General features: G+C 39.3%; 1 protein-coding gene across 5 annotated transcripts; it reads left to right on the forward strand.

Moving 5' to 3' along the window:
- The first annotated feature begins 20,026 nt into the window (after positions 1-20,026).
- On the forward strand, positions 20,027-57,719 carry spata17 (spermatogenesis associated 17). Of its 5 annotated transcripts, XR_015865443.1 has the most exons (11): positions 20,027-20,100; positions 20,365-20,454; positions 21,403-21,484; positions 23,978-23,998; positions 26,984-27,087; positions 35,840-35,963; positions 38,148-38,384; positions 40,657-40,775; positions 41,890-42,022; positions 42,114-42,229; positions 56,060-56,086. XR_015865443.1 is itself a non-coding variant. In XM_088413610.1 (10 exons), exons 1-9 carry the CDS (start codon positions 20,033-20,035, stop codon positions 42,193-42,195), a joined length of 927 nt encoding a protein of 308 aa, XP_088269736.1. In that variant the 5' UTR covers positions 20,027-20,032; the 3' UTR covers positions 42,196-42,229; positions 56,273-57,719. The 5 variants fall into 5 exon arrangements, 4 of the variants coding, with proteins under 4 accessions (XP_088269736.1, XP_088269737.1, XP_088269738.1 ...); XM_088413610.1 differs by lacking the exons at positions 41,890-42,022; positions 56,060-56,086 and adding an exon at positions 56,273-57,719; XM_088413611.1 differs by lacking the exons at positions 41,890-42,022; positions 56,060-56,086 and adding an exon at positions 56,784-57,719.
- The last annotated feature ends 14,370 nt before the right edge of the window (positions 57,720-72,089 follow it).

Genomic DNA, 72,089 nt, shown 5'->3' on the forward strand with positions numbered 1-72,089 from the left:
ACAAAGTAGCATCAATAGTTACAGAGAGAGTGGCGAAATATGAGTGAAGTATAAAACAGAGTGCGCTTGGAACATAGGTCATGGTCTAAGTGATTTTTGTCATTAAACACACATGCCCCTGCGAGCGCACATGTAGTCCGATAAGCAGTAGTTGAATAGGTTAAAGTCATTTGAGGCGGAAAAAGGCTAAAGACTGACTAGGAATGCGCTCAGAAGATCTCATCTGATCCAAGGAAAGTTGATCACCTTAAACGAAATCAAATTCACCATCATTTGCATTCTTGCTTGGGCAATTATTATGAAAACCACAACTATTTTAAGGATAATTGCTGAAAATGTGCCAAGAGAGGTGAAAAGACTGATACCTATAGTGATTAATTGAGAACCAATTTAATTATTTCCAGATTTTGGCTATGGCTAAAAAGTATGCTATCCCTCTTCTATTATATAAGAACTTGAGTGCCTTCATCCGAGACATGCAGTTCGCTAGCTATCGAGCCAACATGTGGATTAGGATTTCCATACAGGCACGCTGGACGTAAAGCATCTTGTTATTGGGGCAAGAAAAAGCCCCCAAAAATGCTATTTGACATTTGAGACCGAAAATTTTAGAAAAGGAAACTATAGCTACAGTATAATTTATTTTATTTATTTTATTTATGTGTTTATTTATTTCAATAAAGAAAAGAAAAAAAAACAAACAAAAACAATACAAATATAAGTGTTGGCTAAGTAGGAATAAAATGGAGCAGTCAGAAGACAAGTCTTACTTCATCTGTCCCTTCTCAGAACTCTGTTTCCAAAAACGTAATTAAAACAAAAACAACAAAAGCAGCACCAACATAAAAAAGCCACACAAATATTACAGCTGGCCACTCTGACGGTGACATAACTTGCACAAGTTACAACTGAGTTCGTTCAGTTAATGCCACAAAACAAAAGCACATAAGTCTTGCATATTTCTTTGTCATACAATATTTTATTGTCTGTTTAAATATGATATCTGATTGATTCTTTGTCCAGATTTCACCATAAATTAATAACATAACGTTCCACTAATCTGGTGAAGAAATGTATGTTTAAAGATGTCTGTTGCATTTAACTAATACTTGCTTTCTCTTTTCAAGTCTGAGTGCAGTTCAACAAGCCTGTGTAAAACCGATGTGGCCGTATACAAGAATAAAAGACCTAAGATGCTAAAGAATGTCATAAAATGAGAGTTAAAAGAAGAAGCGCGAAGGGGAAGCAAGAGATACAACACTGCTGTAACACTGAGTGGACAAAGTTGCCACTGAGTGATGAAAAGTCTATATGTTACCGTGGCATCATAAATTATGTCCCGCAACGTATGGTGGAGGGGGCACCAGGTTTGCTGTGGATGTGTGTGTCATCTAGAAATAGGACATCCACACTGCTAGTTAGACAGATAGCCAAGAAAACAAATGGCTTTTCTCAAACCTGTACTCCTATTTTACAATGTGCTGCCAGAGTGGAAACACTTTTTGATGACTATTTTCATACAACAATGGAGAAATTGATCAGAAATACATCATATGGCAGGAGTAAATAATTCATCTCACAACTAGCAACAAGAGAATTTAGTAGGTGTTCTTATGTACTCGTACATCAAATGGCATCTGTTCCAAAGGGGAAGTCAAGTAAAAAAGGATCATTCTCAATGTGCCGCCCTCTAGACTAAATACTGTATTCTGATTAATACTGAAATTGCGGATTTTAACCAAGCAGATAATTTTACATGTTTTCATCCATATTACTGGGCGGTCATTTTGCCACTTGCTGTCAACTTTAGATGACATTTCAGTTCCTCAGGGCTCCGGTAATAACCAATCACAGCTTACCTATTTATGAGTTGGGTCAGGTGACTGCCGTTGACAAGCATTCATAATCATATCTTCAAGGTCCCGAAGAGAAACTGTCCAATTTTACTTGGAAATTAGGATTTTTCTTTTATTATTATACCTTTGTTGATCTATGCAAAGCATGTGGCTGATGCCGGGTGATAAAACAATAAATGGACTTAAAGTTTGTCACCCCCGTCAGGGAATTGTGTCGTATGTTTCTTGGACCGTTCGAGCTCGTTAAGTCAAAATTTCATTTACTTTTATTTGTGCAGGTTTAATGATGATAAAGGCTATCTATCCATCTAACTACCCATCTGTAGTATCTAAAATGCACTTCCAATTATGAATCTCAGCTAAATAAATGGATGGAGGGACACTAGTCAACCAAGCATTTTTTTGCTATAGATCTAAAGAGAAAATTAGGTCAGTTTTCCATGATACAAAAGGTGATGCTTGAATGGCATAAAAATGGTGATGCTTGTCTAGCGCAACGACCAGGCTGATGTAAACGGTTTCAAATGGTCTGATGTGACACTTGGGTGTCTCTCACTTGACTTAAACGTGTCTGCAGTTAAGAGGTATTCGTCATTTGGTTTCTAAGGGCAGTGTTCACAATGTAGCGGTCATCAGCATGGGATGTGGAAATAGGATGTCTACGACTATGCCTTATTTTGACTCTTCCGCTCTCTCGATATCTCTGTTGCAACCTGCTGAAGGCACTCTGTGACACTCCAAGCTCAGTGGCCACTTCCATCTGAGAACGTCCTGTTTGAAGCGTCGCGATAGCAAGGGACAGTTGATTGATTGTTAGGTGCCGCCTTGGTCTCATGATGTCAAAAAATAAGCAATAATCTACTTATACAATTAATGATAGAAAAATAACAACTTGTTCATGCTGAAAATGGCTAAGGCTTTGTCTACACGTAGCCTCCGTTCAGTCTCCGTTTTGCCTTATTTGCTATACCTGGCAGGGTTTTTTGTTTTTTTTTAAAACCTCCGGCCAAAGTGGAGATTCTCCAGTTTCGTGGTTGCATGTAACCTTCTCAAACCGTAGATTTGCATCATCACGCTACTCTTTTTCCCGCCAAACACTTAGATACTGGTTACGTCAGAGGCAGGAGTTCTTTCTGATTGGATGCGTCATAGGCGGAAATTCTTTTTGAGAGGACAGAATTTTGCGACACTACTGCCCCCTAGCAACTTGGCATGCTTGTAAGTGAATGAGGCCGCACTGTGCTGGATTCTTATAGACGCAATTTCTTGAAATAAACAACAACGACGAGAGGAAGACTATGAAGGTTTAAATATGCCAGTTACATGCAGACAAGGCCTAACTTTATTAAAAATTTCAGTATTGGGGATGTTAGCAATTTAGCCAGCAAAACTGACTCTTCAGATGCAGTAGGACACAGCCAGAGGTGGATTTGTGAGCTTGGCCTAGTGCATCATCTTGGACCAGAGAGAACACAGTGCCGCTACCTGTGCTCTGTTTGTGTGTTTACTAATAAATCATCTTATTACCCATCATAAGTAGGCCATCATAATTAATTGGCCAGTCGAGAGAAGCTCTGACAACAAACCCCCGGCGGTGAGCGTGCACACACAAACTGTACGTGGTCACAGCTCGCACACTCAAGCCGATCATCACGGGCATGACTCGTGCACATGGGCTACACTTACTGTAGACGCAAGCAGGCCACTGAAAATGTGCGCAAGGATACAAAACAAGAGATTTTTTCGACGTATTTATAAGAGATCCAAGGTCAATAAACCCATCAATTATTTTACCTATTCTTACATCATTCCCCTTTCTACTCTATAGTCTAATGCACCTTTGTCACCTTTTGTTGTGAGCACACCAATGCAAGTTGCACGAAGAGCAATAATGCAGCACATCCTTGCACTGTGTGCGAAGGTCAGCCGCTATTCAGATACGTACATTGCACCACATAGACATATACACACATGCAATAACACTCACACCATTTGACCATAATGTCCTCGCCAACATATGTGTGTGTCGGTGATTATGAAGAGTGCAACCAAGTGTGTGCGTGTATACACAGCTGCTTTGTTTCTAAATGCTGCCATAGCTATGGTGACCAAGACGTTGTCCTATTTAACATTAAGGAAACAGATAGTGAGTGGAAGTGGTTAAAGGGATAGTAGGAAAGGTGACCCTGTATAGGAGGAATGAATGACCTCTGATAGCCATCTTTAGATCAGTGGAGAAAAAGATACCTGATTGGGCTTTGAATAATTTAAAGGGACATTCCGCACAGTCTTGTAACCCCACCCTGGGACACCCGACTAAAATAAACAAATGTTACTCTTGACTTCAGATGAATGGCTGATCTAAAGCACCGGCGTCAACATTTCCTCTAACTTGCATTAGTTCTTATTTATTATTTAGTCGGGATTTTATACATAGAAGAGTTTTTTATTTTATTTTTTTTTTATCCAAAACAATATATTCAAAAAGATTACATTAGATTAAATCACAATTTTGACGAATGAAGGTCACAGGAACACTGGGAGATGTGTCAGCAGTGCCTAGGATGATGATAAGTTGGACAATTGAATAAGAAACGTGTTGTACCTGAAGCCATACAATTGCAAAAATAAAGTTGCAGCCTTAAGCCCACATTTTGAAATTGCTAAGTTGAGGAGGAAAAATGTTCAGTATAAGTTGCCTTTTTTTCAACCATTGAGCCTTTGACAACACAATCGGTGTATTATTTTTAGTTTTGTGGAGGTGGCTTTTCCTCACAGGAGCTCATGTCTGATTTAAATAAAACCCAGAATACTTTGATGATCGTGTGCATATTTTCAGATTCAAGTTGACATAAGCATTCTGTCTCAATCAGACAATATTTTAAGTAATTGCTTGGGAATCATTAATTTGATCACAATTTAGAGCTTGTCATAGAGCAGAAAGCAGAGGAAACGTTTTTGCAAGTGCAAAATACATTATAATTATTCACCACAGTGTTATGAAAAGAAATGTTGGTATAGGTTTAACCCTTTTACTACCGATTCTTTTTTCTTTCTCAACAAAATGGCAATTAGTTTCTTATTCCTGTATTAGTTCATGAAAATAGATTATTTTGTGTTCAATCAAAATAAGATAAATGTTTTTCTGATACACTTGAATGCAAGATGAAATTCATTTTAATCCACTTATTTAATTAATCATTTAAATAATCAATACTATAACTTTGTCTAAAAATATTCAATAGTGACAATGAACAATAGTGTCTGTGTACTGCAAGAATTAGAAACGATACTTTTTTTTCGATCGTGAAAAAGAATTTTATTTGTCTTCGTGGAATGATACAATTGGGCCACAATTTATTAGAGGGACATTTGCAAGTTGAAGAAATGTGGAACTGAATTTTAGAGTGAAGCTTATGCAGACTGGTATCTCACACATGGAGCTAAAAAATATTTTTATTAAATTATTTCATGCATTTTGAATACCTGTTGACCAAAGATGTGTCTAATCCTAACTTTTGTGTGTGTGTGTGTGTGTGTGTGTGTGTGCATGTCTCTGTGTGATGAGACTGCAGAAAAGACGCTGGCCAAATCGGGTTGTAATGCTAATTCAATCCCTTGACTGCATAATGCAGTGCAGCAGGGAGACCGAATGAACTTGACCCCGTTAAACCTGACCTTGGCCTTTCACCCGTCTCACATGAACGTGAGAGCAGGTGTCAACAAATTAAGATAATAAATCGTTCCATCACAGCTGCCACACATACATTTAACTCTGGAGCAGGCTTGGTGAAAGTGCTCTCATGTGTGGAATTCACATGTTGAATTATCAACCAAATGAAATTCACAAGCAGTGGACCTGCTGTTTTCTAATATTGTGAGAGAAAGAACAGAAGAATGTTTAGTTTGATAAATGGTCCGTGCATTTTGTTGAGCTAGCATTTCATTAAGTGCACGTTGACTCGAGTGACTGACGCGTTAAACGAAGCTCATCGTTGGCTTGCAATTTAGTTTGTGACGTTTTGTGAGGTGCGATTGATTCTTTTCACAGTGATGCCCTTTTTCAATAATGTCTTTGAGTTGAGTGAGAACATACGATTAGTTAGCTTTTCTGGATTTTTTTTCACTGTTTTAATGCTTGGTAATTGGGCCAGTAGAACTTAAACAGAATGATTTCAATTTGATTTTATTTTGGTATTTCAGAAATGGGAATCAGCTGCTTTTCAGTGCACAGGTAGATATTTCGTAGTCGGTTACAGGGTCACTGACCATTTCAAAATCTTGCATTTGCCTTGTAGAAAGTTGTTCAGTTAGCACTTTCAAAAAACGAATATATAAATATACAACAGTTTGATGGACTGATTTTACGGTGCTTGATGAATTAAAAAGAACAAATTTAAAAGTGGACGTTACATTCAATGATTTTGCTCTATGTGGCCGTCAGAGCAAAATGTTTGGACACCCCTGCCGAAATAGTTAAGTTTGAACTTCATTACTTGACATAAGAGTAGTGCCAGTGCCCTTTCATGCACTAATATTGCCAAAACTGTGTTTGCAATTTGTTGAACATAGCACAGAAAGCTCAGCAATAGATGTGTCAGCATGCATAAGAATGGAAACATGGGCTTCTTAATCATCAAAGGAAGCAAGGAGAGACACAGAAAAAAGCCTAAATCTAAATTAAGATGTTGGATGCTGGCTTTCCAATAGGACCTTGACACAGCAGTTGACCTACTCATGACAGAATCCCAGTGCTGCGGATTTGGAATTCTATTAGTATTACCAGCTACGGGGTGGGGAGAAAAAATGTCATGCAGTCATCAGGAAGAGACCAATCCATAGCTTCTATCCATCAGCCAATTACTGGTGCTAAAGTGGAATTAGATAGGTATTGACAATGAGAGGAGGTGGAGGGAGATTAAGGAGAGAGATGGAAAGACGAGGAAGGGGGAGGGGGTGAGGAGAGTGGTGCAGTCCTCCTAGAAAAGTGTGCAGAAAAGAAATTGTCATTTAAGTATTATTGGTCTGTAATTGGTCAGGTTTGTACCCCGCCTCTTGATTACAGACAACAGAAAAAGTATGTGTTTAAATGGACAGTATTTGTTTGTACTGTATGTAGTAAAAAGGTCGTAGTTTTAGTTGGTAAACTACAGAAACAGGTTGTTAGTGTTAAAATTGAGTGTGGTGAAACATATTGGAGTGAATGGATGAGCCAAAAAATTAGCAATAAATGGGAAAATTGGCAATAATTCAGAAGAAAGGGTCATTTTCCTATACAAAATTGAGATTTCAACCCAAAAGGGATAGAGCACCTCATATTTTTAGGTTGAAGCCAACCAAGCCTAAAATATGACTAAAATCTTTGTCAGTATGATTAATACTCTAACAAAAAGATAAAGCATATAAAAGTATAGTGAATATTAGACCACAGTATGAAATAGATTTATGCCTGCATGGCAGATCTTTATAAGTTATTGGAAAAATAGCCATGGCGGAGTATTGACAGAGCTGGCTCTCCGATCAATACATTGAGAATGGGCAATAAATTTTAATTTAAAGCTGTTCAAACTTTAGCAGCAAATCCATGCGGCTCGGAGCAGAGCAGCCTCTTGCCTATCCCATCCCGGGGAACACACCTGCACACATACTCTTGATGTGAACACAACCCACACACACACGCACAGGTTGAAAAAAATAATATATAGGGCTCAGTCTGCTTGATTGCATGCATATTATGCGTGGAAATTTAGCAAATAAAACTTTGAAAACTACTTTAAACAGGAAAAAATAATCTAATAGGGAAGATCATTTATCAGTTTAACGCCAATCAGCAGTTAAATGACTACTTGAATGCCATGTCATCAAAATATGTTAGTGCATGGGTCCATTGTGTGTACAAAGTGCAAAAACATGTGTTAATGTTCACTTATTTTTAGATCACAAAAAACAGCTTATGTAACTGTCCAGTTTCACCAGAAGATGAGCAAGACACCACCTTTGACATCTGCTTTCAGCTCGCTCAATTAGCATAATTAATTAACATGAATCGATTGATGCAGAGAAAGCCGAAGAATAAAGAACAGCACCTTTTATTCTTTAGTAATGGCAAATTATTCATTAATGATCCAACAAGTGAAATGATGGTGACCGTATTGTATACTGATTAAGGATTACTGATTATTGTATACTGATTAAGGAGTTCTACAATCTAAATTCAAGCGGTCTATCATTATGAGCTCATTTTTCAGAATATTGTGATTGCCCAGACGTTTCCAGGAAACTTGCTGAAAAGACGCAGTTAGATTCCCTATAGCTGACATATTTAATGGACAGAAATAATGCTGTTGATGAAATATCACTAGCCTCTTTGCAACCAGTCTTTCAGAAGATTCACCGGTACAAAGATAGACATTTACATAGATTTACTTGGCTGATGGCTCATTGGAAAAATAAAGAATTTGCACAACTTGTACAAGTTGCCTTCACAGGGCTTTGAAAACACTGCCGGAGTGTGGTGCTGATGGGGAAAACTAATCGAATGAATGAGAGGTTTTCTGTATTGATTCTATGAGATTGTAATGAATAATGCCTGTAAAGACGAGTCGGAGTTGGTAATTTATTCAAAAAATTGTTATTTACAGAAAAGAATCGCGTTAAAGCAGGGGTGACGAACCGTAATGAGCACTGCAATTTACAATGTGAAAGTGACCAATTGTTATGCTTGTGCAAATCAGCTTGCTGATCACCAAATGACAGAAAGTGGAATGCTACACTAGTATTCAGGTTTGCATTAGCATCTAGTTACGCTGTGGTACTGCTCAGCGGCAGTAAAATCCTTTAATCGCCCCAAAAAGATCCACAATGGGCAAAGGTCGCTGTTTGGACCATTACCAGACATTCAGCTACGAGACATTCAACTTTAGTCCATTTTGTAATATAAACAATCAGTCTTGTTTTCAAATCTACTTTACAGTCCAGCCGTTAGCATACAAAGAATGCGTATTTGATGTGACATCATGACATACTTGTGAGTTTTTATACAAGTCATTATGTGAGTGCCATCACTGTCTGAAATTAGATTCTACAGCACCATTTTCGTGTTTAATTTTCTTTGATGGTTACTATATCCCACAAAACACCTTGTTCAAATCAATGAGAGGTATTCCTACCTGATTTAAGAATAACAATTAATACCAATATCGGGTGTACCCTGTCTCTCACTCCAACAAGGCTGAGATAGAACAAAGCAAGCTCCAAGCGGCTTGGAGAATGAATGAATCAACCATTGACTTTCAGTTTTTCTCAAAGTTGATCAAGTAAATTTAGTCAAACACTAGCCTCTAGCCAACAGCTATAAAAAATATTTTCTTCTGGAAGTTAAATCTAAAGTACAAAACCCTACTGAACACAAACATTTTATAATTATATGAAAAATTCATCAGCACAGGTTGCTGCTTAAGCGGGATTGCATTGCCTTTTTTCTGTTGTCAAACTAAATTGTTGTGATGAATGTTAACAGCGCAAACAAATCAAATCGGGAACTAACTATTCACAATTAACACATGCGTAAACAATTTTTTTTCTTTACACAGTCTCTGAGGGTTTCATGTGAAGACGCAGTTTTGAATGGCGCCGGGACACATGCTTACACACTGGCTGTCACATTCCTGCTCAAACACACCTAATATTGTTATATAGCTGTCAGCTTGGAAGTGGTGTGGGTTAATCAGAGAGGCAAGGGGAAGGGTGCTATCTACTCACCACACTGCCACATTTATCGATTCCATTTACACACAAATACACACGTGCTCAGACGTGCACACATACACGCACACACAAATTGACACCCATTTTCTCCACAAGAACAGGCACCCATAACACCCCTTTAACAATTCTATTGGCCTCAAATAGATTTTCCCATTTTACGCCGCACAGGCAGGGGAAACACTGGAGCAGAACTGAAAGTGATATAAATGCATCAAAAAACAGATGAACAAACATTGGGGGAAGATTTATTACTGGGAATTTTAATAAAAGTTGGAGGCGGATGAATTGATTTTGGTTTAAGGGCGGGTGTTCTGAGGAACAATTTATCGGGATGGCCCAGGTAAGATGCATTATTTTCCAATTGTTATCCGGCTCGCCTCTTTAAGGGGCTGATTTGTGTTGTGTGTTGCATTTTATGGGCAAGAAGCAACGGGGAACTTTCAATGATTTAGGTGGGATGTATTAATCAAAGGCAGCTTGTGTGAACCATAGATCGCCAGGCCAAGGAGGCACAGGTGACAGCTCATTCAGGGAAAGAATGTTTTGGGGCTGCACATCACCGCTTCTCAATCCCACTTCCGTCTTCGTACTTTCTCTGCTGCCTCTTTTTTTTTTTTTTTTTGACATCGCCCCTTTCTGCTTCTTGATCTTCGTCGCCACCTCCATCCCTTCCCAGCTCACTAGCCGTGCCTCTTGGCCACAGTTCAGTGCACTTTTGCTTTTAATTTTACGAGGCCGAGAGTAGCATTTAACCATCCATGCGGCAAATAAAGGGGGATTAGGAGTATTTAGTGGTTTCCTCCTTCCTAAAAGCCTCATACTTCCTCGGTGCTCAGTGACCTTTGCTGATGCCCCTGACATGTGAAGAGACAAGCCCATCATCATCATCTGACATACACTTTCGCTCTGCTTCCTCTTGATATGGCAGTGCCTGTAAATGATGTACTTTTTGCTGTTTGTGTAAATGGCTGAGTTGCTACTCAGTCAGCAACTTAGTTTGGACATGTTGCTCTCTTTTGAGAGCGATGAGAAAGCTTCGGTATTTCATTATTTTAAAGCCTCGTTTCATTTAGTTCAGTTTTCTTATTCCGTCAGATTTGGATTTATTCCTTCATATTCCAAATTGATAGCACTTCTCTGTGGCATGTCAAATTTTGATTTAACATATTGCATCTTATCAATTTACAATTTAAGGTAACAATGAACTTGTAGTGTATGGTATGCCTTTGACTATACTCACAATTTGACACAGCTGTGCTTAGATGTGTATTCACATCAGCATCATTTTAAGATTTCAATCATTCATTTCATGAGACTGCTTGCTACACGAGGCATGTGAAAGTGAGCAGAAAAATCTGTTTATCAAACACTCCTCTATCTAAATTCACGACATAATGTGGAAAACCAACCAACACACCTGTGTGATGAAAGGCTATTTGGCCAGGTTCAGTCACCTGTAGACAAGGTTGATTTTGTTTACCTGAATTTTGTATTCTGCTGCTTCAACTTCTGTAATGAATGGGCTTTACTATGTATGGACATGCAGACTAAATGTGAGACAGATTTCACAAGCAGTAATATGATTTAAATTCACTATTAGAATTAATGTTTGCTTGAAATGAAATGTTTTTATGTTGAAATAAAGATTAACTTTTGATAAAAGAAAAAAAAGCCTCTCGGGTACGTTTAAAAGTTCAATCATGGAAGTCATTCAGCTGTGAATATGGGAGTGGAAAAACAAATCTTATGGATAATGGCCAAACTGGCCAAAGGCAGTCAAAGTTCTTTGGACACAGACTGCGAGCCACAAATGGGCAGCTGTTGATGCGTGTTATCGTGTGGTCACCAACAGCAACTACTAAATACTTCACATTTTAAGTGAGTATCCTGTGACCACCAAGAGTTTTCATTCACCCCAGCAGCACAATGAAACTCTTTAAAGGCAGTTCAGTGCCATGAATGCTTACACAAGCGTTTACATGGGATTTGAGCACAATTTAGGTCATCATTTTGCCAGCATCCACCAATGACCTAGGCAGAAGATCCTTTTATTTATACAAGGTCACTGAAATTTTCTGATCACAGATGTTCAAAACAAGGTAGGGAGCGACTCCACAGCTTACTTTCACTTCAAGTAGTTGTCATGGCCCTGTGTCATAATATGTCTGTCCCTATAGAAAAAAATAAACAACACATTTCATTTCCAAAACACAATCACAAACAGATAAATGGCATCAGGGGCCTCTGTGGCCTGTGAACAATGCCCAGAGACCCATAGTAGTCAAAGGTCAAGGTTTAAAATGAGAGGCTCAGAGTTCCAAACAGTGAGGTGGAATGAGCCTTTGCCATTGACCTGCATCTCTCTCGATATACGAATGTCAAAGGAAGTGGGGCACAAGCAAGGTTGGTTCTTCAACTGATAGTGATGTCATAATTGTACCTTACAGTTTTGGTGGTTGGTCTGTACAGTATACACTGAGAACCAAAGATCAGTAAAGACAGTGTAATTGGTCGGGGAGAGTCATTGTCAAGGGAATAATGGCCCAAAGGCAGGTGTACCCCAAACTACGTGACTCCATTGCCTTTACTGCCTGCCTGAGGCTCACATATAAAAATGATGAAATAGGGTTTGTATGCCTGACTGGCTAATAGTGGCTGGCTAATTTGCACATGTATGGTTCAGTCCACTCCTCTAACTGAGGCTGCCGTACAGGCCTAAACTATCTTTTCAAAAAAAAAAAATATGGACATTAGCTCTGTTAGGCTAAAATAGTCATTTAAAATTAAGCTGATTCATATGAATCACTAGGACTATAAGCACAAGTTATGCAAGCATGCAGAAAGGAACTTTGACAAGAACAACAGATGTCCCCATAAATGTTCACACAAGAAGAGATTAATTAATCATTAGATGACACCACATGTGTTTAAAAAAGAAAAAAGCATCAGTCCATCTGAGCCAGGACTGTACTTTTCCTGTGTGTGCACGCTGCTGTTTGTGTGTCAGAGCTGATTGCTCTTGACTTCATTAATCTCTGCAGTGTCGTTATGATTAGCTCTACGAGGCATGCCAGAGGACATCGGACACGCTCGCACACTCACCGTCAGGTCTGGCCACCTTTCAAGCTTACCTCTCTCATGCTCCAACCAATTGACTGGGAGCAAAACGAGAAAGAAAAAAATAAGTCTGTGACGTCCGGTGACGTCTGTACATCTCTATAATTGTGACTGAAAATTCTCACTGGAGTGTCAATATTTCATTCGTCACTTAAATTGATTGAAAGACTTGAGCCAAAATATTTCTGGTCCAAGTCAGCGCTTGTAAAGGTTTTGTGCATTGTCCTCAAGAAACCCTACATAGTTTGCAGAAACAAAGTGAGCAAACGCACATCGAATCGCAATCCTATTCTCAGCGTCTCAGCCCAAAACGAGACGGACAACACGTTAGGCATAATCGTTAAAGTGCATGTGTGACTAATTTCAAATTAGAGACCATGTAGCCTTCCTTTTACCTGAAGCTTATCAGAGATTGTGTCTTATTGTGTAACTTAAACAGGGAAGCCCAGACTTTCCTCTCCCCAGCCACTTCATCCAGCTCCTAGGGGAGGATCCCCAGCCGTTACCAAGCAAGCTGAGTGTACAAAAGACTCATATTCCCAGCAGGCAATATTCGGTCAGCTTGGCGTGTGTTCTGAGTCGGGGGTGGGGGGGTTACGGTCGAGCTAGTGAGGAAGCGAGAAAGAGTAAGAGAGACAGCGGCACTGAGCAGCTACGTGTCAGTAATGTCATTTGAGATTTACAACCCGCCGAAAAGTTAGTTTGATGTTGAAGTAGTATGTGTTTCCCCAGGTTGCGTTTACGACATGTGACTTGTCAACCATGCAAGCCTTAAATTCCTTTGTTTCCAAACGTGCTAACGAACGTCAGCAATAGCTCACGCTACTCTAAGCTAGTGAGCTAGGTCGTTCACACGTTAGTTTGGTGTGAATTTCTCTGTTTAGTTGGTAATTGTGCCTTATTTATTTTTTGGGGAGAAACCACAGCCACACATACACATAAAAGCCTGTCAACTGAATTGGATGTTTAATTAAACTGGGATAAATAATTGAACTCCTGGCCTCCTCCTTCTTCCACCATAGAAATTGGAAACCCCAAATCTGTCGTCACAGTCCACCCAGGGTGATCAATATAGCCTCCCCAACAATGAGACATAGTCTCTTCAGCGTGTCCAGGATTGTCCCTGGTGCCTCGCCGCAGCGAGACGTGCCGGGAAACACCTCACCAGGAAAGCATCCAATGAGGCATTCTAACCAAAGGTCCAAGCCACCTCAACCAGCTCCTCTTAACATGAAAGAGCAGCAGCTAAACTCTGATTTCCTCCAGGATGACAGGGCTTTTCGCATGAAAATAAATAAATACAGAGTAAATAGAAAGATTAAGATAAAACGACTGTTTATCAGAAATGAATCCTGTTTCTAAAATCTTTACATGAGAAATGAAACAATAAATAAATAAAGAGTATATAGAATGCTAAAGAGGCTCTGTCAAGTTATGAACATGCACCGAAAATATGGTTAATCAGAAATTAATCTTTTTTTTTTGAAAATGTTTGCCAATTGGGTGCAACAAATAATCATTTTAGTAATGGATTATAACTCAGATTTAAAAACATGTTTTCATTTATCACATTTTTCAAAACGACTTAAAAAAATAATAGGTGCAAACATACAAATAAAAAGAAAAATCCAAAGTAAAAGCAGATGTTTGTAAAGATTTCATTTTGATTTACCCCATTGATGATCCGTAAGCTTTCAAAGACCACTAAATACATCAGAGAATACCTACTGTCAGGAAGATTTGAACAAATTTAGGTCTCTAAGTGATTATTTGATTATGAAAAATAATTATCGATTAATTTCCATATTGATTGGTAGTTAGTTATTTGATTAAAAGCTTGCTCCTCTAGTTTACAGTACATAAATGATCATTTTTGAACAACAGGAGCATCAAGTTTATATATAAAACACACTCCAAAACTAAAAAAACTAATATTTTCGAACAATTGCACTACTTTTCATTGTATATGCCTGACTATATGGTTCAAATATTTGTGGCACACGAAGCTGCCCCATGTGGGTGGTCAAATTCGTTTTCATTTCCAATTCTTGCACACACATACAGTATGTACAGAAAACACATACGAGTCTATTTGTGCAATTGTGCCTCAACACAAGACAGTGCAGTGACAAATTGTTGAAAAGAGGAATGAGAGGAATAATGATGGACAATAATGCCACATGTGTACTGTAGCCAGTGTCTGAGCATGTGTGCCGATGAATCTCTCATCGTGACAGCGGGGCCGGCAGCAGTGAATGTCCTTCTGGGTGGGACACACACGTCCACAAACACACACGCACAGATACACAGATGGAAACGGCTACACTAATGGATCACCCCTGTCTGCACACAATCCGCCACAAATAATGATGAACCACCCCTGCATTAAACTATTTTATACAAAGCTCAATTCATTACTTCTCTCTCGCTCTTACTATGCCCCTTTGTGTGTATATAGGTGAGTTAATAAAGGTATGATATGATATTTCTTCTCTATCAGCGCAATCATAGTTTTTATCCATTAGTAGCATATGAGGATGGGAAATGAGGGGAGGGGGAGTTGGCATGGAATTAGTTTAAAAGTAACAGAAGCCCCAGACATGAAAAAATATGAGGAAGGTTTTTTTTGTTTTTTTAATGAACTCCTTTTAGAGCACTGGTGAGATTTTGGTCAAAGGTATTTTGGTCAAACAGAATACTGAAATATCTGTTCCAAGCAAACAGACTGAAAATGGACTAATTGTGTGTGTTGGAAAACTTTCATTCGATTGTCATTTAACTTTGGAGAGCATGCGGTTTAGTGCAATACATAAAAATCACCAAACATTATTTTTCCTAATAATAACACCTAAAATAAAAATAGGGTGGCAAAAAATAAGCTTGCATGACTACAACCAAAATCAAATGTTTGCATTTCAAATTGATCAAGTCAAAATGACTGCATCAACTATTGCAATGAAAAAATATTAACATATTTACGGTATATTCAAAATGGACAAACCAATAAACACGTATTTTTATTGTATTTCAATTATTGGATTTGTCTAGCTTGTTTATGGCAAACATGTTTTAACATAAAACAAAAAGTTTGTTGAGTCATTTCGGTTGCAAAAGTACAGTTTTGAGAATTTGATGGCATGGTTATACACTACAAATGCTTAATCTGGTGAACCTGTTCTATTTTTTCTCCATACATATGATGATGTCTTGCAGAAATACATGCATGAAAAAACATAGTCTTAAAAAACTTATCTGGTCACATTAAATTGATACTTTAGCTATCAATAACCTTTCGCAGCCAAAAATGACTAAATAAGTAAGCTATTGATTTAATTGCTTTGTGTTGACAAAGCTGTCTTTGTTTTCTGTCTGCTAAAAGTTATTGTAATAACAGATTTGAAAGAAAAAAAACATTTTCTGGCTTGGTTCAGGGTAGCAGAGAAGGAAAGAGTCATTATAGATTTCAATTAAGTAATCCCTGGCCAGAGAGGGATGCGTCAGTGTAGGGGGATTAATGTGCTGCGGACAGATGTTTAATAATAATGGCCGAAATGGCCCTGCCGAGAAACACACATTTTGCCGGCTGCGCCCTGCTGAGACACGCACACACAAACACATGCACAGACACCCGCTTCTAATCACTCATACACCGTCACGCACAAGAATGATTCACGCACAGTGGGGAACGAAGTGTGACAGTCTTACTCACACATCTACTCATCCGTAGACACACACTGTCACTATATCAAGAAACTGTGTCTTTATGACCAGTGTTGGCCACAGTGCATATGGCCCTCATCTAGGAACAACGAGCATGGAGAACGACTGCTTGGATGAGCTTCCTGACTGCGAAGAGGTGACTGGAGGCGTGTTAAATGACATGCCCCGTATGGAGACATGGAGCATGCAGCGGACTGAGCAAAGGCGAGAGGCTATGGAAAGCTAATGCCGGATAATGACTGTCTCACCTTGGAAACAAAACATTTACTTTCAGTGTGGTCATGACGACAGCAGGGTAGGCGTATACAGTGAAACCGCCAACGTTTTAATCCTATAATTGTACATTTATGAAAAGCCACAAACCATTGTCCTAACTGAACTAAAATAAAGACATCATCCTGAGATGCCAGACAGACAAGTAATGGTGAATGTAAATGAACCGTTTTTGCAGAGTGGTTCTACCACCTAGTGGTAGTTCGTAAGTATTGTTTAATTAACAACCTAATTTATGCGATTTGTAAGCATCTGCTTGGCCAAGTTAACTCATTAAGTGAAAGATATTTTCAAACTTCCCGTATCTGTAACATGTTGGGCAAATAAAACTGTAAAAAAGGATGTAGGATTGAATGTCTGAATGGACTGAATAAATTCATGTTAGTGCAGGGGTCACCGATGTGGTGGCCCCAAACATCACATGAGTAGCCCGCGGGCTTGTTCTGCAAATAGCTATAGCTGGCTAACATTTTCACTGGGTACAGTATCATTCCTACCACATTCCAAAAACTAAATGTTTTCATTAATTGAAGATCGTCTACTTTTATACTAGTGGTTCTCAAAGTGTGGTTTGAGTATCACGAGTGGTGCACAAGCTCCTTCTTGTGATGCATGAAAGAATCACTGAAATGTTCAAACTGTAGAATGTGACAGTGGCATAATTTTGGAACTTTTACCACAATACATGTGTATTTAGCCTTTTAGCCTTTTTTAACATTTACTTTGCTGCATTTAAAATTTAATTTTTGCGTGTGTTTTGAGATATAAGGATATGGTCTGACACCAGAGAAATATTTTTTTCTGGTAATAAAGCTACCTCCCACATTCCCCAAAAATACATGTCAAACGTTAGTACTTTAAATTGTTTGTGATTGTGTGAAGGCTTGTTTGTCTTTACCGGGTGTCGGCAACAAGCGGCTATGGAGCCGTATGCGGCTCTTTCATCTTGCGGTTCTGCGTGGCTTGCGAAACTAAATAATGCTTGGTTTGGACCCACTACGGATGCCGTGACAAGCAACGCATTTCAATTGCAATCAATGCAGTTTGTGCGATTGGACAATCGGGCGACACCTAGGACGCGTTTGGAGCAATGGGACGCGAAATGTGACGCAAGACAGCATATCAACTTCGGAAGTAAAACAGGAAACGGAAATAAAGTGTGGCATTTCAGATTCAAAGTGCATATTTCAAAACAAGCCATGAGTAAACAATACAAACTAAAATGCCTGAAGAATTCTTTAAAAAGAATTAATCTTATCTTTATGCCCCTGAGTTGGAACAAGGATGGACTCAGACTTTGGCTCAGTCTGCTACCATCTTTAATTGAAAGCAATAAGGTAATAGTCTCGGCAACAAGAACACCGCTAAGAGCTGAATGGCAAACGGCGAACGTAAACAGAAAATGGAAATACAAGGCCTTCCAGATTAAAAGCACAAATTTCAAAATAATAAACACATATAAGTAAACATTACAAACGTAAGCGCTTGAAGTATTTTTAACAGTGTTGTCTTTTCCGTGGCCAACCCTAACCCAAACGGGTCAAAAGGTACAATGATTTTTAGGCATATTTTTTAGGTAATTTTGCAAAGAGAAAAATAATTGATTTCAGATAAATGGCATCTGAAATGGCATTACAAAACACAACCAACAAGAACAGAGTCTCTCTAAATCTACTGTGTAAACAGTGTCTTACCATGAAGTGCTTTCACTCTATTTTTTGAGTCACCCTCTCACCTAGTGACACCTAATCAGCACGACAGCAGGACAAATTGCTTGCTGCCGTCATCACAGTCTTGTCAGAAAACGATACTTCGCATTCGGTGTGCGTGCTGCCTTGTCACAACAACGTACCTTCAGTAATTACCGGGGCAGCCATCCTCCCACCACTCCAACGATGGATGGCCTGAAGTGTTGCGGGCTCACCCTTGACTCATAACTCTACATAGGATGTCTGCATTCTGCTTTTCACAACTGCTGTGGCCCCGAGACAGCAAATTAGCCCGAGAGAGAAACACAGTGAGAAAATGGCATTCAACATGTTAAATTATTTGCATTTCATGTTATTGTAATGCACTACGTTATCCGGTACTTTTGAGCCCTTGGGAAAAACCAAGTAATTCAGGTCTTGAGGAAAACTTTACAGGAAGCCTGATCTAAGGATTAATCCATAATATGTAGGCTAGATAGCTATCTTTGCTTGCACACACACAGACATGCTGAGGGGATCACTTCGACAGGTAAATATGACTGAAGAGGAGGAAAGGTGGGGGAAATGAGGAACGAAATGCGGGGAGAAATAAACTGATAAGTGATGATGAAGTGGCAAAGATGAAGATACTGTCAGGAAAGAGGCAAAATGGATGATGGAAGGGAATGGAGGAGTTGTGGCCTGGCAGATCAATCAATACACACAATCTGCATCTACAGTGGTGAAATTTTGAATTAGTACTTAAAAAAATAGTTACATGTAATGTAAAAAATAGTTACATGTAACGTAAAAATGCCCGTTCCTGCTGCATTTATTGATTCATTTGATTCATTTGTTTTAACCTCGGTGTTGATTTTTTTTTTCTAGTATTGCCCTGTTGATTTTTTGTTTTTAAGTTCTTTTTTTCCCCCTACAATAAACTCCACTTTCCTCTGCAGCTTTTAGTCTTAAAAGTACTTTATGAATACAGTCGATTGATTGTATGCAAATGTACCACGTTGAAAATTAATTAGTACTCAAAAATCTAATTAGAAATAGTTACTGGACTGCGGACATTTTTGCTTGAATGTAAGGCGATTTACAACATCTGTTACACGACACATTGAATACATTTTAAGGTGGAGTATTTTAATATTTGTTCAAATATTTGACAACATAACTGGACGTTTAACGCCATTGTATAGATGTAGATTTCAGACAGCACAAACATCTCAACATTATCTAAATACATCAGGCTAAAACAATACATTGGAAAAATTCTGAAACATGAAATAAAAATCGAAAAGTGACTTACCTTTCGGACTTACGCTTGTTTAGCACGTGTAAGAGACTGACGCAAAAATCAATTAGCGTAATTTGCTTTTGACACAATCAGGTGCCAACCAACGTGCTTAGTTGGCAGAATTTCGTCACTATATTCATACTAACCACGGTCTTCTTTTGGATGAACCACGAGTCATCAAAAAAAAAAAAAAAAAAAAACTAGAAATAAAAGTTAATTTTCTAGCACCGGATGTTGCTTGTGAAAACGCGAGTCTCTGATTGGCAGCCTTGTTTCCAAGACAACAGTAAACCGACGCGAGAGTAGACATGGAGGAGCTCCTGCAGATTCAAAATATGCTCGAAGAGTTTCGAAAGCTCCAATTTTACAAAGCAAGGTACAGTATAACTAAGAGTGCACGTCACAAATAGTCAGCTCGCAAGCTTAAGCTGGTGTTAGCAGCAAAATAAGATTGTTACGCAAAATAAGGCGCACTTAAGGACAAGCTGAAGTCAATCAAAAGTCGATTGACATCGGCAGATTCAAATTAATAAATGTAATTACAGACGGTGGTGGGTAGCAGTGTTTGGGAATCATAATCATCGTATCTTTTTTCCAATACATAGAGAGAGGGGAAAATATTTTCTTTTCTCTACATCAGGTTAGATGAGACAGCTAGACAGCAGGAATTCAAAGCTGCTCTCCGAATTCAGAGCTGGTTCCGAGGCTACAGAGTGCGCTCCTACATCAGGTAATGTATACTAAAGTAACAGGTATTCATTTTGCATGTGACAGATTATTGCTTTTTATTTCAAACAATTCCTGCCGTTATAGCGTCTCCATATGCCCCAGGTCTTATAAAACATTCTATGCCCTCGGTGGTATGTTAATTTACAGGGAATACCCTGATACTACCACCCTGTCATAATTGTAGGACTTCTGGATCTTTGCAAATGGCCTTGAGGAATAAATGTCTCTTGCTCCGTGTGTTCATATTACTTCCACACACACTCAGCATGCCTGTTCTGTACTGTGACCCCAGTACCATTCTGCAGGGTCAGCAGACAAACTTCCAGACAGTAGGTTAATTCAGATTACTTTAGTTAATTGATCAATACGTTAAGTGGATAATTAGCAACAATTTTAGCTGCCTAAGTGCAACTGTGGGGTTGTGCTATCCCACTATAAGCATTGATTTTCCAGGTGTATAAATGGCCTTTTGGAAATGGATGGCCTCATTGGAGGTGGAGATTCGCAATGGACTTGCATTTAGAGTATGTTTGAAGATGAATACAAATGTGTTCCGCTGCATAAAGGGGGAGAATGGCTCATCGGGCAAGATAGAAATGCAGCAATTTTCTCTGTGTGTGTGTTACATTAATGATCCTGTGACCTTTTAATTCAATTCCTTTACATCATAACAGTTGTGAGCAGAAAGCAAAATAACGGTTTCACTTTCTTTTCGCTAAAAGTGGCATGAGACTGTAATTGATTTTCCTTCTTTAGTCAACACCTAATTTAAATGAATTTCATGCAGGATTGACATTTTTTGTATTTTTGTATTTGCAGCCCTTGCTTGTATTTGAGGTTTTATTTGACACACTAACAAAGAGATTCACAATTTAATTTAAGTTTTCCGCCCCATTTCAGGCGCACAAAATACCCATCTAATCCTCTTCCCAATATGACTTCATGACAGGCATCTGCACGAGAAGGCAGTCATTATACAGAAGATATGGCGGGGCTTCAGAGCAAGGGCACGTCACAGACAAATGGTGATGGTAAGCCAGAACGAGGAACAGCTATAGATGTATTGATTTGGTTATGATAGCATGCATTAGAATTCAATTTCTATATGCCTAAGTCCGCGCAACTGACCTTAAGAAATGTAATTCACTCATTACACATTGGGAAATTAGCACTCAGGAAATATGATGATATGCGGTGGAATTTTATCTGCATTGCAATTCCTGGGATGCATTTAGAATTAGGGTGGTGAGGGGAAAAAGTGAGGGAAATGATGGTAGAAGAAGTGTGTGTGCGTATTTGTGTGCTTTAGTAAAACAAGGCCGCCTTTTCGGCATATTGCCTCCAACTGCTTCTTAATTGAACAGATTGTTGATACCGGATCCAATACCCAGCGCTCTCACATATAATTTTCCCCTGGATTGAGTTTTGTAAACGGATCACAACAAGCTATTTATCATGCCCCTAAATTGACTGTTTGCTAAAGCATAACTGCCAGCCGCCATTTGGGAGGCGTTCAAAAAAACGGGGGGGACGACGGCGAGGGGCACTGAAATAAACGATGAAGGATGTGTCACAACACACATATGGGCTAAAAAGAGGCTGTTTGGGAACAGACGAGCGCTCATTTGAATCACTCACACTTTTCACAATTTGGAATTAGCCCACTGAGGCTCCATTCTTCTACTCCGGAGGACCTCCATTAAAAGTTAAAAAGGTCCAGTATGGGAACATTTCTTTGAGCCAACGTCAAAAGCGTCTTAATGTGTAGGAGGCATTTTAATTTGCCCCCCAAATACTTTGTCCTTGAGTGTGATGTTAAACATTGCTTACTCAATTCTATAAAATGTATTGGTGATTTTATGATTGTACGTCGTAATTAGCTAGTAACCAGTCCAAGGTGTAACCTACCCTTCTCCCAAAGTCAGCCACTTCGTGTCTTTGTGATGTGGATGGATTCATTTTCATGGTAAATTATAGGCTGTAACGAAGCATTTCTAAACCGAGTGAAAGTTTGATTTTCTTCCTCCAAGCAAATTTCACTAAAGCACATGATACAAACAAAGAAAAAGTGTACGCACTTTCAATTATTGCATTTTTCTTTTGTAAAGTACATTTCGAAAAAATATTGTATTTGTTCAATACCAGTCAAAAGTTTGAAAAAGTCTTCAAATTCATCCATCCATCAGCTACCGCTTTATCACGGGGACAGCAGCTTGAGCAGGGAAGCTCTGACTTCCTGATCCCCGGCCACTTCGTACATCTCCTCTGGGAGGATCCCCATGTGTTCCCATACCAGCCGAGAGAAATAGTCTCTCCAAAAAGTGGGTTTTTGTTTGCCCGTCGATCTGTTACTGAAAGATTCTTGTTTTTGTCAACAAATGACAGAAAAGCAAAAATTTGTCAAATTCCCACAAGACGGAAAAGTGGGTGAAATAATAAAATAATGGGCCAAAGACTGATTAGACTTTGGTTTGACTTGAAAAAAAAATTACACTGATGAGGGTGGAAGAGAGCCACAGGCGCAGACGAATGATAAATAACCTCCTGCGTAGTCTGGATGATTTCAATATTAATTAACAATGTAGAAAATGATGTTGAATTGAAGGATTTTACAAAAATGTGACTGAATAAATATTAACAACTAAACAGCATTTTCCACACTTGCATTGCCAATTTCTTGACCTTCTCTCCATGCCGCTTGCCTACCTCACACACGCCTTTCTCCGCTTGTGAAGCTGCTCCAAATAAATGTGTTGATTGGCTGAGCTGTGTCATGTGGGAGGAATTACATACCCTTTGCTTTGGTGTTTTCTGTGTGTGCTATAGAACCAAAAGTTGCAGAAGTTCATCAAATTTGTGTGTGTCTGGGTTCAGATCAAGATTTGAGTCTACCACTTGAGGATCACAATTCTCTCGCTCTCCATCCTCTCACTATTGTGAATGTGAGTTCCACAAAAGTCTCTTCTCAAAACACCCAGCTAAATTATTGCCTCTCTCCTTTGTGTCTTCCCCGTCATTACTTGGGAAAAAAAAACCTAAGCGATATAGATCTGTTTTATGGACGACTTTCCAGTTTGCTCCAGAAATTTGCCCCCTGTGGTTGGCTGCGTGCATTGCTGTGAGTCCACCACTGCATATTATCTGGCCTTTTGTGAGTCTCTTCTGGCAGCTCTGTCATTGATTATGAAATCCAGAGGAGAGCGTTTGGCCGTCATACATCTCCATTAGCTCGCTGCTTCAGCGCCATAGATTTTCCTGGCCATTCCGTGTGTTAGTGTATTAAGAGAGCACTGTCCTCCCCTTGATACAAAGTCCTCCTAATCACTCTACCTCTATACCTCACTGACTCTTTTTCTTCACCGTTGCATTCCTATCCTCTCTTCTGGAGTGATGCTCAATCTGTGCTGCCTGTGTGAAATTTCTTATGCATAACGATCTCTTTATATTTCATTACTGCTGTGGAAAGATCCGAGGCTGCAAGACAAAATGTTAACGATGTTTTTTTTTCCATTGTGTGTTCACAGGAAACATATTTTATCATGAAGGTGAATTTCTACAATGAGATGGCAGTCAGGGTAAATATTGCTGCAGTGGTTTGTTTCAACAATAGGAGTGGCACGGTAGAGGGACACTGTGATCAAGAGCGGCTTGTGAAAACTTCACATGCTTTCACTGTGGCAAAGTGAACATAATCAATACCTAGTATCCCACTTTACAGAAAAAAGTAAGACATCGGTCATGGTCTTTGCTGCTATCATTAGATGCACTGCAGTCAAAGCTGGGGGCTTTGCATTTATGTGGTCGCTCAAACTTAAGTTGCTTTTGTGGTTAGCAAATGCCGCACAAAGAATTTTCTACCTTTATCAGAGGGATTTTTTAAGTTTAATTCACCATTCATCAATCTGAAAACTCACTTGTTTTTCCGTTTTCATGTCTTCCTTTTATTTTTTTCACTCACAACAGCAGTTTATCAGAGGATATGCCCAACACATTGACAGCCAATCATTGTCCACTTCAGGGTGGGATTGACCTCTGTTTTCCAGCCCCCGATAAATAAATTTCAAGAAGCCCAATGCATAAAAGCGGATTGATATCGTTATACATAAAACATTTGATAAATTAAAAAAAAAAAAAAATTATATATATATATATATATATATATATATATATATATATATATATTATATATATATATATATATATATATATATATATATTATATATATATATATATATATATATTATATACATATATATATATATATATATTTTATATATATATTATATACATATATATATATATATATATAAAGTCATCATCTCTTAAAAAAATCTGTAAGGGGTGGGTCTGGAGTCAATTCATACAGGGAAATAATGATGTAGTAAAAGGTGATTGTTGGAGTTAGTCATATATTTCAATTGGATAAGCGGTTAAGATGATGATTGCTTGGCAGGGAGGGAGACACATATATGAATGCAATGCAAGGAATGATTTAGGTCAGTAAACGTTCTTTGCCTCCAAACTCTCCGAGTATGAATTTATAGATCTTGCTTAGTGCAGTGGTGGTCATGATGGCGTTGATCAAATTTTCCACAGTTACTAGAACAATTGTCTAAAATGTCTTGGTAAGAAAAAGCCCCTTTAGGAAAAATAATAGCTCCAAGCCAACCCAAAGCAACTATGAAAAAGCATTTCAGTGTTCCAATATTCCTATTTTGGGGGGTGTTAAACACTTGATACTGTACAGCCCATACGTCAGGTTTGAATCATGTTTTCGGCATTGAGACAGAATAATTTTTTGCGTAGAAATCTTATCGTTTTCACAATTCCATACGGGGTCTTCCTTTGCCTCCATTCTATTAACCAGTAAAGGGTTTTATTGGCCAACAAACAGAAAGTCCGCCAGCTTTTATTGAAGAGGTTGTGTTGCTGACCAGCTGGACAAATGTTTGTCAGACAATCTTGGAAATTGAAGCTTACACTTTTATTGAAACTTGAAACAACCAAAACAGACCACCTGATTATTTCAATAAATGTCACATTACATGGGACAAATATCCAAAAGTAGAACCTGCTGGTATAGGTCAGTGGGATATAAGGTCGGGGGTTACTGTCACCATGTGCAGTGGAGAACAAGCTAGTTAAAGTGGAAAAAAAACCTTTATGACATTATAAAATATCACAGCTTCCTCTTTTAGAGCACAATACCGATTTTATTGGGAAGGAAATGAACGCGAACGGAGCCGGGAATTGACGGTGGTTGGTGATGTAAAAAGGACTTAAGGTTGAAGCCCACAGGGGCCAAATAATTTTCTTTGCAAAGTTAGTGTTTCACTTCTTGAGATGAATGAGTTTTGGATTCTGGCTTTTGTCTTGTCATCCAAACACTAAGCCAAATTGAGGAACAATCCTGGCTTTTCATTTGACCAAGGCAGCAACCCATAATTTGGGTTGAAGATGTTATTTTACTCTTTAAGACTTGCTGTTGACCCTGAGAGCTCCCTGAAATTGTTAGTGTCTTTTCTTGGATAATGAAAAAATTGACAATTTGCAAATGTAAAATGTTGCTCCAATAATCGTTTATCAGCCTCCTTGCTTTCTTATAATTAGATTGTCCCTGAAAATGTATATTGTCTGCCTACAGCACAGCATTCACTATAGCTGTGCCTTCGCCTTAATGTTAAACAACTTTATTTATTCATTAATTTTAAATGCCCAAAACTTAGTGTTTGTGTCTGTGTTTGGCCACTTGCACTTGCTGCAAGTGTGCACATGTGATTAATAGTGAAATTCTGTACAATAACGAATCAGTAAGGGGTGGCAGTTGTGGCCAATCCTGTATTACCAAACAAACATTTGAGAAAAGACACAGTTGGAGAAACAATCATCTCCGAATCCACCGTGACACTTTGAATCATTCTTTTAGGGCCCCTCCAGTTTATGGTGCCTCGCTGGCTAACGCAAGATAATGTATTAGGGCCATAATAGAAACCAATGTTTACATGCTGCACCTCGGATTTGTATCAGGATCAACAGCATTGATTTCACTTGTCAACAAAGGTCAGCAAGAACTCGGGAGGCGGCAATTACTTTATTTAAAATTATCTATTGACTAGCAGATCAATGCTAATTCTCATTTTGCTCTTTGTTGTTTTTCTCCGCATCCTCCATCCGTCGTTCCTGCCATTCCTTCGTCTGATAGTGTGATGATTCTTTTACTCGCCGTTGTTTTAATCTCCTAATTAGTCTGAAGGACATCCAGCCTTCTGCCTCATAACGTTCCACTCTCATGTATGGGTGTGTGTGTGTGTGTGTGTGTGGATGAAGCGAGGCTAATCTGCAGACTACAATCAATCTGCAGCAACGCAGTAAAACATATGGAGCTGTGACAGCTGTCCATCCCACCTTGGCTTGTCCCTCCATCATGACAGTCATAGAATGCATTATGATATGATGTGTGATTTAAGGCTGTTGTTCGGGCCATTAATGCCGTCATCTATTTAAGTAATGTGTTATCTTTCCTCTTCAGATCCAGCGAAGGTGGCGAGGATTCTATGCACGAAAGTACATCCATAGCTTCTATCTACGCAAGAGATATCTGGAAAATATAGCCAAAACAAATGAATTAGTAAGGTAAGAAAAGTAATAATGCAAAAAATATACATTGTGTTGATGAAACTACTCTTTCTCCTCCCGGAACCTTTAAATGTTTCTTGTACAAAATGTATCTTTTTATGTTTGTAAGCTCACAGAAATTCTCAAAGGTACCTCCTATATATGGGTATTACCAAGATGTTTGCCATAAGTCGAACAACACTGCTCATCACCAAAAGAACATACCCATACGAGAATATAATGATGGCTGAAATTTATTCAGGATTAATCATATACTTTAAACTGGTTGCAGATGAGCAGTGACATTGTTTGAATGTTATTGACTAATTGTCAACATTTACACATCCCAGTTATGAGAGCATTTGCATGATTGTGCAACAACAATATTTCAGTTGTTAGGTTTTACTCCTTTCATAATGAAGAGGAAAAACAAAAAACAAGAAAAAATAAAAAAACAATTGAATTGCCCAGGTTCAAAAAATAGCTCTTCAACAGGGGTGTGTAGACTTTTTATGCCCACTATGTGGGAGAATCCAATCCAGGACAGAGTATTCCAAGGAGTCTTGCACACAGTCAGCTAGATGTGTGCAGTGCACACATCGAACATCTCTAAACAGTCCATGTAAAATTTGACATTAAATTAAAAAAAATATATAATTTGATTCACCTCAGGGAATGTTTTCCCATAAGATTTTTTTCAAATCACAATAGATGATATCCCCTATGATGATAGTCCATATTTTCCTTTTCCATAAAAAAAGAATAGTAGTATGCAAGTCTCTAAATGGACAAACTGATTCAAGCAAAACTGAATAAACTGTTTTATTGCTTTAAAAGGGTTACTATAGAAATGGTCAATATTATTTACTTGAGATTAATTCCTGTTATCTGATTGGTTCAACCAGTGTGTGAGGGACCAAGTAAGTGAGACACTGATTCTTAGATCCGTCCTTGCAGACTAAAATATTACCTCAGAGAAAATGTAAGGGAATGAAAGTGACAAAGACAAAGCGCGCACTCAGAAGAGGGAAGGAGAAAAATCCTTGAAAAGCTCCAGGCTAAGCGCGGAGAGAAGTGAACGGTGTGAAGAAATTAAAAATTAGCCTCTGATGTGAACCCCAGCTGCTGCATTAATATAAAACCCCGTGCTCCGGGGCGTACTGCTAGAGCTACACCATTTTTTACTTTTGACCAAAAACAGACACCCACTTAGTTAATAAGTCATATTTTAACTTTGTTAATACGTTTTACTGAAAAATATCTTTAGGCTTTTGCTAAAATTAAATGTAAATTTGTTAACATGTCGTGGATCACTGGCTTCTCCCCCTACTTCCAAGTAGAATTTGCACCATTTCCTAGAGGGAGGAGTGAGCAGCCTATTAAAGCCCATTAACAAAGTGTTGCCAATTCACTACAATAACAGAAGGATGCATGCACAAGCGCATCAAATATTCTGATACTTTTAGTCCATAGATTTCCATAACTTCCATGATCCGATAAGAAAGGGCTCATGGTGCAGTCGTGCCTGCAATAATGGTTTTTGCATGACTATAAATATATCAAAGAGAACACAGTAATTACCATAAGTATTATACACATGAAAGTACAATCATTAAATTGAGCTTTGGTAATATTTGAAACAACTCATTTGAATGACCTAATGAGCATATCCCAATCCTTACTGCTGTTGAGAAACAAAAAAAGAAACTAAAGTTTGTGTCAGAGTGAATTTAAATGGTATCTCAGACAAAAATGTTTCTTACAATATTTGCTTTATGAGCCCCCACTAGTCTAAACGCACCATTCTGAACAACATTACAATTGTTGAATTTGAATTAAGCAGCAAAATCCATCCATCCATCCATTCATTTTCTAGAGCCGCTTATCCTCACAAGGGTTGCAGGCTTGCTGGTGCCTATCCCAGCTGGCTTCGGGCAGTAGACGGGGGACACCCTGTATTGTCGACTGAATATGACATACAGTATTTGCTAAGGGTCTGGTGACAGCCAATCACAACTTAAATGTTCTCTGAGTTTGGTCATGTGATGTTTGAAAGCTGAGCTCATTTCCCTCTGTCCCTAAGCAATCCTGATGTCATTTTCAGTCGACAACAATTGAGACGGGGCCGCTTCTAGATATGGATAGAACAGACTTTTTTGCTGCTTGATTCAAATTCCAAAAACTTTTTTGCTGATCAAAATGTTGCGTTTCGACTGCATAAAACATTTTTGGGGGAAAATATTGGGTTGACTTGTAACCTGTTCAACATCTTCTTCAGCTAAATAAAGCAGAAATCTGAAAATACCCCGATATGGTACACATGCATCTACAAGTACAAAGCCCCTTCTCTGCAGCGGTGAGGGTGTTGAGGTCATTTTCTCTCCAGTTAATCACATGTTTATTTAGCGTCACCGAGGTCACAATCAATTAATGCCAAGCAGGCGTTGATTTGAAATATCCTGTGAGCTGCTGAGCCCTTACTACCTGATCAGTCGTCCCACAAAGGTCCGGTTTTTAATCCACCAGTGTGCTCCCTTCCTCTGTCAGACTGTCTGTCTGTCCAGCTCTTCGAATGAATTATTCAAAGTTGGACTAATGGTCCCCATTTAGCACAGGCCGATCGGTTGTGCATGGTAATCATACTGGGGTATTACATTGACTGCCTGTTAGGCCTACCTGACTTAAATTTCAGTGTACAACTCATCTGGTAATATAAAACTTTGTGAATCGTCTGCATATTTTTTTCATATAAAATGATACAAAAATCATCTCAATATTAAACAAGAATTCATTAAAAAAAAAAATCACATTTTCTAGATGTTTAGGGTCTCTGGAGTATATATATTTTTTAAAGCATATCAATTCCAATGCAATGTGATATCTTAAATCACTTGTGCCTTGGTACACTTATTTTTTGAAACTGTTACCAGGACCGTTGTAGCATAAAGCCTGACTTGACTCGTTTGACTCATTATACAAACTAATTCCACTGTACTGATGTCAACAACACAGCGTCATCTTGAAATCAAGTGCAAACACTAAATAGGGATGGTAAAAAAATAAAGACAACCCCTCAAACGCCACCCGTTGCAAACATCAGGGGCGGAGCTGTATCGTGGCCAGGGATGGCGATAACCTCACCTTGTCACACTCTATCCTTTTGGCCACCCCCACAACTACGGGATAATTTTGATATCTGCGATTTTTCTGCCATTTTTACATTCATGCAGTATTCTTAGACCCCTTGATACCTGCAGATTTACATTTCAATGTATATGTATTTTTTATGTCATGAAACCTTGACTGTGATTGCCACCCCATAGACATATTTCTGGCTACACTGCTGAGCAGCGTTTAGCAGCCCACTCTAGCGTTAGTGCTTAGCAGTACTCAAGTGTACCAGGCGGGAGCTGTCTGATTTACCTTTAAAATGCTATTTAATAAATGGAAATGACTGCACACTTTTTTGCTAACAACCTAACACATTTGCCATTCCTATTGATGTTTTAAGGAAGGTGTAATATGATTATTAGATTGCAATGCTATTGTCCACTACACGTGCCAGAAGTAATAGGTATCAATATAACCCTAATCATAACATTTCAGAAACTAAACAATCAGTAAACAGGTTTAATCACACACAAGTTATTTATCTAGGTCTGTTTTCGTCATATCACAAAACCTGAATAGTTGTCTACAGTGATTTAATGTGTTTTTTGGATGCCTATGTTTGGGTCTATTGCACAATGAACTTCTTTATCATATGGCCATCATCTCCCCTCTCCTCTTTTTCTAATTTTGCTTTGTTTGTATCTCCCTCTTCCCTCCGCCGCAATCAGTTCACCGTGCTTCCGCGTGCATCCTCATTTATCCTCCCTCTCCTTCTGCATAGCCTAATGAAGTCAAGACCCCAGCACAGTCCCCACTCTGCCACAGTTTTCCTGGGCACCCCAACAATTTATCACTCTGTCAGCGAGACACTTAAAGTTCCTGGGCTTTAATAAGGGCACGCGGTGGGACAATGGGGGCAATTAGGAAAGCAGAGCAAGGCTGTTTTGCATATTTACTAAATGTGCTGGAGTCATCGCCGCTGCCACCAACACGGGCTGTTGGCTGCATGAATTATTCCTCTATCTGCCATAAACAGCTGGGTAATTATTACTGCCATCATCTGATAAATATTCTCCCTATGATGCCGCAACAACACAGGAGCATTTGAAACTTATTTTACTTGAACTTGAAGAAATGTGCAGACAGTGCGGTCGGGGTTATTTATTCTCCTCTTCTGTGGCGTCTCACATCCTGCAGCTACTTCTTCTCCTGTCTCTCTTTTCTCCAGCCTTCTTCATCGCTCTTTCTCTTGTCCCTCTCAAGGACATTGATGAAAGGCGAGCCGCTACGCTGGAGTGGGACCTGCACTACCAACACTCCCCGCTTCCATGCGTCACTCTTTCTTTTGCCGCTTCCTTCTGATCCAGTTTGGGTGGAGACAAGTTCACTCCCTCAGTTTGATTGGATTTGTATATTGAGCGTGAGTGTGTGTGTGGTATGTGTGCTGGAACATAATCTGGCTGCTGTGCTCTCCTTGACTCTTAAGAAAATTACTTTTGAGGAGGAAACAATGGAGGGACATGAGGACGGACTGGGAATGGTTTAACTTTTAAGAAAAAAGAATGGATAATTCACAACTTTACAGGAGGAACTAAGGAATTTGTGAGTCATTTTAAGTGGAAGTCACCCCCACAAAAATCTTCACAATAATATGCTCATGCTCCCGCAGTAATCTAAACTCTGATTAATATTGTGTTTGTGAGGTATGAGTGAAGCAGCAAAATCCACCTATTTATTTTTTTATTCATATTTTGTCATGGGGAAATGAAATCACAGTTAGTAAAGGCTAAGCTAACAACCGATCGTGGCTCAGTTTGCAAAAGTCATTCAACCAAATTCAGAGAGCGGATTAGCCACGATTGATGGTTACACGGACCCTAAACTACCGTGATGTCATTTTCAGATGACAGTAAGTGGCAAAATTGCAGCCACCTGAGAAATGTTGCTGCTTAGTTCATATTCCACAACACATTATTAATCAACATATCATGTTTAGAGTAGTTAGGACCCAGAGGACATCCATCCATTTTCTGTCCTCATTATGGTCGCAGGCCTGCTGGTGCCTATCCCGGCTGTCTGTGGGCAGTTAGCGGGGGACACCCTGAACTGTTTGCCAAGTCAATTGCAGGGCACACAGAGAAACAACCAGTCACACACCCAGTCACACTTTAGAGTGTCCAATTCACCGGCAATGGGAGGAAGCCGGAGGGCCCGGAGAGAACCCACGCGGGCTCGGGGAGAACATGCAAACTCCACACTGGAAGGTTGGAGCGAGGTTGATTTGAACTCCAGTCCCTGAACTGTGACACAGACATGCTAACCGCTGCTTCACCGAGCCGCCCCCCAGAGAACGTACCGTAGAGAAAATGTTTGACATGACTTCCTCTTTAAGTGGAAAGTCAGTGTAAAAAGCTCAATATATTGAGCTGGCCATTGTATCAATTGACTGGCTGACACCCCCTTCTCCTCCTTGCCTGCTCTTGAATCATTTAATTGGAGCAATTAAAGCAGCCAATCAGGTCACGTCTCCATTAAATATTTAGAACTTGGCCAATTAGTTGCACTGTTGCTGGCCTTGATGACCGCAAGTGTGGCCCGCTGTCCTGCAATGGCTCAGTCTCTGATATCCCATCAGCCCTTGACTCCCCATTCTGAACCAGGAGGTAAATTATTGAGGGACAGGTGGGGAATTTAGCTGTACTATATTAGCCATTAAAGAAGTGAACAGACCTGGGTCATGTCGGTTCGGGTTTCGGTTATTTGAAACTGCTTGAAGTGATCTTGATCAAATCCTGTATTCACTTTCTCTGTACTTGATTGTATTTTCTCTCTTCAGTGAATCATATTGTCAGTGTAACTCATTTAGAGATGAATTAGAATCTCTGTCAGGCGTGTCATTTATTTTTCTCGGGCCGTATTATAGCTATGAAAATATAAAGGCATAATCAACAAATTAATGGATAACGACTACTGAATTTAGGCCTCCTGTAAGTTATTAGTGTGACATTAGTGACATCAGAAAAAAACGTCAAGCCAGTCATAGCAACAATTATTATTACTCTGCATGATAAACACTTTTATTTTGAAGTTGTTCCTGGCAGCATGATTAGCCTTTCTACTGCAAAGTGTTTCTCCCAACTCCTAATACAAACCGTATTGTGTTATTATGAAATCATGTTCAATCGCTGATTCAGGTCGCTAACAAATGACTTACAGTTATCGGCTAAGATGGGCTTATGGAACCTGTTGCCAGTGTTTAGCAGTGGTCCGGGTTCCTATGCGCGTCTTGAGTAAATTAGCCATTAGGTAACAGCGCTCGAATGCTAGTGTAAATGAGATTGCACATTTTGATGCTGACAACCGAACACTGTTGACTCTGTCAAATCACAAAACCTTTATTAAATTTACAGTTTTGAAAGAAACATTTTAACATGCATAATATATACAGTAAAAGCATACAATTAATTTAGGAATTGTTTTCGGGCCTTGATGAACACTTAAACATTAACTTCAATTTAATGACAAAGACTAAGGCCATGCATCACACAGCTTGTATTTTATCATTTTTATCACTGAGGGTTTTTTTTTCATAATTCATAATTTTTTTTTCATTTTTCGTTTAACGTCATTAATCTTGCAATCCCTGCATATTCACAAACTTGAGTATACATATATATAGTTTTTTTTTCACCTACCTTCCTTTAATCGCTGAACACATTTGCTATTTTGTAAATATTGCTCTAGTGCCCTAATTGTGGCAGCTTGGTGGCAAGGAACAATATCGAAGTGAGACGGGGACCTTCATTTTGTTAAACTACTGCTAAAAGTTGAGCGCTTGCTTTGCCACCATATCGTGGCACCATTAGGCAAGGAAGTGATTTATTTGTGAACTTACTTATATTCAACAAGGCTCCGTCACTATCTGCAATCAGTTTTTGGCATGGATCTTAAGCTTTCCAAAGTTCTTCGTGGCAGCCAAATTAGAGTATTCCTTGTGAAAATACATACTGACATGATTTATTTCTGCTTATCATGAGTTCCTTTCTCTTTCTTTCTTTTAGGTTTACCACTCATTCATCCATTAATACAGACACACACACAAGCGCATACGCAAGTGCATGTGCAGCGTGCCGAACAGGGCTAATGAGGGTTGTATGTTGTGTCGGCTGGTTGGGTCGACACAGATCGAGGTGCCTTCAGCCGTTACAAATCTGTTTGGCTTTTGTCCACTACACAGCAATTAATAATGTTGGGGCTGGGGGCAGGGAAACAAAGGTCACCCATTCAGCCCGACACACACACTTACACTCACATCCTCATCCCTGTAACAATTTTTCTTGCTCAACGCAAATTCAGGAAAACCCTTTGAACACCGCAGGAATGTTGGCACGCATGATTGTCTACTTTGGCAGTCGCACGGCTGTTGGACCGTATCCATTTTTAAAAAGCAGTTTAATGCATAAATGAACATAAACGCTTTCATAAAGTACTTGGTTAGGTGTGCACATTGAATTATTTTCTGTACCACACTGTCCCAGACTAAATCGAAACTTTATATTTCACATTAATAAGTAATATTCCCGTTAGCCAGGGCAGCAAATGGAGGCCAAGTAACCTCTATATTTATTCATATACACATGCACATACATAAACATGCTCAAAGTCTTAAACTAGTTAGTTTAACACCTAAACACACACACACACACACACACACGAGCAAGGATAATGTTCTGCATATTTCATTTATTTTGTAATTTGATGCTGAGAAAGAAATGAGAATGCAAAGGCGGCGAGAAACACGTTGTGATTTCTTTTTATGCCACGAGCCGATGAATGTATTAACCTGCCATTACAAACCCGCTAAGAATTTTCTGATTCGTCTGTTGAGGTCTGTAATGGGAAATAGAAGTTGGCTAGAACTGTGAAGTGGAAGCAGTGAAAATGCACAAATTGTTGATGAGCGAGAGCCAACTCATACTGGAATTGCTCTTGAGGAAATAGATTGGCTTTACATGTGTGTCCGGGTTTTCACATTACTGCGATATGAGTGTTTTAGTAATTGTTTCCAATTCCCGCTTTGAAGTTATTACCCCCTTGTAACAATAAGGCTTTGTGATTGCCGGATGAAATTGCTGTGTATGGGCTTTTAATGCATCCCATTTAAGCAGCTTGGTTTAACAGATGTCACAGACGGACCTGTCCTGGCTGTTGTGATGAAATATATTCATCATCCTCCCACTTACACCCTCACACTCCCTCACGTTCGCCCCCTCCCCCCCGTTCTCTTGTTTTTTTTCTCCCACGGTACCTCCGCTGTCCCAGCCTCTTATTATCAGGTGCTTTTTCATTCAACTGAAGGACACTTTAGGGAATTACCACCAAAGGCTATATGATAAATACACAGCAATGGCTCCACATTAATTGTCAGATATGTGCTCAAATATATATTTTTTGTACAAATAAACTGCTTTTCTCTACTACCCATGTAGGTAGTAGGCATGTCGGCAACATAAATAATAGATTTTATATTTAGATAAATTATAGTTTTTCCAATTTATTTAGAGATTATAAAGATGTGAGAAGATTATTAATGTTTGTCAAGTGAAAAATCTCAAAGATCAACGATGTACGTATATTTGTTTTATCCCTTTGTTTTCAGGCAAGAGATGGATGAACTTGAAGAGCTCCAGCAGAAAGAGAGAGCCTGTCTGAAAAATTTGAAGGAGCAGAAAGCCAAAGTCTACCAAGCTTACAGATGGCACCACCTACTCAGCACAAAACAGGTTGATCTAAGACACACACACGTACACGCAGTCAACAGAATTGACAATGATTAGTAGAGCTGTGTAGATTGATTCAAGTATCGATAGAATCGGTAGTAAATTGAGTCTCGGTTTTATATCGATACCCAAGAGCGAGTATTGATCCTGTACATGTTTTTCCTTTCGGTTTCACATTTTCCTCAGATTCTCTTTTTAGCAGTTTGATGGACTTTTCTTGAATGAATGAACAGTTTTTTATTACATAACATTTGAATCAAAAGTTTAAGAAAAGGACACTTCAGGTATTTTCTAATATTTACTTATTCAGTACTGTATATGCTTTGTTTGAAATATGAGATATTTCGCATTTATATTTTGATCTGGTAACAAAACACCCTGATCCCTTGCCTGTCACCGTATTGGCGCATCTTTCACAACGCCGTCCTTATGCATCACTGACTGCTCGGAAAATATGTATGTGTTAAGTTTGCATTGGTGGTACGAGGGCGGTACTCAGTGATGTAACAAATGACAACCCTGTCGTTTTCTGTCATCATGCAGGGTTGGTACAGAGAGAGCAATATGAGCAGAAATGCTCAGAGATGGGTGAATGGATGTGGGTGTTATTAATGAGCAAATTAGCATGGTTGGTAATCTAGTTAAAAAAAAAAAAAGTTGAAGTTGCATGGGAATAACGGTTCAAGTACTGTACCTGTATTAATATTCAGATTTGCCATGGTGCACAGATGTACGGTGTTCACAGGGAACATGTGAGGTAACGGGTAGGAAATGTAAATATCTGGATTCTGGAGCTCTAACCACATGCCAGCACAGTAATAAAACAACAAAGCTTAGCCTATGCTGTTTTTCTTGTTACATTTTTGTACAAAATAGAACTTCTGTGTTCTCTTAATGTACAAAGTAGAACTTCTGTTTTGTCCTAATGTACAAAATCGAGCTTCTGTTTTGTCTTTTACATTTATTAATTGTAAGATTAGGATTTTGGTGCTCCCACGATTCATTGATGGCCTTTTCTCTCAGTATAGATATCGTCTATATCGTCCTCCCTCTTTTTCTGCATATGGCGGGGACTTTTTCCCTTCATAGCTCTGACCTTGTCAGCAGTGAATAGATGGCTCTCCCACACAGTTCATCCTTCTGCACTTCTAGGACCTCGGCCCACACACATGCGCACAAACTCAAGCATACTCACACTCGCACATGTACACACAGGCATACTCACAGCTTACCAAAAGACCCCAAGTCCCCCTGACAGAGACAGAGATGCTGTGTTCCTGGGGTCAACATCATTGCTCTTCCCATAGCTTGCTCGTTGCTACTGTGGGATTATGTCTGTGTGTGTCATGTGTATGTGTGTTTGTATTTGTGGCAAGTGACATGTTGGGCGGGGGAGTTGTTTTTGTTTTTTCTCTGATATGTGTCCCGGTCCCTATCAGTTGATGCCAGAGATGACGACAGTATGACTGCTTTGTGCATTTAGAGAGAAGTACAGTAGTTAGTTTGATGGTCTTTGGTTGATACCAAGATTATGTTTGTAGGATTAATAAAGAATATTTTGATTGGTATTCATTCAATTGTAATTTTGTGAAGTGTGTTTGTTTGTTATAGTTCTTCAAGAGGAGTGTTGCTAACAGAAGGGACACACATTCTCTGATCTCCCAAGGCTCACAACTATATTACCTATAGTTAGTGGGGTTTATTTTTGAAATACAAACCAAATCCCCGTCAATATTAAATAAACCTTTACTAATCAACTAGTCTGTAAATGCTATTTTGGAAAGACCTGAGAGACGATAGTTTTCATTTCCCACTTAAGCCCACATCTCATTTAAGAGTGTCCTAAATAGCAAGTGGCATTATTAGCATATAAAGTAGAGTCCTACAACTCAAAGCTTTGGTCTGGTAATTAACATGCTTGCAGAAGGATCATTGTGATTTGAATATTTTTTGCTAAGGCCTTGTATATATTTATATATGTGTGTGTGTGTGTAGTTATGCTTGTTTACAATGCCATTTTAGAACATCTGTTTTTCAGCGTATTCATATCATTATTAGATATTAATGTGAAATTAGGAAGCCTGGACGTAAATCACTGTCATTTACTCAGACAAAATGTTTGCATTACTTTGTATATCTCGTGCCTTTTTTAACAGTTGCCCCATGTCCTCCCTTCATTCTCTTTAGCGCCCAGGGGTCTTCAACTCTCCATTCAGGGTGGCCCCCCATGAGATGGAGTTACTACTGAAGGAGGTCAAGTACCAGGCCCCCACCAAGCTAGTCCCTAAGGAGTGCGCTCATCTCACACCTGCAGCTCCAACACTCCCCAATCTTCATGGGACTGTTGAATCCCCGAGGAGCAGAACTCGACTCTGCTCTTCCCCCAAGCTCCTACTTCCCCAAGCTGCTAGCACTAAACAGCAGGTAAGATGTTGCACCTCACGGTGCTCCACTAAAAGTGGCAAATTCTTTCCTTCCACCTTAGATGTAATCTTGTAAAGTCCGTAAAAGAGACGGTTCTCTGAGGTTGTGAATTTGTGTAAGTTCTTTCAATACAGTCGTGTAGGTGGCTGTAATGCAGAGAGGAAGCTGACGCCTGACATGAATTGAAAATTCTAAAATGACCGAACCACACTAGTCCACAAAGTACTGTATAGTTGAAATCTCATAAAAGCAAACATCTTCAGTTTGATCAATTTCAGAATCAAGGCAGAGAGCCTTTAAAACCAATTTCGGAGAAAAATGGCATCATGAAAACTTAGCACACAGCTCTTTTGTGGATTACTTCCTGTCAAGAGATGTTTCGCATCTCTGAACGTTGAATTTGCATCACCTATTATTTGCATGGGTGGCTATTATTTTTTATCTTTCTATTGTAATCTCACTTTGTCCGTCTGACATACTGTAGCTTAATTTGCTTGTATTTAGTTGACTACTTTCAGCATTATAGAATATATTGGGGGTTTTTTTTCAGTTCATTAGCTCTATTCTTGTGAGGGCTTTTTTTCTGTGTAACATTTGTGGTGTCCATAAGTTTGCTATTTGCTATTTTATTTGATATTTAAACATAAAAACTAACAATTTAATATTAACTCATTAAACTCCCAATTATATGTATTTATGGCTTTTAAGAGTCCATACATTCAATCCCAGACACAATTATATTTTTTTCATTTTTTTTTCTAGTGTTTGGCTTGGCAGGGTCTAAAAATTGCTGGTACTAAATGAATTGAATACCAAAGTAATTTCTTGCTTTAGGTAATTAAAATAATGAATTACTTTATTACCTTAATACCTCAAATACCAAAGTAATCAGTTAATGTAGCATATTAGTTCCTAAAGTAATCAATTACAAAACCTAAAATAATTGATTACTTGGGCATTTAATTACCTAATCAATAACATTGGCACTTTTATCTGAAGCAGGGGGCATCAATACCTAAAACATGCTGATAGGTGACCTCACCCTTCGGTCACCCTTTGATCTAAATTAATTGCTTACTTTAGTACTTCATTACTGAAAGTATTCGATTCCTTTGGTACTTAATTTATTTAGTTTCAGTCATTTTTAGACCCTCCCTCCAGCAAAACACTTTTTAAAAACTGATGGAAATGCAAATAAGTACCCAGGATTGAATATCTAGTATCTTAAAAACAAAATGTACAAATACTTGGGATGTAAAGATCAACTAGTCATACAAATGTAAAAATATCAACTGCAGTGGATATTAACACAAGAATTCAAAACTGTCTTGTCTTTAAAGATGAACTCATTCAGTGCCATTGATGACTATGCATCATAGTCCGATTTTTACTATGCTCCATTGACAGCTATAGAAGTAAAAGTACAATTTTAACTGCATTTTTTAAATTCAACACTATAATGAAAGAGTGAGTAACAGAAGTGTGTCTCACTGATTTCTAAGATGTAGAAATTTAATAATGACAGATGGTGATGAATTGCTGTAGTTTGCAGTCTTGTAATTAATCCAGATAGACATTGTTTGTTTATTTTTCATTCTTTCACGTTCACCCCTAACAAGCGTGATAACTATCTGGTAGTGATGGATAAGGTGGAGGTGCAGGCTATGGAAGTGGTCAGGCCAGGCCACTGATCCCATGACGATAGGAGCAAGGACAGGTTGCCCCACACCTGTCCCTCCCTCTGTCTTCCCCCCAACCTGCCTATTAAAAGCCAACAAGGTCACCTCCGCAAATCAATGGCATGTACTAGCTTCTTGAGCAGTCCTGTACTGTAATTTAACATTTGCACAAGTCACGCATTAGTGTTTGCACCTCCATTTACGCTGCAGAATTTTGAATTTGGCTGCTTTTAGTTTGGCTAGAACTGCTTTCCCCTGTGTGATGAACTTTATTAAATAATCAACGTGGGATAATCAACGTGGGATAATCAACGTGGGATGAATCTCAGTGTACTTACATCTTTTTCACACATTGACACAACTAATCTTTTTTCATCGGCACTCATCCACAGACTGGTTTAGGTTTATTTTGGCTTTTATATCAACCAGTTCCCTCTTTGCTCATCTCATCGTCTCTATGATTGTCTATAGACTCCTTGGAAAACTATAGACAAGCATAACCTGATTGTTATGACAATAAAAATCTTGAATCTTGACTTTTATTTATTAGTTTGTAATTATTTATTTATTTATTTATTTATTCATTATTTAAGGTCCGGATCCGAGACCCTAGGGAGATGTGGGAGCAAAGTGTTCGCAGTTTCTCTACGGGTCTGCAGGCCTCACACCAGGAAGAGACTCAGGATGAGGGTCGACAAGACAGTGACACACCGTGAGTTAGACAATTACAGTTTTCTTTTGCCTAATCTTTCATGAACTACAAAGAATACATGCACACGCGGACCACAACATTACTGAGACCAATTTAACGTGGCCTTAAAAGTCTTAAAAATCTTAGAAGCATGTCTCAGTGTGGCGCATTGAAGTTTCACACCATTTCAATCCCTAAGCACAATAATTATGGAAAGTGTAAATGTGAATTATGTTTACAAACAGAAAAAAGATTATCTTTATAAAAGAGAAAAGAGATCTCAGGTTGTGTACACATCTTGTTGTCGGTGGTCAGTATATGTGTGCAAATAATTTCTCTACACACTTAACACAAGCACGTTCATTTAACCTTAAGTACCAAATGAACACATAGGAAACATATTGGGTGTATGCCTGATGATTATTTTAAATACTCCTTTAGTGCACATATGTTATTAACAGTGTCACAGGCATTTCTGCGTAATTAAGATCAACGTGTGTGTGCGTACGTATGTAACAAGTGTAGCTGTGGTGTGTTTGTGACTTTGTTAAACACTTGATTATAACCTCATTACTACTCACGGACTAATCTACTCAGCTGTGTGTGAAGTGCTCGTATTAACCCTCAGCTTGATCTCACGCACGCTGTAATTTCACTGGCAACAGAACAAAAGACCACCCAGTATTTTCACCACTGTAGTCTTCTTTGGTAGTTAGCGCCACTTCAATCAAACAACTGAAGATGCAGCGGACAGGAATGCAAGTGGAAATTCAGTGAAAAACAAACATATTCTCTTTTGGGGACATATATACTCATGCAGGGCAACCAATAAATTTGCTCTTTTTTGTAATTGCTGATCTAAATTATTTTTATGTTGCTACCAAACTGGTGCTCCACACTTAATCAAATTTATCAGTAATATAGTGAAATTGAATGGAGGAAGTATTTTTCTTTGAAGTCCCTTGTGCCATAATCATTATCCCACGGAGGGGATGCACGTTGACAAGTTCGTGAAGGGAGCGTTATCTATGTACCATATGTATGGATCTCATCAGGGTGTGTTCAAGGTTGTCAACCTTGGCCAAAATGTCGCCAGAGGTAGACAGATGTTCGCTTGTACCTCTTTTGTCTCTAGGCAAACTATTGATAATGTTTGGCAACATCAGACAGCGCTTTGGTGAATGTTGACCAAACTCTGAGGTGATCAAAAGAGGTGCTACCTTTGCCGACATTTAGTGACTGTCAACCCAGGGACTCCAAGTGTGAATGTAAACTCTGGTTTATATTTTCATTTTTTTCCATACACAGTACACATTGATTCATCTTGTTTGTTTTTTCCTTTTTCTGACTGTCAACCAGAGGACAAGAGAGTATGCATGATCCTTTGGAGCACAGCAGCAAAACTATTCCTCAACCAGACAACGCCACGACGTTTTCATAGTACTGAACTGCTCATAAACGCATACCAACAGAAGGTAGATTGGTCATTTTAATTACAAATATACTAAGGTTTATGTATTTTGAGAACTTTGTGTACTCTAAAAACAACACAATATTCAAATAGACCCAAACTTTAGGTCAATTGGCCCAATATTCGGGTCAGGTTCACCCAACTCTCTTGGTTGGTTTAGACAAAACTGTGTAATTTTTTAGATTTCCTTGTACACAATGACACATTGCTGAGGGAGTATTTGTGCACAATAAGCTAGATGTTGTCTAAAATTGACCCAAATATTGGGTTACTCTATTTTTGTCCTCTAATTGGTTTATTTTGAATCCAAGTGTTTCTGGATTATTTAAGTCAATTTTGGAGAGGAGATCCAGAAATAATGTAGCTTAACGTGTAACATATGAGTCAAGTGCAGCTGGATAGAAGCCATTGCATATAGAATGGGGTTGATTCAGGGGTTGCCAGGGCTCCTGCCTGAAGTGTAACATAATATTCTTCCTTTGAGAGCAAAACAGAGACTTGGTGCAGTCAAGCCCTTTCAATTTGAGTTGCACAAATTTGTCAAAAGTGACAGCAATTTAATAAATCGCCGCTCTCTATCACACGCATATGTACACCCACCCACACACGCCAACACAATTCCCAGTTATGCCCTCCATTGCCCCCTTTCCATGTATACGTAAATGAGGTGTATGCATGGCTGTGCGTGTGTATGTGTGTGGGCATGTCGGAGAGTTAGCGTGCGCGTGGGCCCTGCGGTCTGGTCCAGGCATTAGGTAATTGACTGTGTCTTTGCTCAAGGCCTTTCATGGATCACCGTCCTTTATTAGCTCACTTCCCAGCATGCACACACATACATATATGTGCATGCACACACACAAACTTCCTAGCGGTTCCACCCCAATCTCTTACCCCCCACTACTAGCAGTACCCAGACCCAATTGCCCGGAAACGAGGAGTGAAACAATCGAGAGAGAAGAGCACGAGAAGGAGAGAGCAGCGACACAGGAATGAACTAACACGGCCGCAGGAAGTGGAGATAAATAAGAATGGGGATTGAGTGGGTGGGTGAATGGGGCCTCATGCAGCTGTCAACTAGGGCTGAACGAGTATGCCCCGTTTTGATCAGCTGGTGTACGGAGACCTCATAAAATACAGAAGGGGAAAAAAACTCGCCATAGATGCAAACCTGTGTCACCTTTGAAATGGTAAAACCACAACCTCCACGTTCCTTTCCCGAGATTGTGCTTCGTTTTGGAAACAGCCATAAGAGCCCAAAGTCAGACCAAACTTAGCAACATTATTTGATTAATCAACAACTAATCAATAACCAAATAATTGTTCCAATTCTCAGAATGTCAGCCTCTAGACAGATGATATTCTCACATCTATTTAGTCCTTCATGAATCTGACTGTTTATCATTGAGTTATATCAAAATAAGATTCATAGTCACTTGTTTTGCCTTGGAAAACAATTATCAATGATAAGTTTACTGTCTAGTTACATCCCCCATGTTGCATAATGCTCAAACCTGACTGGACTAAAGATACTTTGTGCATACCATACCAGAGAACCAATTGGGCTTTTTCAAAATAGGCCAAAGTCTTACATTATGGAGGATTTAAAGGAACCAGGACCCATTTGATTAAGTGGTGTTTGCCAAATCTTGTCATTTCTTAGAGACAACACTTAGACACTGTGGAGTACATAGCATGGACTATATTGTTTCCCATCCTTGGCCCACTTGTATTACATTGCTGCTAGTCAGAGCTCTTCTGCCTACATCTCCGTCTGTCGCTCCACCCTTGTGTGCCTCTCTACCTCTATTTGCTCTCTCTTCTCTGCCTGTGTGGTAATTAGTGCATAAGTCCTATCGTTGGAAGCACCCCCAGCTATAGCAGCAGAGCTTTTTGTCACAGCTCAGAGGGCCGATGGAGTGGACAGCTCAGCCTTGATACTCATCATCTTCATAGTGCGCCAGGGCCATGCCTCCCCTGCAGCCACATTATCTGGCTACGCTATCCAGCCACGCTCCTAATTATTTTCAAATCCCAGCCGAAGCCCTATCACCCACCCTGCCACGTTACCCTGCTCTGCTTGTAATCATCACCTTAAGCCTAGCTTTGTGGCCTCAAGTCCCATCATTAGCATATCCCAATTTTTTGCTAGCTGTACACTCTGCCTCTCTGGCTTGAGCATCACAGCTCTGGAAATAGCCCATGACTCCTGGACCTTTATTTACCATACCCATCTGTGTCACAGCAAGAAAGGCTGTCAGTGTTAATGTGCTGTGCCCTGTCACGACGTACAGCCATCCACACATAATGGTATAACAGTGGGGACAGTCGCCACCTCTCCAGGAATTCAATGCCTCTCTTAGACCAAGGGATGCTTGCCCTTCCTCCATCGTCCGTGTGTCCTTGCCCTCGTTACACAGCTCCCTTTTCAACGGCACTCTTGTATTTTTTGACTTCATGGGAAAATTATATCAGGCAGAAATTCTAACCTAAGCCCTTTAAGGAACGTCATATCAGAACTAGGGTTTCCATGAACGATTTGTTTCTCAGTTGGGTCGCTGAAGCCTATCCCGGCTGACTTCGGGTGATGGGTTTGTGATTCCTTGGAATGATCCCAGGCTATTATACACGTTACATCCATGGAGTATTTTGGGGGGGAATATGGGAGGAAAACAGCACCTTGAAAATTTCTGATAAACATGCATTATTGTACACTTAATGTTTAATCTACATTTTAGCTAAATTTTGTGACAAATATGCAGAACCTTGCATTAATTTGTGTCCCAAACATTTTTTTAGTCCCAATCTCGGTTTGTTTTCTACTTCTATCTTCTTTCTTTACCATTTTACATACCAGCATTTATACCTTGAGTGGATTTATAGAGAAAAGTACAGCATGATGGATCAAACAGCTGATAAGAGCAATAAGGTTTGGCTCCATTTGTGGAGTTCAGGGCCTTTTTTAAAATTGAATTTCAAGGTCTTTTACTGCGCTGTACTCAAATTTTTATCTCTGAAGTTACAAAAGGGAGATGAACAAAAAAGACAAAGGATATAACCTCAGTCAAACGCTACTTTTGTTATTGATGTGTGAGAAACATTGCTAAGCCTTGGCCTGAGCTGAACTAGTGAATGAAATGTTGAAATTTTGCTCTTCTGCTAAAATTAAATGCTGTTGTTTTGTAAATGGTTCCAAGTTATTGCATGACTAATGGGTAATTTCAAATCTAGTTATGGAAAAGCTTTCTCTGCCCAGGCTAATTTTGTGGCTGCGTTATTAGCCATGTCACCAGTGGTACTGCCTGTAACCATAAAAGATAGCTAATTAGGAGCCCACGTGCAAATCAAATACACTAGACTGAGTGGTCACGTCTGTGTTTGCTTGTGCTCCCAGCATATCTTTCCGCTCATATTAGAATGGCATCCATCACAACTTTGAAAAGCTAACGTCTGAGCATAATCATGGCTGCAATGCACTGAACGCATGCACAGCCTTGAAACGCATTCTTCAGCTCGAGCAAATGTATGTTCTGACATTGATTCTCAACTGTTTTGAAAAGATTTGCCACCTGAAAGCATTTATTGGATGGGAAAAAAATTGTATTGGTGTGTTTATTTTGAAGCTATTTTGAACTATGTAGAGTGTTATGTTTTGTTGTCGCAATCTTTGGCATAACGATTTCCTTTACTCTTCCTCCTCGTTGACCAACAGTGGCATGAATCATGGCATTGTTCTGTACGGATCACAAATGAGACTTATGAAACCTGGCACTCTTGAAAAAAACATTTGCGAATGTCATTCTCAGTTAAGTCAATGTTTTTTCATGATGTCCAAAAATTTACAGAACAAACATCAATGTGAAACGGCTTATTTTGAGACTAGCTAACGACAACGGGCATATGTTTAAAACCTATCAAGCAAAACGGCATATAATGTTAGGTGAAGTAGTCACTATAATTCAAGTTGCTTCATGATCCAAATGCAGCAATTTACTCTTATTTAAAAAAAAATAAAGTACTAGGAAATTCTTGCCACCCTACATCAGCCTTTGACAGACACAATCTAGCCAAGCCCTAAGATTAGAAAGTTGTCTTTTCAAGTATAATAATTCTCCCTTTTGATCGACACAGTCAGAACTTTATTAATGTAACGGTTTATTCTTGAGGTTGTAGATAGCATTAGTCTGAGACAGCACATTACTAAGTGGTAGGACACACTTTTGCTCCCAGGTTACTGCCAGAATTATCACCACAACTAATGTATGCAAGTTCATTTTAATGTGAGCAATATTCAGCTGCAATTAATACCAGAAAATTATATACAAGTATGGAAAATGTATATGGTAGGACAAGAGGGGGCAGCTAATGCTTGAAGCGGTGTCTACGTTCACAGTGTTACCTACACTGTACGCATTTCGTGTTCTCACACGTGTCCATCTACCATCCGTCATGCTGCATAAGTGTATAGGTTACTGTGGTGGGGAAGAAAGAACGTTAATTCTCCATAACAATTTTACAGCGTGCATAAAACTCTGCAGCCCCTTCATTTGCACAGTCGTAAAACATTCCCCCTGCCATTCTCCTTCCCACTCAGGAGTGTGTGTTTTTCAATTAGCCCACACTTCTCCTCCATTATGGCGGCATTTTACACTGAGAGGCCTTCGGTATGCAGAATAACGATCACAGCCCAGCGTGTGCGCGCAGCATTTCATGTATGAAATTTTGATTAACCGATTAACCGTGATGATTCTTCGTCAGATGAGTGAATTGATGACATGAGTTAAATACTGTAGTTTTGTTCTTATGTGTTACCATGACTTGTTTATTTTTTTTTACGTTTTTTGAAAATCCAGATGTTCAATCCCAGGTACAGTACCTGTTTAGATGTTTTTTTTTTCCAGTTGTTAAGCAAAAGGATTGTCTAAAATAGCTATTACCAAATGAATCAAGTATTAACGTAGTAGATTACTCTAAGTAATTAAGTACTAAACCAATCAATTACTTTTAGGAATGTCTAGATGTTGATCAAGTGATCGGAAAGCTATCCCACATTGGGATTTTTTTTTTTCTTTAAGAGCTTGAAAAGTACACACACAGTCCTACAAGAGGGAAAAACAAGCATGTTTACTATATGTAACACAACAAAACTAAACACCCAGTATGGGAACATTTAAATGTTTTACGTGCCTTGGTTTAAACCACAGTCGTCATATAAAAGGGTTTGTCCTTTGTCTTTTTCTCTTTTTTGCTTTTAAAAAAAAATTGACACTTTTTTTTTTCTCTGTCCTTAATACCTTGCCATGGTATTGAATCAGGACTGTGTATCGGCAGGTCCCCAAAATCACGTGCCTCGGACATCCCTAATTAATTTAGTACTTTAATGCATCAAGTACTAAAATAATCAAGAACCTTAGTACTTTAGTACCTAAAGTAATTTATTACTGTCTACCTAATTACTTAAAAGTAATCATTTCCTTTAGTAAATAACTAAAATATGCAATTACTTTCCTAAAGTAATTAATTAGTACTTAATTATCTAATTGATTACTTCATACACAATTACCGAAAGATTGCTTATTACTTGATTCATTTAGTACCATCTATTTCAGACCCTTCTTTAACAAAACACCTGAAAACAAAATTAAAGAAATTTAAACAAGGACGTCTGGATTACATATCTGGATTCTTAAAAAATGAAAACATGTCGGGGATTGAATGAGTTAACCTTGGTCATCTGAGGCTATATATGTCATGATTTTACCAGGAATTGACTAAAGGAAATGCCACTGTCATTGATTTATATGCTGCATCAAACAGTGCATTCTTGAAAGCTGGTTAACATCCTATTTGTATTGACTTTGAAAGAAAAAAAAAGTGTGAGTTATTGCCAGTCAGCACATGGTGAATGTGTGTGGGAGTAGCCACGGAATCAGTGGGACCTGTAAAGTGAAGCAATCACAAACACTTAAATGTGCAAATGGCATTGATGTCCTGAGTTAAGCAGCCCGTGTTGACTGATGAGCCTGTTAACCCCGCCTGAAACAACTGCAGCACACAGGATTAGACGTACACTCGGCCCTCGCAGCCTCCTATCCCACTTTGCATTGGAATTGTGCATATTTAATCTAAGGTGTGTGCCAAGGAGCAAAGACAACCTCCCCACCCCCTCCTCTATTCTTGCACTTCTCATTATTGATGTGTAACTGCAGTTTGAGGCTGGGCTTCTTAATTCACCAGCTCCAATCTTAATCTAAACTTCTGCCCCGCTTTGCCTGAGTATGAGGGCTCAGCAGGAAAAAAAATCCTTGTTGCAGCCTTTATTCCAAGAGTCTTCTCTTCTTGGATCTATCAATTTAGCAACTAGCAGCTGCTGTTCAGAGTTGGTGCAATTCTGTGAATTTTTGTCCATGTGACTACTTTGAGCAAATAAATAATACTGATATTGCAACCTAGAGTGGTTGAGATGAGAATATATGACCCTTGCAGGGAAGCAGATGGTCTCAGCAGGAATAATTTAATTTAAAGAGGGCATAAAGTTAACTAGGGCTATCACTGTTGGATCTTTTTAGAATTGATGATTTTCAGCAATTGAATCATTTCATTTTGCATTAAAGTGTATTGAAAACATGTTTACCCCAATAACTCTTTGTTTAGTATTGTTTTGTGGGAAAAAAAAGCACACGTAAACAACAGCATCTCATTGGAGAGGGATTGATATTGTAGCCACCAAGTCTTTTAAAAGTAATTCAGTTACTGCGGGTGTGTCCAAGCCAGGTCCCCAAGGGTCAGAGGTTTCTTAAACAACAAAATACTCATAACAAATTTTACCTAAATTATTTTCTTGATGTACTACATTCAGGTCATACTGACAGTTTTGACTTGTGGATTATGTATTGTCTCTTTAGTTTTCATTTCTGATATTTCCATGAAAGCACTATTGTATAATTGAGAGCTGAGACGCCTGTATCAGTCAGTTCTGTCCTCCGTTACTGTTCTTGTATTCGAATGGTTTCTTCCTTTTTGTTTGTGTGTTGCAACACACAGTACTGCACGTGACTTCTTTGTCTGTTGTCTTATTGATATGATTAAGTGTCAATGACAAAGGCTCTCCATCTCATTTCATTCCACCCTCCTTTGACCAACACGCAGTCAGCTTGTTGTCTTATTTTTTGACTTATCCTTCTCTTTTTAATTTCCTACGCTCCCCTTTTTTCTCTTACACATAGTAGGACTCCAGCAATTTTATTTGTGTGTGCACGCGCATGAACGTAATTCCGAGAAGGGACCCCGTGCTGTGTGTGTAATTTCTTGTTTGTACATGTTTCTTGACCTCTTTGTACGCTGCACAGGAGGAGGAGATATGCAGAGAGGTTGAACAAGACAAGAGAGATTGGTAGAAATGGAAAGACATGAGGGGAGGGATGGGATGGGGGGGATATATGAGAAAAAACAGGATGATAACAAAAGCAGCTCGGATTTCACAGACGCATATTTCATCAATCATGTGAATAAGTCGTAGTGATTATGCATGGTGGTGGCAGGCCAAGAGGGGTGGTGATTACCATACACCATAAAGGCTGCTTTCTTATCTCTCACACACTGATTAGTTTCTGTCTGCAGATAGCCTCACACTATACTCTCTTTCCTGTTTGCACACACACACACACCCATGCACACTGCAACGGTCTCTGAGTGGATACGAACTAGCACACAAATGCCAACATATTCCCGTGTAATACAGTACCTTCGTTCAGATTTACTTTTTTAATTGAACTTCTGAGGTGGCTTGGTAGCTCACTGAACATTTCGCAGCCTAATTGCATAGCGCTGGTGTTGGGCTGAAACCTCTTAAGTCACGTTTTGGTGAATTTAATTCCTTTACAAAACATATATACTGTCAGTCAGAATAGATGAGCATGTCTGCCTCACAGTTCAGAGGTCGCAGGTTCAATTCCAGCTCTGGCCTTCCTGTGTGCCGTTTGCATGTTCTCCCTGTGCCCACCTGGTTTTCTCTGAGTACTCTGGTTTCCTCCCACAACCCCAAAAACATGCACAGTAGGTGAACTGGACATCCCAAATTGCCCGTAGGAATGTTTGTGAGTGCAAGTGGTCGTTTGTTTCTGTCTGCCCAGCGATTGGCTGGGAACCAGCTCTGGGTGTCCCCCGCTTACTGCTCGAAGACAGCTGGGATAGGCACCAGCATGCAGCTAACCCTAATGGAGATAAAAAATTGATTAAAAGCTCACACTTCTCTCCTACAATGCAATGCAAAACTAGTAATGAGTACTAAAATGCAGAAAATGGCCAATAATAACATTATCATCACTAAAGTCTCTACAGAAGTAACTATACATTATGGACCAGCTAACATAAGGACCTCTGTTATTGACCTTAGTGAAATGCATTATGGGAGTACTCACTTTAACATTCACATCTGAAGGATGTCATTGCGTTTAATGCAAGCAATTACAGTCTCTAATTTGAGTCGGTATAAGCTAAAAACAAAAATATTAAGGTATGTTGCACAATGTTATGCACAGAGTTTCAATTAAACTGTCAAAAAAAAAAATCGTAGGGCAGTATGTACTGCAGGAAGTCCCCAAATGTAAAATAATTCCCCAAATATAAGTATCGATCCATTACCTTGATGGCTTATTGTCATGAGGGGTGCAGGAGCCTATCCCAGCTGTCCTTACACAACGAACAACCATTCACACTCATTGACACACCTAAAGGCAATTTGGAGTGTCCAATATACCTACCTTAAATGTTTTCGGGAATGTTGGAGGACAACGGAAAACAGAAAACCCATGCGGGCATGGGGAGAATATGAAAATTCCACACAGGAAAGCCAGAGCTGGAATCAAATCTGCGGGTAAAGTGGATGTGCTTACCAATCTTCCACTATTTCGCCCCCTACAACATTTACTGTATCATTCAAATAAATCGGTTTGACCCACAACATACCAGGAGGGTTAAAGTGACTTGGAATCTCTTTTTTTTTTTTTTTTACTTTTTGAAGCATTCAATGTACTTTTCAAGCCAGTAATCAATAAAGTTACTGAGTTATTTTTTCAAGGTACATTCATATGTGGCTATGTTTGCCATGCCTGGCAAAAATTCAAAGAAAACAACAATTTGGATCATTTTGAAATCTGATTCAAAAATTATTTTTAGAAACTTATATTCCGTTTAGCATGTATTGAGCTATGATTCACTTTTTGGTTTTCCATTATAACTTGATTGTGCAAAGAGTCAAACCAGCAGTGTTCTCAAGGCTAGAAAGATTTTAAGCCCTCATTCGAACCATACTAAAGCATTGGTCTGGAAAGTGGTAGGCCAATAGTAGTTAGTGTTCATTGGCTCCTAATGAGTAGAATCTAAACCAAAAGTGTCATTGTTTTGGTACTGTAGGTCAATTTTCACCAAAGCAAGCCTTCTTATGAGAGTAAAAATCGATAGGAGGACGTGAAAAATTAGCTCCATATGAAAGAGCTCGCTTTGTGTCTCAAGCAGGTGATTAGAAATTACTGCTTCCTCTTTCACATGAACTCTGTCTTGCTCGGATATTTAATGTCATCTTATTTGGTAAGCAGGCTAGTCTGCTACGTGGCACTGTCTTAGCGGCGGCTGCATGCGAGAAGCGTGCATGGGACGCATTAGGGCCTCCTGACAGGGGCCCGCGTGAAATAAGTGAAATTAATGGAGCTCCTTTCATGTCGGACAAGGCCGCGGCACCCCTTTCACGCCGAGTACAGTCGCCGAAAAGTCAATACTTTTTTATTACTCCTCGCTTGCCCTACATTCTCCGCTACAAGTGCTCCGCTCACTAATTGGTTTCAGTTTGCTGAGAAGGAGGGAGCGAAAAAGCAGGAGCCAGGAAGAAAGAGAGAGGAGTCCGTCCCGGGGAACGCCGAAACAAAGAAATCAATCTCATATTTTTTTTCACAGTGTCTCTTTTTTCATTGAAGAGCAATGTGTCAGTGTGGTTAAGTTGAGGGAGACAAAAAGAGACGTGAGGGTAAATGGACGGTAGGAGCGCGCCTGCTCCCGAGAGAACATGATGATATCCAGGAGACTGTTAATGGGACGAGTAGTTTAAGTGGTCTGGGGACGCTGGCCAGGTCATCCCTGGGGATTATCACCAGCAGTCATATAGACAGCATTTCTGGAAAATTTGTTGATGGACTTGCAGGAACGACATTCAAATCTACAGCGGATAAAAAACATCTACAGGGCCCTTTTCAAATTCCAAGCTTCTGTAATATCAAATAAAATCAGTCATTTCAATTTCTTTTCCACAGTTAATGTAAACATTACAATTTACCAGATTTTTTTTTTTTTTTTTTTTAGCTTTTCAGGAGATGAAGTTAAAAAATAGTGTGGTTGCACAAGTGCGCACACCCGACTAACTGGGATGTGATATTTCTCCAACACGTGGTAAGTGTTGGTCTCATGAAACCAAGTCAAATGTGTCATTGAGTAATATGAGTACAAAAATGCCACAGGCATTTTTTTTCTTGCCCCGGACACTGACATATTAGTGTACACGCCAGGAAAAAAAAATGCATCAAGCCAATCATAGCAGCTATTGTTAATGCTCTGCATGACTATAAAACATGATGAAAATATGGGGAGAAGGCCTACTTCAGAATTAACCTTACTTTACCTAATTATATATCGACACAAATACCTTGTTATGCTTTTACTATCTAGTTGTTATCTATCCCGGCAATGTGTCATGGTGTAAAAGCTTGACTAGTCTTTCTGAAAATGTTCCTCACGACTCCCAATTTAAACAGTGGCGGCGGTATTTGATTTATAACAGTGCTTCTCAATTGTTTTTGCAAAGCCCCCACAGGAAAGAGAAAACATTTCACACACCCAGATTCACTGTGGTGACTATAAATAAGATCATTATCTATTAAAATTATATACCTAAAATTGTAACCTTATTAACTTTCAATAAATATTAACTTTCCTTCCTACAAGGTTTACACTGGTTGCAAGTTGTTCTGAAACTGAAAAAAATAATGTATTTGAAAGTGCATCAAAGTGCCTGACCTGAAAAAAAAAATTGCCAATCCTTATTTAAATAAAACGTTTTTGACCAACTGACCCATTTGTTGCTGACAACAATATATTAATAAATAATAATACATGTCCTTTTAAATCCATCTGGAATATTAACACAGGAGCACCAATATCTTAAACATTTTAACCTGAAGAAAATGTCCAGATTTTTTTTGTAAATCCCATTGATTAGAATGATTTAAAAAAAAAAAAAAAAAACTCCATCACATTGAAAATGAGAGCGCCACTGCACCACCTGGTGCCGTGGATTTGCAATTACACTTCACACGGCAAAAGCAAAGCCTGTTCCCTACCCTAAACCCCCACGGTGGTGCGCCCCACTATGTGATAAGGACTGGTTTATACTGTACAAATGATGTAAAAGATACATGTTTACTAGGTTGACAGTAAATACAAAGTTAAATATAATGTAGCTACAATTTTAGTCCGAAAAGTTGAGTATTGTCAACTTGCTATTGGCATAATGTTCGAGCTTTGTTTTTTTTCTGGCATTGTTGGTGTAACACTAAAAAGGTCAGACTTGCTAATGGTCAACTTGAAGGAACTTAAGGCCAAATCTTTGCGAATCAGTATATCTGCATTTCATCTGCGATATGCAATTAAACTGCATGTGTTTGTGCGCTAGTGTGTACTGTATGCGTGCTGTCTGCCCGTATGTTGTGCACTGTTGTGCTAAACTCAAGTGGCAGGGGGGTTTGCCTCTTTCAGAAACAGCACAGCCACAAATTGATGTGACACTTTGAACCCCCACCCTCCCTCCCCGCAAGCCCACCTCGTTCCCTCCTACACTCACACACACACACACACACCGATCGGCCTCCAGTTAGAGGGAGATTCCACTACTTGTTTTCTAGCTGCATCCCAGCTTTCACAGCTATCGCGTGTGCATGAGGGTAGGTTTGAGGGTGGGGTTCGAGCATTTTTTTTTTTTTAATCATGTTAGTGTGTGTGTGTGTGAGAGATGTCACAGAAGGCTGGCATCACCGTCCACTTTGCCATCTCTTCCGTAGCTTGACAAGTCCCTGCTCCCTGCCCCTTGGCACACACGATGCACAAAAAAAAAAATGCCAAGTGCCCCTCTGCCACACATACAGTATAATGATATGAGCATACCATTCACACACTTTTATCTATTAAATGTACATAGTGAAGACATGTATGCATCAGTGCATCCATACAGATTTACTACATGATGGTGAACCTGCCATCCACTTGAAAACAGGTACCATGAGGGGAGAAAAGGCAGCAACAAAATGACTTATGTTTTTAGTAATTTTTTTGAATATGTTGTAAAAATGATAATGGCAGATATTCTGCTAAGTTTGTTTATTCGTGCCGGTTCCCATCATGGACATTGTGGACGTGAGATCACAGAGGGCCACTGTTTGTTACAAGGACAGGCTTGTCCCCGCCCTCAGGGGTCGGCGCTATGATGATTGTCATGGCGATGGAGTGTGAGTGACAGGCGGGATCGCATGTGCTAGCCGCGGAGCAGTAAAATCCAACAGCCTCAGTCCCTGACATTAGTTTGTCCTTCATCAAAACTTTGCACTCGTTTACAACTACCCACTTGCTCAGTCTGTTACAAGAGCTTTTTTTTTTTTTTTTACTTTTGTTTTTTTTTAACCATCTGTTCTCCCCGTATTGTGATCTGATCTACATCTTGTATTTCTACGTCCGTACCTCTCATGTGCCAAGCAAGATGTTTGATATATTTTTCCTGGCATCACATAATTGCTTATTAGAGATGGGCTGGGAGAACAAGTTGTCGTCCACACAAACGCACACGATTAAATAACCCATTTGGTAGTTTTATGTTTTTGTGTGTATTGTTGCACTTGGTGAGTAAGCTTCACTTTTAGTGTGCATCACAGTGGAAAAGGAGGTCAATTTCTTTCTTTTTTTTTTTCCCCAAACTCAACCGTTCATCATTAATCTGCAGCCCGTTCCAGCCATGATTAAGAGCCTCTCTTAGTTCCAGCAGCCACTGTGAACTCCACGCTCAAGCACACGCTCATGTACATTGCTAACCATTATAGTTGTTTTATGGAAAACACCATGTTACAGCCATCACCAAGTGTTTTATTTTATTTATGTGCCTAGGGGTAGTGAGGTTTTCACCTGCAATCTGACACACAAATACACACTTCAATAGGCATACTATAAAGGCAGACAACTTTTAAAACTGGATGGTTCTCAAACAGAATAATTTGGATTTCAATTAAACTTGCAACATCATGCCCAATAAGCTGCAAGCATCATGGGCTTTTGTGGCTTTTTCTGCAACACACTCCAATTGATTGCCCACCTTTCGGTAAATCATGTGAATTCTAAATGTTTAACAAAGTTTGATGGAGACATACTGACCATGGGAAATAATAGCATTTTCAGCCCATCACTCTTAAATCATAGCTGCCACTCCTTTCAATTTCTTCCAGGACTCGACTGATTCACCCGCAAATGTGTCCCATCTTTAACGTGTGAACGTTTTTGGAACTTTTACTTAATTAAAATATATGACGGCGCGTCCATCTCGTCACTTATGTTTACAATATCTAATTAAATAATTTGACTTCCGACTTCCATTCTAGTTGTTGGTATCAAGGTTCATGAATCAAAATAAAGTGTTAAAACACTCAACGAGTAATATTCAGAGCCATGATATGCAATTTAATTCCATTTTTAGTAGAGCTTTAATAGGTTGGTTAATATGCCCTGCTTTGTGCTTGCATACTCCTCGTAGAGAAACACTGCATTGGAGGAAATCATACAACAAGAGCTGGTCCATCTGCATTGAGCTACATCACTTTCAAAGCAAAGCCTTATTTCAATCAATCAAATGTTATTTGTATAGCCCTGAATCACCGAAGTCTCAAAGGGCTTCACAGGTGAAAAGAAGTCATGTTGAGACTTCTTTTGAAAAAAGAAGTCGTACAGTGACATCTTTTTGTTATAGGAACACACCAGCATCCCCTGCTCCTAGAAGGGGAAGGAAAAATTCCAAAACCCCCATTTGGGGAAAATCAGAAACCTTCAGAAGGAACCGCGGTTGGGAGGAGGCCCCTTCCAGGCTCAACAGGTTGAAGTGGATGCTTCTTGTACCGAATACAGATACACAATACAGATTACAGAAAACATATAGTGCAATGATATGGCACTTTCCAACAGTTTCTTTCTAAGTTATATAAAACTATACTAAATGTACTACTGCATGCTCGCGTAACCCCCGTTTGTGGTTGCGGCCGTGGTTCATCAAGCATCTCAAGCTCCCTAGAATACCTTCCCCTGCTGCTGGAAAAAAAAAAAATCCACAAGGAAGCACTATTATTTTTGATGGAATCTGAATGTGAATGAGGTCATCAAGTGTGTTGATACTTATACTCTGGTGGTTGTTGTTGTTTTGGAGACTGAGTGCACTCTAGGACGTGATGTGCCCTATTAAGGACTAATTTAGACCTCCTTCGCAGATGGATCAGAAAAAGATCAGATCTCAAAAGCCTCAACACTCTGGATCACAATCCAGCCTGACACTTGTAAAGCAGCGTCGTAGAGCAGCATCCAGATGCCAGCAGCACGTTCAGCACTATCTTTTACTCACAATAGACAGACAAACCTTAAAAGCACATCCTTTTTCAAATACCTATTTTGGTTTCTTTATATTGTATTACTCTTGGCGTTCACTTTAGAAACTAATCCAGTGGTCACTGAATTCTAAATTGAAAAATACAGTAAATTGTCATGAAATCTAATGTCAGAACATTGCTTCACAGTGAAACATCTCGAACTGTTAGGAAACAATGGATTTTAATTTTTCTCCTATGAACAGTTATAATTGTTAAAATGTTAGTTCGATTTTTGAAATATTTGGAAAATTATGCGTTGCATAATGACACTAACTACTGCAACCCACCTGAGAGTTGTGCAAAAGATTGACTAATACACCTATTTTACTCTGTTTATACATCATTTTACTCACTTGAAAATAATCTTACACTCTAAAAACCGTTGAATCAAAAATAACCCAAATTGAGTGAAAATCAATCTACTTGGGTTATTCATTTATCGCAAAAATTCAAGTCAAACTGAATAACTTGTAGCCCATAAAACTGCCTATTTATGGTTGTTTTTTTAAGTTATTCATTTTGACCGAATAAGACATTGGTCTGAAACTAACATTGTTTTTTGTTTTTTTTGTACAAAAGAAAAAACAATTACAAAACAACCTGTTTTTGTTTTCTTCATAACAGCTGACTTGTTGGGTTAACTATGTAACCCAAATAAGTATATTTGGTCCCTTTTAGAACCGAATGGGAGCATTTTTGAACTGACTGTTAGTGTAAAAATAACATGGATTTATCTGTATGATAATTTACTGACTGTTAGTGTAAAAATATGAACATTTAAGTGAAGCTTTTTTTTAATAATAAAATCTAACCTTTCATCAATAATACTGATCAGACATTGTCAGAGTCCTACTTTCAATGACAAAATAAACTGAATTTATGACAACCACTTCTTTGTTGGCTAAATTATTATGATCAGTAATTCTCCATTTCCATTGACCTCGAGTGCAGCTTGCGTGTAACCAAGAGCAGAATAAATGCAGAAAAGTATTAGTGTAGAAAACACCCGTGCGTGTTACTTCACTTGCGTCCTCGCACCCTCTCCACGCCGCTGGCGCTCCCACGGGCCTACGCCGTAAGGCCTGGAAGGCTTAGCAGAGTCGAAGCATTTAGTAATGGCTTCTTAATGGGCTTGTCGACAGCCACATTAGAGCGTGGTGCAGGCGGTGGGCGAGGCCGAGCAGTGATATGCCAAGCCAGATGCCACGCCAGCTGTGGCACTCGGCTCACTCGCTCACACTCTCATTTGTAATCACATTTCTCAGACGGATGGGTGCCATGTGCGCAAGAGCGCGCGAGCAGATACACATTTGTTGCCCTTTCCTAGCGCCTGCCAGGAAAGATCTTTTTAATCTGCCGCTCCACATTTCCTCTGTCGCGTCTGTCACCATCATCAAGAACCGCCCGAGAACATTTTACAAAGGAAATGGTCGTATTCCTCTTTAATTATTGGATGCCGCCGCCTTCTGTTAATATGTTGTTTTATCTTGTCCTGCTGTTTGGAATAAGAGGCTCTTAAGTGGGGCTCAAAGCTGTTTGTTTTGATTTTCTAATTGTGGATTCAAAGGGGAAAATGGTGTCTTCAGGAAATTGGAATTTGGTCCCCAAAAAATTAAAAAAATTAAGATTCACTGTGCAGCTGTTCTAATCCGTAAGTATGAAAAGCAAAATTCAAAGTCGTTTGCCGCTGTTAATATGAGTGTTAGCAATCTGTCATGACTTAAAGGGACAATGTGTACGATTTAGACCGTCCTTCATGTAAAAGGAATAAATTATTACAAATTTCAAAAACTTGCAAATAAGTGTTCTTAACAACGAACAGTATGTTTAAAATAAACAACAAATCGTAGGTCTAGTTGTCATTAAATTATATTACGGGGGAGTGGCACTCCTGAGGAGACTGCCGTGTCTGTTATAGCTACTGACTGGTAAATGCAGCACTTTCTGCGAAATGAAAAACGGTCTAAATCTTGTCCTTTAAGATATGAGTGACCCAGGTTTTTCCCAGATACGAGCTGCTGTCCGGCAGACTTTTTGCTTTAACTTGCAAGAAAAAATTGAGATACGGTGCTCTGTATTCTGGCAGTGGCCACTTTTTGCTACATCAAGTTACAGTTTACAGTCAAATAGTGAGGAAAACAAATTTAAAACAAAGCTTTGCCTATGGAAGGTCAGTTATCCTAATAAAGAATGCAAACCCTAGCAAATAGCAACAATGTTTCTAAAGGAAAAATTCTATTGCCAGTAAGTGGAATTTTGAATGCTTTTTCTGTGATGTTTACCATATTTCTCAGAGTACAAGTCGAGTTTCCGTTCCCTCATTTTCAACCTCCATGTTAGGGGGGTCGACACACTGGCATAACTCAAAACAGACCAATTTTTTCCACGTATCTGTTAACAGAGTGAATGAGAAATAAGTAAGATGTTATTTACAAATTACCTATATTTACTGAATTATCTTAACCAATTACAAAATTCATTTTGTAACAGCTACTGTATTATTAGACCCTCATTGGTATAAATGAGTACCAGGAATTGAAACTGAAAAAATATAAAAAAATGTCTTTGCGATTGAAAGAGTGAGTAGTATTTGAAAACTGCAGCATATAATCCTTGGAACTGTTGCATGATCTTATTACACCGATGTACCAAAAGAAGTGTCTGGTGAGGGAGCATTTCCATTAGTCGATCCATATCATAACATAAAGGTTAAGTACAACTTTTCACCTTTTACATGCAAAGCTGTAAAATAGCAATGATCTGCCTAGCGGTAGATGCCTTTATAAAAGGACCTGTACAGTAGGTGATGGGAGGAGGAGGAGGAAGCAAGGAAGGCTTCAAGGATACAAGTCATGGCAGTAAATATGAAAATGGGAGCAGGAAGTAAAAAAGAAAAAGCACAGCTTAAAAGCTTGGTAGAACGTGGGAGGAGTGATTAAATGACTACATGGATGATTGGATCAATTAATGAATGCTAATATGCTTGAGTGTCATTACCAAAAGGTCTTAAAGGTCTCCAGCAGGGGGCGCCAGGTGTTAGTGTGAATGGAACAGGACTTAGCCTTTGTGTGTGGTGACTTGTGCCTGCAATGATGAACCCAGAAGGTGATTCTTTGTTTCCACATCTGATCAGACCTTTGTTGCCACGAACCACATTTCCCTGCATCAGCGATGAGCAAATGTGATGTGGATGCATAGAGAATAATTTATGTGTGTGAGCTAAACGGCACTTGTGTGTGTGTATTGGCAGCTGATAGCATTTCACAAGTTGAATCCTTGAATATAGGCGACCGTCCCTGGACGCCGTATCGACAGCTGCCAATTGTCACTGCTCTGACTGACAGTGTTGTATTGATGGACAGTAGCCGCTGACAGAGAGATGGAGGGCGAAACAAAAGGGAAACAATTGGCGGAGAGAGCCAGAAGAGACGGCAGAAAGAGAAGAGGAAAAGTGCACGGAGAATGCTGACTGGGTGCTAGTGAAACTTTGTCAAGGTCACGGACAAAAGCAGAAACTACTACCTCGATAGGTCACCTCAATACAGTGTTTTCCCAAACTTTATTACAAAAAAATCTCAAGGCTCTAAAACTGTAGAACCAATTTTTGATTGTGGAAATAAATACGAACAAGCAACATAAAGTGCTTGCACGAGTGTACACATGCTATTATAATTGAGAATGTGTCTGTATTCTGAGTAGTTCTGAGTAAAGCCTTATTTTAGAAAGGAAAAAAAAAAAACATTTGCAATCTCCCAAATATGTTTGTAAAGAAAATGTGGTCCGGTGAAACCAACGCTGAACCTTTTGGTCAAAATTTTAAAGCACGGCGCTGACAGCACCATGCTTTGGCTCTGTCTTTCTACAGTAGCAACAGATCGTAATAGCTAGAAAGAAAGAAGAAATTCCGGAAACGCCCACTCCCACTTAAACACGAGTTACAATTAGGTTGTTTCCGTCACATTTTTTTACGTTAGTGAGCAAGAAGAACTACCTTTTCCTAACACCCGATTGAAGTATCTTACATATTCAGACAGTATGTGGCCGGTATGCAGCGCATGTGTATTGGTCATCATCTCAGGAAACTTGTGGCTAATTCTATTAGTGGGAGGAGAGCGAATTTAATGAGGGGAGACAGCTGTTGATAGAGGCTTCCTGTTGTGGTTGTATGTGATGGGGGAGTAATTAAACACGTGCTGCACTATTCGCACACCACTCATCCATCCGTCTGTCCATCTTCCTTGATTTTGGGTGATCACAGACACAGGTCTCATAGCCTACTTTTCACCTATGAAAATGCACACAGGAAGGGTCCTGGATATGAAAATTGTAAGGCTGATTTGTCTTCATGCTGTGTGACTGGCGGCGTGATGTTATCAGACTTCACATTTATACAACCATTTTCAGCAGTAAAAAGTTAATTTTGTCTTTTTTTTAATGTAGAATTAACTCATTAAATCAGAAAGAAATTTTTTTAAGAGTCCAGATATTCAATTTCAGGTCATTTATAATTCTTTCAATTTTTCTGCCGTGCATGTCTTTGGAGTGCCCAGAGAGTGCCTACACGGGCTTGGGGAGAACATGTAAACTCCACACAGGAAGGCCAGAGAGAAGTGGATTTGAATTTAGGTCCCTGAACTGTGAGACGGATGTGCTAATTACTGTTTCACTGAGCCGCCACTAGGTAACTACATATGAAGGTAATGGATTACTTTAGGTAATTAGTACTTACATAATTGAAAAAAACGGTCCTATTGAAAAGCAATATAAAAAAATTGCATGGATGAATGTGTAATTGTAGAGTGAATTATTAATGTATTCATTGCAGGCCCAACTAAAATTGATTTATTTTTTTATTACTGCCAGAGCTTGAAAAGCAGTTAATTAGTAAACTTTTTCACTGTTGGGCCAGTAAAAATAGTTCTTTGACATCTATAACTGTCACTGGCAGTGATTGAGTTCCTATTTACGTTTTTATGCCACATGCAATTATTCCTTTGTCGTAGTATAGCATTCACTCGTTTTCAAAATAGATTGTAATATTCCCGTCCCTTGGGGCAGTTTTGCATAATATCCCCCACATATAAAAGTGGAAGTTTTCTATCTGCTGTAGATATAGAATATAGCTGCAAGGAATTGGCTGCAGATGGGAAGCTGTGTGGGCCTTTTAAGTGGCGCTAAATGTCCAAATATATACGCGAAAATGTCCCAAAGCACATGAGCGGCATGTTAAGACTGTAATTGGATGGTTTTCCCCTTTTAACGCGAGGGTATTGTTGGCCGCTTGTGACGTAGTCTGCTTGATTGACGGGAAATGAGAGAGGAGGCTGGGCAGTCTGTCATATTGCTAATGTGATAGGTAAAGCCCCGAGGACACACACACAAATAACACCATGCTTGGACTTCTATCTATATCGAGCTACACACCTCCGTTTCTCCATATTTCCCTGTCTCAATCTCCTTCCCACCCACAATTCCCTGCATTCTCGCAACATCACTCACATATCAAAACACTCCTTCAACGTTGGATGGCGTGGCATTTTTAGCACAGGTTAATAATGAGAGGAGAGGTGTGTGACCCTGTCAGGAGTGTGAGAAACTGACCCAAAGATATCAGACAGAGGCCGAGACCCTCAGCCCTGAGGGCAGCAAGTGTGTGTGTTTGAGAGAGAGAGAAGGTTGACATATGTGAGGTCATTTACATGCTATTACCTTTCCATTGGGTTTGATGTGCCACACACACACAAACACACACACACATGGAGTGGCCTGGTGTGATGCCCCTGTCAGATGTCAGGATGCAGATGGGAAGGGATGGGGTGGCCCAGGTCTGTTTCCCCTCGCTGTTTCACACTCGCGCACACACGCACTCACTCACCTGTCTACCCCCCTTCGGTGCACAATTACTAAGAGAGTTGTCAGCAGACCCGTGTGAAGCATCAACTGTTTGACATCTGCCAAGTGTCTCCCCCCTAGCACACGCACGCAAACTATCGCCTCATTTCAGAACAACAGAGGATCTCCCTGTGATCAACGTTTAGACACAGTCATCATTTACTAGTCCCAGCTGCCAAAACAGACACACACAAACAGTAAGGAAAGTCAATTAGTCAATCTGTCACTATCATTAAAGACCTTTATTAACTGTCCAAGCAAGTAACACATGCTTAACTCTCAAGTGTAAGACGCAATACTCACCGAATCATTTCCATATCATTTCTCTAATTGTTTTCGATTGGGTGAGGAAATGAAATACTACAAATGATATGATGCCATTTTTGTTGAGTTCATAAATGTTTCTGAATTGCGCTTATTTTAAAAGTTTTCCTAATAATGATGAGAATGCAGATAAAGTATTATTGTTATACTTTCCCTTCATACTTACCCTTAAAGGGGAGGTCAGCTCATTCAACTGCATTCTGATTAACAAAATCCACTTTTTTTTTTCTATCTCAGGAAGGGGCCATTTCGTCGCTCGCTCTCACCTGAAAATGACATCAAAGCTCGGCACAGCTCAGGTCCCTGCTATTTATTTATATTTTTTTTATGTCATGTGATGTGATTAAGCTGAGTAACCTGAGCTCCAAGCAACTGTGATGTTATTTTCAGATGACACCAAGAGGCAAATGGCCACCCCCGAAAAAGGATAAAAGAACAATTTTGCTGCTTCTTTTATATTTCACTATCACAATATTAATCAAAATGCCGCATTTAGACTAGTGGATATTGAAATAACATAATTTTGGAAATAAAACTTTACGATTGACTTCTTCTTTGAATAAAGAGGAACAATTTGAGGAAAAAAAAGAGAAATATTTTCAATTTAATCCCTGTTTAAGTGAATCAAAATTGCTGCACTTAATTGTAATGCTATAATAAGATCCTAAAACTAAATTATTTGAAAAGTCTATTCTGTAATGTTACAGTGTTATTTTACTTATTTATTTGTTTGTACTAGAAGTATGGCTGAAACAATAGAGGCAAGCCAATCTTGTTCTTAGTGCGTGTGGTAAGTGTGTTGCGTTCAACTGCACGCATACATCTGCTGTGATCCAGACAGACAAGCCTCCATTTGTCCCACTTTCATACAAGATAATGAAGCTGTCATTCGCAGACAGCCAGACAACTTCATTGGATTGTTTCAAGTGCGCAGAAGACTGCTTGGGGAGACACACACACAGAAGACACACACTCATGCTCATACAGTACATATGCACAAAACTCTGTGAGCGATCCCCTCGGCCCCTGTTCAAGCATATGTCAAATATAACCACCTATAGAAACTGAGATTGTTTGACATATGCACTGTAACTGAATGGCGGAGACACAATTACACATGCACGTCCTCATTTTTTTTTTTTAACATGCAAACAGACAAGGCAGTCATGATAGCGACAAATATGAAATCCATCAAATGGTGAAACCCTCTGTGAATACTTGTCTTCTCTTTACAAGTCAATTTCATTTCCTGTAACTGCGAACAAATCTAAAGAGATTGCAATACAGAGTATAAACAGTCAATACACAGGCAAAAAGGAAAACAGGTTCACAAAAAGGAAATAAGAAAGCAGCCAGGGCACATACGAGTATATTCAAATAAGCCATGCAAGTTTTCGATGCTTCTTTCTTAAACACATTTAATGATTAGGATCATTTTCAAGCTCCTCCAGAGTTTGCTGATGAGCTAATCATTCGAATCAGAAACACGGAAAACACAGCAGGATACCGGGCCTCAGGGTTTGACATTCATTCTTTGACGCAGGAGTCAGAGACCCCCTTATAGAAAGCAAAATTTCCAAGGTCCTCCATATCAAATGTTTGCGGGAACAAAACAAAACAAAAATCGTTTATGCCAAACATCATCAACAGATTCAGTTTGACAACACTTATATTTGTTACATTTAAGCTATACTGAAGTTTCAAAAATAAAAATTGCAAATATCACCCGTCCTTTTAACAAACCGAGTCAATTTTCCCCAAACAGGTTGCTGACAGTTATTTAGTCTTAATCAGCATTATGAAATAAAACTCCCCTTTAGCTTTGCTGGCTTCATCACCTCGTTAGCAAATAATTTTATACACAAAATGCATTTTGACAAATTTCAAAATTATTATAATTTTTTAAATATATTAAACTGATCTTTTTTTTTTTTAGACACTTACACAATTTAATATCAAAGAATGAAATTAACAAAGTAAAGAACCAATTAGCCAATCTTGTTAAAGAAACATATAGGTGCTACATCAGAGTGTGAAAAACTCTTAAAAAAAAAAAGGCAAACTGTGCTACGCTAGCAGTTTATCAAAGTGCTCTTCGCTAACTTTAGCACTGGTAGCACTGATGCGACTAACTTTTTCACTCGATCGCAGGCTTTCGGAACTTATAGCAAGAGCATATTTTCTGACGTACAGTATATTTGTCTCATTTTGTGCACCGTAATGTATATTTTCTAAATATTTTATCATTAAGAAGAACAGTCTACCACAAGTAGCGGATAGCTAAACATTAGTTAATTTACATGTAAGAAGATATTTTAAAAAAAAGTTTTTCCTTTCATGTGAAACATTTTTTTCTTTAACACAGAAGAAGCACTGCTTCCTACATTTCCCACAATGCAATTTCTCTTCGGCGTCTCCTTAAGAGACCCCCTGGAGCTACTGAGGAACTGCGGGTCTTTCATCAAGCCTTGCAATAAAATTGAACTTCAAAGGGGAAATCATTAGTTCAAATAAAACACTGGAGCTAGCGATTGGAACGGATCTTTAAAAGTTTAGTGAAGTGCGGCACAATGAACACATCAAGACCGACACAGCCGGAAGCCCGAGCGTGAAGTGTCTGTGTTGTGTGAGCAAATGAGAAAGAAGAAGGAAGGCTGTTAACTTTTCTGTTTTATCCGATCAACCACAAACCCACTCATCTCTGTCTATTCAAAGACGACATAATTACTGCTTTGAGTATTTAGCTTCATAATTTACTCGTTCTGTCACATTATTTACAAGCCTTTTCTCCGTCTTGGGCTCCCGGCAGGGGTTCGCCTCTATAATCTACTCTGTTAGGGCCGATCCATATTGCAAGTTATTATCACTCTCATTTGCTTATTAAGTGCTCCCTTGTTTTCTTCAAATAAAGCTATAATTAGAGATTCAGCAGCTTGAAATACTATCTTCTCTTCGTAGAATCTTGGCAGGGATGAGAGAGAATCGTGTTTTATCACACTCGAGGAGTTAATGAGGATGTGCGCAACTTGATACTCATGCTGTTTGTAAAAGCGAGTGCGCCAGTGTGTGTATGTCTGTGAGAGAAAAAGTGTGTAAAGCGGATGTAAAGAGTCTACACACCGCTGTTCAAGTGGCAATTTTTGGAGATTAGAAATACGACCGAGATAAATAATTTTCAACTTGTTTCCAACATTTATGTAGCCGATAAGCTATTTTACCTATTTTAACCTATTTTAGAGAGAAGAGAAGTGAAAAGACCATCTGTGCACACTCTCTCATAACTGGGATGCGGAATAAGTCACATTCAAATGCATGCAGCAGCAGAAAGCATTCCAGGTCTACAAAACTATTTTGCCTCAAAATTTACAAGAACAATTTCATTGCTTGAGGCCAATTTGCCCACTCCTAAAGAACTCTTAATAACTAATCGAAGGTTTCGGTAGTGTATTATTCACAAAAAGTTTGCATGTTGTCAGGGGGTCTCAATTTTTGCTCTCCAAGTGCTCTGGAGAAACTTTCGGAACACAGGATATTTTGCGACATTATTCGTGCTTTTGTTCAAATACCTGAACAGAGGGAACATACTATCGCTTACCTACAGCAGACCTAACAGAATCTGGATTTGAGCACGTACAATTTGCAGTAGTAATATAAATGAGCCCAAATAAACTAGGTCCATTTAAGTGGATAAGTTTGAGTGTCTTGCAGGTCACTATAAGGTCTACTCTAAGACACGTGATTGGCCCCCGGCATGACAATCGACCAATGAGGGCAGTAGGTGTAATCTACTCCCGCCCCAACTCCCGCTTCTTATTCACACCTGGACGGCCTCCTTCGTAAAACATGCAGGCTGTTCTTGCTCCTCCAAGACAGAGGGGCAAAGACGTTCACCAAACCGTTGGAAATTTCTTACCTAGATTTCTTTTAGAATAAAAGGGTACGAGTATTTCAAGTGTAAACTCTCATTGTTATCATGTTTGATCATATACAGATTTGACTTTAATTCAACATCCGGGTGCTGCTGGTATAACCGTGGCTTGATGGAAAGGGGTAACTGTTCAGTTACTGTATATGGTTCAATAATTTAAAATGTTAATAATTATGTGTACTGCAGTAGTTCCATGGCAAGTACATTTATAGTTACCTCGTTTGTCTGGCATCCAGGAAACCGTCACAGCACGTCTCTCCGCAGTATAACCCCCCCCCCAAAAAAAAATCCGTGATGCACTGAGGTTGCGATGCAAGGCACAAAGTAGCGAGGGATCGCTAGTACCAAAAAATTGACATTTAAATTTCCATTTGAACAGTTTCATTTGAGACTCATTTAGTTAATTACGGGGTGTGGGCCAAGAGAAAACATTTAAGGGAGTCGATATCCTTATTTTGTATATTCTGAGCTGGAACCTAAATGACTTACAGTAAGCACAGTAGCCTTTTGTACCTGAAATTAAAAAGAATCTCCAGCCTCTTAAGTTGGAGTTCTCAGCTTTGAGAAACAATCAAAGAGGCTTCCCGAGGATGGCCCACTGATCCGTTCTTACCTTCTTGTGACCCCCCCTGCGGGCCGGGCCCCTTCTTTGAGTGGAGTACATTAGGACACGGCCCAGCGCCACTCTGATTACATATGCTAGCCGCGCTAATGAGCTGAGGTGGACAGTGGAGGACTGCCGCTGTTTATGGCAACTCATTATCTGGCCCATTGACCAGAACTGTTCTACACATCACAGAACCTTGTGTCCTCTACATCTAGTCGACCATCACTCTCTGCACTTGTCTGTACCGGCCGGGGGGGAGGGATGTGGGTAAAAGCGCATGTGTCTGTGTGCAGGTGAGTTTGTTGTGATTGGTTTGCGCGTCCGCGACAAGCTGTTCTTGGTGGCTAAACAACTTATTTGCTTACGAGCTTGTTTACATGACGAGAAATGAATCCCAAAGCTAATGATCTTATTCGCATAACACGCTAGGTTGTTAGTTTTATTAAAGTGTGTGTTAGTGAATCTCGCCATTGCCAAGTGTTTGTATGTGTGTAGGTGTGTGTGTGTGTGTGTGTGTGTGTGGGGGGGTGTGTGCATCGCTATGATGGCCTGCCAAAGTAAAGAGTTTGCAGGCCCAGAGAGAGAAGGGGGCGCTAAGCTCAAGGGCACATTTGTTTCAAGCTAATGATAGAATGTAAATGGAGCAAATTTCCTCTGCAAGAACAGAAGCGCTCTGCCTCCAACACACAACTCTTTTGCACACACACATACACAGGCATCGTGGCATCGTGTTGATGGAGTGCAGAATCTCATTACACATCTAATAGAATAAGTGTAGTGTGCGTATGGGGAGAGGAGAGGAGCAGCCAACCTGATTAGCCTTATCACTTTATTATGCCGCTCTGCACGCAGCACACGGGACAATTGCATTAGAGAGGAGCAGATGAGCTGAAGGCAAGGAGAACTCAGCAAACACTGCCTTAATTGATTCCTCACCAAATTAGCAGGGACAGGTTGGAAGGAAGTGGGGGGGGGGGGGGGCTGTGCTCGCTGTTTGACTGACTCACTCGAGGCTCGGGATGCTTTTTCACCGAGTGAGTAACTTACTGCTCTACTGGTGAGGTGGGTGACTCACTGGTTTAGTTGCAAGGTGGATTGTGAAAGGCCCTCCGTGGCTGTCAAGGTGGCAACTCAGCATGCCTCTTTATATATCTAATTGATTCCCTCAAAGGGGAACAAGTAAAGCTGAGGTAACATCTTCTTAACAGGCTCGCCTTTGGGTTCACGTGGACCTGACTGGTTTGATCCAGAAGTATTATTTGACTACGCTTCCTCTTTCAATGTTGCGATGTACCAAAAACCAAATCAGTATCTAAAGTACCACACGTTCATGTATGGTATTTAAAAAAAACAAAAAACTAATTTCCTAGTAGGAACGATGAAAGTTAGAAGCTGTTGTTGTGTCAGTTGACTTATAAAAATACAATTACTGATTGCCACTTTCTCTGGATTTTCTCCGGACCAACAAAAGTGGAACTTCATTTCCAGAAGTACTCTGGTGTCTAGTAAGGCAGCGGTTGTCACACCCACTGTAAAATATTTTTTTTAGCCAAGCTGCTTAATCAATGAAATTTATTTTAGGATTAAATAAAAAGAAAAAAGAAAATAAAAAAAGAAAATGTCTCAGATTTTTTTAGCTTTGGAATGACATTTGTAATAATATTTTTTGATGTATTATATTCAGTAAATCCAGAAACTTGATTGATTCTGTAACATCTGTTTTATTTTTGACTCATCCGCTGGAATATTACATCACTCTAATGACATTGCACATCCATTACAAAAAAATAACAAAATAAAGGCTTTTAAAGTTTTGCAAAACTCCCAATTACATAATTTAGTAATAAGTTTTTTAATGCATTTGAAAATGATTGTTCCCGTCACAGCATCGAAAAGCATTACCGATAAATTCGATTTGTTGATCCTGCAGAAACCCTGTGAAAATTGACATACTTTATAAGTTGCCAGTATTTCATTGTTTTCGTCAAATGCATTTCTCGTCATCATTCTATGAGAGAATGAAAAGAAAATAAATTAAGGAACCAGATAGATAAGAATAGATAATTGAATCATAATCATTCAATTTTTCTCAATTCCTCACATTTGCGGAACATGTCTTCTGTTTTCTCAAACAACCATTTTTTATTTTAATTTTATTTATGATTTCAAAATTCGAATCTTTGAAAAATTGCTTTCACTAAATTGCTGGTGTCAATTGCAGGATCACAAATGTGCATGTGAAGTTGCAGGTCAATATCTGATGGTTTTGTTCAACTGAACATGTTTTGGGGTTCCACTTCAGTAGACACTAATGCTACACTTCATCAATAATTATCTTGTGAATGAAGTATTTGGGACAGTTGGAAATCATTAATGATGTTTCTGAAATCCAGGACTTGGATGAGTTAACACTAATGCTAATGTGCAGTCCAGATATAACTGCCCCAGCACCTTAAAATGTCCAAGCAGGGTGTCACATCGGTTTTCCTAAGTGTTCATCATGTTTGAAACCGACTTTTTGGGTGAAGGTGCGCATGAGGGAGAAAAAGGTGGGAGACGGAGGACACGAGAGGGAGTAAGTTTGTCTTTGTCTCCATAGGCGCCCCCGGGGATTGTGGGATAGCAAAGGGTAATGAATCTGATTGGCTGCTGGGAGTTTTTCTGCTTGTGCTGCGCTTTGCTCACTTGTGCAAGTTCACTTTGTTTCTGTAGCCAAGTTTGTGCAGCGTGAAGGACAGCATGGCAGACAGAAACTTTTGGAAGTAATGTATGTAAATACATGATATACTGTAATTGTGGTGTTTAGAGACACTTTCGTGTCAAGCTTAACATCAGTGACACAACGTGCATGTGTGATTTAAAGTCCAAAGTTTTTTAGAAGTATTTTGTGCTGTCAGGTACACTGAAAAAAATTGCTGAATTTACTCTATTTTCTTTTGTCAAGTGGTCACATGGAATAAAGAAATCTCAATCCAGGTACACTTAACCATACTATAATCGCGTATACAGTAGGTTATCACATGTTTGTTATGCTTAACCTTACGCTGGCGAGGTGTTCACTGACCACTCACAATATAGGAAATATGAAACACACTGAATGTGCAACAAATATACAGCCTACATATATGAACACAATCAAATACAAAGAGTTTAGAAAGATGCGATTTATTCTGTTTTGCTCTAGTATTACACACGGTAACATAGAAAATACCTAAACCTGACCCCAAAATTAAGGGTTGTTCTATACACTGGTACGTGTTATATTTAGGAAATTAAAGTATTTTATTTTGTGCAACCACTTGGCAAAATAACATTGAGTAAATCAACATTTTTGTTCAGTGTACAACACAAAGTGCTTCTTCAGCACACTGGTTAATATGTGATTTATTTAGATTAAAAAAAAGGTAAAATCAAACAATATGATGTACAGTATGTAAAAGCAGATTGGTGATGTTGATGTTATCACTTTGGCCTCACAGTCAAGATTCCGGGTTTGCTTCTCGGCTCATCACTGGTGTTTGTTTGTTGGATGCGCATGTTTGGCATTTATAGTTTAAACTACGTGTCTTACCACCATGGACAAAACGGGATGGTTAGGAGACATCGCAGGATGGAAAAACATGACACGCTATGGATGGGCAGCGAGATTTATTGACTGTCAAAAATGTTCCTAAGGCAATCAGGGTGTGATTAATTAGTAAAAAACCTAGACTGCCATAATACAACGGGGTGCATGTTTTGGCAAAAGGGATGAATTAGGAAGTCAGTTGTTGCTAGGGAACTAATATTATCAAACAATTACTGAACGGGCCCCCAATGCTAATGCTGACCGGCTCTTTTTTGCTCAACTATAATATCGTGTTAAACTTTTTCGAGGGATTGTCTTTTGAAGTCACCTTAAACTAGTGACACTAAATAAAATAGATGCATAGCAATGGTCACTTTTTACAATGCACATAATGCAAATTACATCAAAGATCCAACTTTTTAGTACATCCACTAGCCCTTTATTTCCTGTATGAGTGTTTGATGGGGGGGTCGCAGCAGTGCGTCCTCTGCTCTTCCGTCAGGTCACAGGCGACAGATGTTCCCAGCATATGTGGCGAATTAATTAGCCGCTAGTAAACAGAGGGGGCCGCCGCCATGAGCCACCGCTTGGGCCGCGCTGCCGTTGAGCCGCAACGGGCCACCTTTTGTCAAAATGCTTCTTTCCTCTCTGCTGCATCGTTACGGGGAGCATTAGTCTTTCTTGCCGGAGCTCCCCCAACGGCCCAGGTCATGCGCATGTGTCAGGTTGCATCTGCTGTTATGATCGTGTATTTCTATTAATCAGAAGCTCTCGATCCGCAGCTAGGCAAACATGTTTTGGGGATGGTAGAACGCATTGATGACAAGATTT

This window comes from Hippichthys cyanospilos, chromosome 4, assembly GCF_059441005.1.
Source record: "Hippichthys cyanospilos isolate Australia breed blue-spotted pipefish chromosome 4, RoL_Hcya_1.0, whole genome shotgun sequence".
Taxonomy (NCBI): Eukaryota; Metazoa; Chordata; class Actinopteri; order Syngnathiformes; family Syngnathidae; genus Hippichthys; species Hippichthys cyanospilos.

Excerpts from the sequence above, each read along its gene's own strand:
- spata17 (XM_088413610.1), top strand. The coding sequence starts at position 20,033 with ATGGAGGAGCTCCTGCAGATTCAAAATATGCTCGAAGAGTTTCGAAAG. Across the intron at positions 20,101-20,364 it reads CTCCAATTTTACAAAGCAAG|GTTAGATGAGACAGCTAGAC; the intron begins GTACAGTATAAC and ends TCTCTACATCAG. Across the intron at positions 35,964-38,147 it reads ACCTACTCAGCACAAAACAG|CGCCCAGGGGTCTTCAACTC; the intron begins GTTGATCTAAGA and ends CATTCTCTTTAG.